We start from the raw sequence: 72089 nt of genomic DNA on the forward strand, positions 1-72089 counted from the left end.
ATTGAACATTTTCCAGAGGGATTATTTGTTCATCAATATACTTATACAGAAAAAGTCTTGAAACGCTTTTATATGGATAATGCACATCCATTGTCATCACCTATGGTTGTTCGATCACTTGATGTGAAAAAAGATCTATTTCGTCCACTTAAAGATGGAGAAAAGATTCTTGGTCCTGAAGTACCATACCTTAGTGTAATTGGAGCATTAACTTATCTTGCAAATTACACTCGGCCTGACATAGCTTTTTCTGTAAATCTCCTTGCAAGATATAGCTCTACACTAATTCAAAGGCATTGGAATGGTGTTAAACATATTTTTCGTTACCTAAAAGGTACTATTGATATGGGACTGTTTTATTCTCAAAAGTCAGGATCTGCTTTAGTAGGATATGCAGATGCAGGTTATCTCTCCGATCCACATAAAGCTAAATCACAAACAGGATATCTGTTTACACGTGGAGGAACAGCTATATCATGGAGATCTGTGAAGCAATCCTTGACAGCAACATCCTCAAATCATTTTGAGATTATTGCAATCTATGAAGCATGGCGAGAATGTGTATTGTTAAGGAATATGAACCATCATATCCAATTATCATGTGGATTGATTTCAACAAAAGATAGTCCAACAATTTTGTTTAAAGATAATGCAGCTTGTATCGCACAACTCAAGGAAGGCTATATCAAAGGCGACAGGAAGAAGCATATTTCTTCAAAATTCTTTCATACACATGAACTTCAGAAGAATGGTGACATTGATATTCAACAAATTCGCTCAAGTGACAATGTTGCTGATCTATTCACATAAGCGCTGCCAACATCTACATTCAAGAAATTAGTTCATGAGACAGGAATGCGTCGAATCAAAGATTTTCAGTGATCAACATCAGGGGAAGTAGTTGTACTCTTTTTCCTTTGCTTAGGTTTTGTCCCATTGGGTTTTCCTAGGAAGGTTTTAATGAGGCAGCATTTAATATTAATACTCCAAAATAACTGTACTCTTTTTTCTTCGTTTGATTTTTTTTCTCATTGGGTTTTTATCAAACAAGGTTTTAACGAGGCATATATTTTGTAATATGTCATTCAAGGGGAGTGTTGTAAATGGAAAGTTCATTAAAGTTTATTGGTGAATAACATTTGTACCCCTGTAGCTCTAGAAATTATTACCATTGTATCACTGATTCTTATCTATAAATATAGGGTTTTGATTTTCAATAATACACACAAAAAGTTTACTGAGTTTTCTCTATTTTCTTTTTCTCTCATTTTATAACAAATTGGATTGGGACATTAAACATCAATGATTCATTTTTATAACTCAATTATAGATGTTTAACCTAGTTTCTCTAATCCAAAGATATGTCATTAAAACCAGTTTCATTCAATTGTAATTTTAAAGGTTAACCCTCCTGTCACAACATTCTCACTTTTATTTACTAGAATAAGATTTAAAAACGGCCATATACTTTAGGCATAAAACAGTAATGAACACACCAGTAAAAATAAATAAATGAGATTAAAACTTAAATAAGTATTTTAATCATTCAATAGAAAAAGCATGACTGAATCTATAAAGATTTCATAAAAGTTTAACCAATCTCAAAACACTTTTATAAAAAGAAGCGCTAGACCATAAAATTGTTTAAAATAAAAAGGGGAGCGTTCCTCCTAAATATGAATTTTACAAGTATTTTTGACAAATAATCGTGCCCTTTAATTTAAGAAAATTTAACTGTCAATATGTATTTCACTAGGATCATGAGAGAGTTAGTTATAACCACTTGAGATCCATGAGATATTAACCGTTGGATTTGCTTAAATTAAACATCACGATTATTTATCAACAATACTTGTCAAATCCATGTGTAGGAGGAACGCTTCCCAAATAAAAATTCTAAATCTATAAATCAAATAATGTTGAAATTACTGAATTCAATTAAATTCTTTCCTAACTTCATCAAGATGTTTAGTTCTCTATGGAATTGTTGGTCGTCTTCCCTTTTTTTTTCCTCATTAATTATTCCCAAAAAGTCCCCTTTAAGATTGTGTTTCTCATCCCTTTAAAGTTCCCAAAAGATTTGAATTTGAAATGGGCCAGAAAACTCCAGCACCCATTATCGACGTCTGTCCGCATTTTTCCGTTCGGCCAGTGTTCCGACACCGAACAAATTTTTTTTTAAAATGATCCATTCTTCATTTAGATTAAAAAAACCTGAAATTAAATAGATGAATTGGATTAGCAATTATCTTAATGTAAATAGAACAACTTTTCAAGAACAAGAATTAATTCCTATGATTTCTATTCACTTGTTGGCATTTTAACATAGTGATTTTGATGTTTAAAATACACTTCCGTGCACTTATCAATACTACATTGTATGTCTTTGCTAATGTGGCCTGACTATCCTACATAATAGATATCAAAGATGTATTCTTCGGTCCTAAATTTATCAAATATAATAGATCCTTAAGCAACTCAACTTTTCTTGATATCTAATAATGTTATGAATTCAAATTCCATGGTTTAATGTGTTATGCATGTTTGTTTTTTAGATTTTCAAGAAACTGCACCTCCTTCAATAGTATACACCCAATTCAAAGTTGATTTACTCTTACTAGTGCTAGATATCAAAATAGCATCAATAAATTTTTCTAATATAGCTGGGAACTTATAATATTTTGGTTTTCTTTAAATAACCAAGAACCCTCCTATATGGCCTTCTAATCTTCCTAGCTCGAGTTACTAGTAAACCTACTAAGTTTACTAATCGTAAATGCTATATCGTGTCTTCTACATTGAACTACATATGTAAGGCTCCCTATAGCGCTTGCATACTTTAATTGAGCGATTGCTCTTCCATCACTCTTTATAAGATTAGAATTTGGATCAAAAGGGGTACTATGCTCTTTTATATTCAAATACTTGAACTTATTTGTCACATTCTCGATATAATGCAATAACTTAAATAGGAACCCCATTATTCTTAGTAACTTTGATACTCAATATGGTATTCACTTGTTCAAGATGCTCTATCTTGAAAGTGAAAGATAGAAACCTATTTGTTTCTTTTATCACATCCATGTGATTACTCAAAATCAAATGTTATCAACATACAAGCAAATAAATATAACATTTGTATCACATACTTTCGAATATAATTACTTATCTACACTATTATGTATAAGCCCAAATGAAATAATTGTTAAGTCAAAATTTTCATGCCATTTCTCATTTTAAACGGTATGATGATTTTACTAACTAGCATACCTTGTGTTTATTTTCGAGTAGAAAAAAACCTCTTAGTTGTTCCATGTAAACCTCCTCATCGGGATCCCTATTTAAAAATGTAGTCTTAACATCCATTTGATAAACATGTAAGTCGTGTATGGATGCTAATACGAATAATATCCTAATTAATGTTATTCTAGCTACCAATGCATATATATCAAAATAGTTAATCATTCCCTTTGTCAATAATCTTTAACTACTAATATAGCTTTGAAGGTATTAAGAAAACCATCTACATTATATTTTCTCCTAAACGCCCATTTACAACCAATATGTTTAGAGCTGGATGGTAAATCAACAAGATCTCATTTATTTTTTGACATAATTGAATCTATTTCATCTTTAATTCATCTTTCTAAAAGTTACATCATGAGAAACAATAGCTTCTCTATAGGTTTTACAATCAATTTTCACTCGTAGAATAATAGATATTGTTTTTACAACATTCTTCTCATTTTCTCTACCAAGTAAAGTAAAATAAGTTGAGAATCAATTTCATCTGATCCTAAAGTCTATTTTATCCGAGTTTTTTTTTTCCTTTTTCGAGGCTCACTAGATTCATTAACATCTTTAGAAGATGTTTCATTTTGTGTTCCACTAGAGCTAGGAATCTCTTTATTAATTTCCCTTAATTCATTATCCGAAAATAGTGAATTCTCAAAGAACTCCACATCACTGATTCAATGATTACATTGGTCTCCAAGTTCAATAATCTATAAGATAAGTTCAATAATCTATAAGATTTGTTATTACTAACATAACTAACAAGGCACATTTGATGCCTCTTAGACCCAACTTGATCTTTTTAGGTTCGTATTCTTATAATATGCAAGACACCTTCACACTTTAAAGTATTCATTGTTTTATTTTCTTCCTTTTCACAATTCATAAAGAGAAATCTTTGTAAATTTTAATGGAATCTTATTTAATATTCTACATGTACTCAACAAGGCTTCACTCCACAAGTTAAAATAACATGGCATTTATGATTTTAACTAATGTTCTATTTTTTCAGCCAAACCATTTTATTCGGTGTTCTAGGTGTAGAACATTGATGTACTATACATTGTATTCAAAATGAATTAAAAACACTAGAAAAGTATTCTCTCTCTATCACTTCTAATTATTTTTATCTTCTTATTTAAATGATTTTCAACTTCATTTTTATTTGTTTTAAACATATCAAATGCGTCATGTTTATGTTCCATTGAATAAACATAAGTATACCTAAAGTAATCATCTATATAAAAGCAATAAAATATTTATTTTCACCTCTAGTTAACATGCATTATATTCACATATGTCTGAATGAATAAGTTCTAAAATTTGAGAAATCATATTCACAAATTTGATAAATTTTCGTAACAATTATAGATTCTACACATGTTTTATATTTATCAGCATCATTTACATTGTATGAACTTATATCACATTTAAGCATTTGTTTCATTGTACTAGCACCTATGTGACCTAATCTAGCATGCCATAAAGTAAATGATTTAATTAAGCAAGCAAAATTTACTTTATTATTATTAATATTGTCAATAACATAGTTCACCATTCATTCCGAAGAATAGTCTTTTTTCAACAAACTCCTCATTTCGGGATAGTACAAGTTTTTCGGATATATAAACACTTTTGACATCTAATTTTTCTAAGAGATTTCCACTCACTAAGTTCCTATTCATTCCAAGAACATATAGTACAATTGTTAAAGTAATGGTTTTCCAGAAAATGAAGATGATATCAACATTTCCTTTCCCTACCACTTTGGAGCAGCCTTGGTTACCCATTTGTATCTCTTGATTTCCATTTGATTTATGATAAGTGTTAAAGAATGACATATCATATGATACATGAATAGTCGCACATGTATCATACCACCAATCGGAAAATTGTCTTTGATAGCATTGCTTTCACTCACAGTAGCCACAATTAAACCTGGCTGCAGTTAGTTTGGGTTGGTTTTGACCCCAACCCGAAACCAAAACCATTCTAACTCGGTTTGAAAAAATTTCAACCCAAATCAACCCATTCTAACTCTTAAATCGAACCGACCCAAACCAAATTGTTTCGGTTCGATTAATCGGTTTAGACTTTTAAATAATATCACATCATAAAAAATGGAAAGTCATGCAAAAAATAATATATGCCATTCGATTTAACCACTCACACTGACATAGCCATGAACCAACCCATAACCATAAGCAAACCAGATCTTCATCAAGCTTTTTTCCATCCCAATACAGTTCATCTTTGTCAACTAGGATTGTATACATAAGAATGAAAGAGATGCTAAGTTATGTTTACTTTGCTTAATTAAATATAAACTGTTAAATATGTTACAATTATTTCTTTCTTCCATCTTAATAAGAGAAAGGTTATGATCAGAACTGAAAATATTCCAAAAGCAAGACTAAGAAAATAACCAAAACTAAGCATAATCTAAAGTCAAGAGTAAGAAAATAAATTTTATGTTACAAGATGGAGTTAACTTTTCCTTCTTTCTTATTTTATTTTCGATATCGACATTCTTTTACAAAATGTCCAAATTTTTCACGTACAAAACAATCTCCCTTAGGTTTCTTCTTAAACTTAAGCTTTATACGGTTTCCTCTTGTTTGATGTATTGGATGGCTCAGTCTTTTCATCGGCTTTGGTTTTTGATATGCCTTCATAAGAGTTTTCATGTTTATCCCTTACCCTCAATTCTTCCTCAATTTGGACACGTTTTTTTATCTCATTTCAAAGAATAATTTTCGAAACTATAAAGAATCTTCTTTTGATATCATTTTCAAGTCTTTGGGAGTTTGAATATAATTGCTCTCACTTGGAATGATTCTGAAAGTTCAATTTTGATGGCTTTTAGTTTGATGATGAGCACTTGCAATTCATGTACTTGGGGAAGAAGGAACATATTTTCAAGAAACTTAAAATCGAAATATCTTGATATCAAGAATTTCTTTGTAACTTCTTTGACTTTCTATTTGTTCTCTAAAGCATCCCAAATATCTTTTGCCGAAGATTTGTGTTTGTGTATAGATCATACACCCGGTTAGATATTGCGGTGAGTATATGATCGTGACAAATTAATTTATCTTCTTGATGCCTTTGCCTTTCTGCTCTCACGACATCGATATCTCCATTGATTAGTTCTAGTAGTGATGCCAATTTTAGATCAAAGATGTAAAAGACCTTCAACACCATGAAAAGGAACTTCAACTTGTCCTGCCATCAAATGAAATTTGTTCCATCAAATCGATCCAAATGAATGTTCACGAAAATATATTTTGAATTAGAATTACCGCAAGTGTACGATTCATTAATAAATAATAAGTCGATTTTGAGTCTGAATATCGTCCCACAAGAATTGATTTAGTTCAATTTTAATTATCGCGACCTTAACCAGAACAAAAATAACATGACGTGTTGTTGTATGAAAGTATAACTGAAATAAGCTGCTTATGCGATCATGAATGACTTAACTAAATTAAATGCAAGTGATGTTTAAATGCAAGTCTATGTCTTTAATGAATGACGAACATAATAGGATTGCGAATCCCCATGTAATAATTCTTTTTAAGCCTAGTTTTACACTTTGACAACATGGTTGATTATGATGAATCAATGTTCCTATTTTATTCAGCAATCTCTCTAGAGTAATATTGAATTTATTTTCATATACGACCCGACTATATTTCTATGACGGATGCAAATACACAAAAATGCATGAATTTTTATGAACACTTAAATATTCACATAGAGTATAGCGGTATATTCCTATCCCCTATTGGACCCTATGACGATTTATACCACGTCAAGCATATTCTCCTTCTTTCGAATTCATGAAACAAGCCACCAAATTTACACAATTACGTGCACAATAACTGTGGAGACAATAAATTCATATAAATCATTCAAATTCCAAAAACATGTTTTTATGTCAAGAATGTAAAACTAAAGATTAAAAAGTCATATCACATGGTTCATCGTTCTCCTATCACAAATAAATCTAGCCTAACATGGTGGAAAGAAGAAAACAAAAAGAATATTGAAGAAACGACATCATCAATTTAAATCTTGAATTGAATTTTTGTGTCTTGAGGTCGATCTTCGTGTTTCTTGCCTCTTTCTATGCTCTAAAACCCTTATTGTAATGCCTCGAAAATTTATAGAAAAAATATTATTTGCACTATATGCTATATTTTTATATTTTGAAAGTTGAAGGGCTAAAGCGCAATATATTAAACTCAATTTTATTCTGGTCAAATAATTAGATTTTGCTAGAGCTATATTTAGTATATCAATATAAGGCTCGTTGGATAACTAGTATTTAATTATCTATTTTAGCCTAAAAAAAAGTTGATTTGGATAAGTTTGCCCCAAGTTATTGAAGTTTAAAAAAGGGAGAGAGAGTGAATGAATTTTGGTTTCCTAATTCTACATAATTTTTATAAACATAGCAATAGGCTGAATAAAGTTAGAACATGATTTTGATTTTGTTTTTCCAAAAAATCGATTGATCTAACAGGGTGGGGGAACGAGGTGCTATTGCTTTATCCCGTTTAAATTATTTATTTCATGTTTGTTTAATTATTATACTTATGAAAGTTTAAAGCTATGATATGATATGTATGTTATGACCATCCGGTACTAAAGATATTATGTTTATTGAGCTCTTACCGATTCTAAAGATATGACGACGGTATGATATTTTTGACACATGTATTTAAAAAAATTTATTTGGAATTGCACAATGATTTTTTGTGTCCTACAGAGTAGTCCCATGTATTCACCATTTTCCTTACTCATCACATATTAAAATCGGTTGTTGGTTGGCGGGCAATGCGATGCGATGCAATCATGATTGTAGAAATTATGGAATTCAATAAAAATAAATTCGGATTAACATGACTATGGACTTTTATTTTTAGTATCATTTTAATTTTTATTTCCATATGAAATTTTTTATTTAGGATTTAGGACATGTTTCAATTGATTATGTTTCATATATATTTTAATTATTTTATTGATGGAACTAGAAATTTTCATGTGGGGTATTTGAATAATTTATTTAATTATGGAATAAAAAGTTTTAGTAACGATCTAAATTGTTAAATTTTGGATCGTTACACTTATGAATAGTTATAATGCATGCTCCCCTCCTTATGGACGTCCCCTAAGGCTTTGAACGACGTCCCAAATTTTGTTTCCATAAGAACTTCAGTCAGACAAGGAAACCAAAATTTTTTTGCGCCAAATTTTTTGCCTCGTTAATTGTTCCTTGTAGTTGGGTAGTCACCCACTCTTAATTGCCCAGTTATAAAAAATTTCTAACATTGTAATTTAATCCCTGAATTCATTTCTTGAGTCTTTTAAATCCTTTCTCTTGCAATTTCAATCCTTCGACTTCTAATTGCAAGTCGTCAATTAGACACTATTTCATTTTTTTTATATAGTTATACAGACCAGGCCTAATTAGCAATTGAAAAATAAATATGTATTCCAAGCATCCTAATACTTACCACTCCCAAACAATAATATTACAGTGTCCATAATGTAAAAACAAAAAACATCAAAATAAATGGGGGAAGGATCATAACTTGCTGGGATAGATGTGGATGGGTAGAAAATCAAGTTGGCCTGATTGGGAGATGTCATGACAACCGTTACTTTTCCTTATTGCTATGCTTTAATTTGCTATTCAAATAATATAAAATAAATATTAGTGATAGCATATAAGGTTTAAATATTTGTAATGAATTTACACCGAAAAATTCTAATATTCTAACTTTTAGAAAAACTATCTAATAGAGCGTACGTCCCTGCAAAAACCCTATAGCTAAGAAAAGATAAGTTTTTTCAAATTTGTTTGGAGACAGAAATTAAATTGCAACCTTGAGAATGCATATCACATCAATATAAGCTCAACATAATGCTAGAATATTAATGATCAGCCTAAGTAAATTGAACTCAATAGACAAAATGCCTAAGTTACTAATGCAAGTCTAAAAATACTAGTTAAAATGAGTTAAAAACCATTTACATGCATGAGTTCCTAAAATTGAACAAACATGAAATAAAATAAGAGGTATGTGAATAGAAAATGAGTTGCCTCCCATTAAGCGCTTAATTTAAAGTCTAGAACTCGACTTTTCATTAGTGTTTCATGGCACTTTGAATATGACTTTGAAGGTCCTGCTTAGCTTGCGTAATTTGACTTTGTTCCATGTTGCAACTTTCCTCGAAATTTTAATCTTGTCATTTTCCAGATAGTATGACTTCCCCTCATCATCCGTTTCAAACTCAACAATGTACACCTCAATATCCCCATAAGGTTTAATCACAAACTCAATTTTTGAGAAAACGATAAAGTCAAGGAATTACATGCTAATTTCCTCTTCTTCGAATGCTACAAGTTTTTTTTTGCCTATTATGATTAATTTCTTGATCTTTTCATGCTCCTCTTCTTTTTCTCGAGTTCAATGTCCGTATCCAAAACTTTTGTCAAAGAAATAATGACATCTTCATGGAAAGTCTCTTCCTCTTGTATTTGTTGGAAGTTCGGCGGACATGATGTCTCTTAATTGATGTTCATTAATAATTGGTGGAAGAAATAATTTCAAAGGCAAATCACCCACTTCAAATTTTGATGAGAGAAATAATGCAACAGGCAAGTCACCCAAAACAATTTCATCTAGTTCACATTGTGCTTTTATATCTCGTAGTTGCTGTCCTATAATGAAATATCTCCCAAGCATATCCCCATCATCGATTTCTTGAACTACCAATTGTTATTGCCTTATGATGAAGTCACATATGAGCATCTTGTTAAAACAACCAAAGTCATCTTTTATCCTACTATTTTTTACATAGCCTGAAAAAGAGAGAAAAAAAGGGAAACAAAACTAAAATGAAATGAAAATAATAATACAAGAATACATGTAGAAGTCCGAATTAGTGCCACGATAAATAAAATCAAACTAAAACTCAATCCTCAGCAACGACGCCAAAAATTTGTTCATAAAAATATATTTCAAATTAAAATCACCATAAGTGTACGGTTCGTTAAAAAGTAATAAGTGGATTTTAATTCTGAATATAGTCCCACAGGGATTGATTTAGTTCAACTTTAATTACCACGACCTTAACCGAAACAAGAATAACACGATGTGTTGTTGTGATGAAAGTATAATTGAAATAAATTACGTATACAATTATGAATGACTTAACTAAATTAGATGTAAGTGGTGTTTAAATGCAAGTCGATGTCTTTAATGAATTATGAACATACTTGGATTGCGAATCCCCATGTACTAATTCCTTTTAAGCTTAGTTTTACACATTGACAACACGGTTGATTTTGACGAATCAATGTTCCTATTTTATTCAACAATCTTTTTCGAGGAATGTTGAACGTATTATCATATATGATCCAACTATATTTTTATAACAGATGCAAATATACAACAATCATTGAATTTTTATGAACATTTAAAAATTCACATAGAGCATACGGTATATTTCTATTCCCTATCGGACTCTATAATGATTTATATCATGTCGAGCCTATTCCCTCTTTTGAATGCATGAAACAAGCCACCAAATTCACACAATCACATGCACAATAATTGTTGAGAAAATAAATTTATGTAAATCATTTAAATTCCAAAAACGCTTTTTATTGTCAAAAATGTAAAATTAAAGATTAAAAAGTCATATCACATGGTTCATCATTCCTAGCACAAACAAATCTAGCCTAACATGGTGGAAAGAAAACAAAAAGAATATTGAAAAAATGACATCACCAATTTAAATCTTGAAATTGATTTTTCGCATCTTGGGGTCGATCTTCTTGTTTCTTGCCTCCTTCTACACTCTAAAACCCTTATGAATATGTTATAATGCGTGTCCCCCTTCTTATGGACGTTTTTAAGGCTTTAAAAGACATCCAAAATTTGTCTCCATAAGAATTTTAGTCAGATTAGAAAACCAGAATTTTTTCGCGATTGGCCTGGGCATTCGCCCAAACTAAATTTTTCGCTTCACTAATTGTTCCTTGTAGTTGGGCAGTCACCCGTTCTAAATAACTAAGCAATCACCCAGTTATAAAAACTTTTGAATGTTACAATTTAGTCCTCGAATTCAATTTTTAAGTCTTTTAAATCATTTCTCTAGCAATTTCAACCATTCGACTTCTAATTGCATCCAATTGAATCTGCAGCATCTTTAATCTTCATTTTGTGGTCCAAATCAACTATTAAAATGTTGCAATTTAGCCCTCATACTTTGGATTTCCCCATTTTTCTTTTCTATTTGCTTAGAAACAGGTCCATCACTGAAATAAATGAAAATTTACCCAAGTAAAAGACAACACTTTCATGATATTAAAACTTAGTAATATGATCCAAATAAGTGCAAAAATGCACTTATCAATGAACAAGGTCTTGATTCATAAGTTTGATGGTAGCTAGGGTTGTCTCGTTCTCCATAACTTTTAAATTTAGTTGGAAGACAATGATTACACGTTCAAACCAATTTTCTGTGTTTGCTACTTCTATTGGTTCTTTTCCCCATTCTCCTGGAAGGATTTATATTTCAGGAAGTACCTGCGCATAAGCTATCCAGTGGAAAATCCCGCAGGATGGTTAACGCCAATCGAGATAACGTGTTTGTCCCAGTATTGTTTTTCAGAGCGACTTTAAGGATTTCAAAATTTTCAAACTTATGTTCCAACTCTTAATCAGATAAGTTGCAATTCTTTCATCTTTTGTTTCAAACTCCAACGTTACCTGACCCACTACCAATTGCACTTTAGTTGACTGTGCATCCATGATCAAACCCAGGTTGAGTCCGATGATTAAAACCTCATACTTGACTTTGCTATTTGTCTTTGGGAATTCCCGGTTAGTACTCTAATTCTTCCCCCTGGAAAGTCGTAAATATGAATCTAATTCCCTATCCCTCGCCGTCGGAAGATCTGAGAATATACAGTTATTTTTGGTCCGTGTAAGATTTCTTTGAGAGGAAAATCAATTTGAATCACGAAAAGATGGTTTGAGTTTCCTCGCAGAGATGACTAATGCAAGGATAAACTATTCAGCTAAATTGTACCATGTTTCTACGTCTTTCATCAGATGATTTGTGTAGTACAAGTCTTTCAGTCTTACCCTCTTCTCGGACGAGCATCATGCTGACCGTATGCTTAGATATTGCTTTGATCTTGTCTGACCGTACGCGTGCGTGCATGCGCTCGAGAGAGAAGAATTGACAAATAAATTCGACAATTGAACTATTATCAAGGCCTTCTTATACAAAGTTTCCTTAAAAAAAATTCGTCGACTCATCGTCAGTGCTTGAGGTCTCATTGAGCGTCTATCTCCCAACATAGTAGAAACTGAGCACTATGTTCCAGCATCAGTGAACTATATCTATATCTGAACACCACCACCTAGATTTTGGATAGAAATTGAATATTATTGCAAACAGAAAACTGGAAACTGTAAATGCAGAAACATGTTGAAAATCGGGTGTTGACTATAGCAAAAATCTGAGCTTTATTACAGGCTAATGGCCCATGAATGATTGACATCAATGACTAAGAGTTATAGTTGTTACGAAATTAACATAACATAACACCGATATGACAATAATATAAGATTGCAGGACAAGTCTCACTTCGTAAGAGCGCACTTCAATTACTTAAAAGAGAGAAGTTGTATTGCCCTTACTCTATTCCTTTATCGGATTCAGGAATGGCAATCGAGAGCCCCAACTCTCTTTAAATAAAAAATGATTCCATACTTCACAGTCAAAGTCAACAGGGCTGCCAATCTTGTTGGCATGGGCACGATGTTTAAGGACAGGAAATTTAAAACAGCAACAAATTACAAAGAAATCAAACCCCCAGTATCTGAAAGCATAAATGACGACTGCCCGTCTTCACCTTTCCTGTGGAAATGTCTCAAGGCAAGGTGACATGACCCTGCGATTTTCATGTACAAATTACTGTTTGAGCTTCCAGATACTAAAAAGATACTGCTCCATTCACTTGAGTAAATTAATGGAACCTTGACACGGTGTATGTAAATAAGTACGTTGAAGATAAGATTTAAATAACGTACATAGTTCTTTCTAATAGCTTAAGCTTTTAAATTGCTTGGTTCAAAATGGCATTAAAGGCAACAAAAGTCCTTGGTTGAGTTTCAGTTTCACCCATTTAATGAAACTGTGCACATGTGAGGATGGGGAAAAACGAATCTCGCCTAGCATGAGGAGGCATGATTCTAATAGTATACATGTGACTTTTAATAGCTTAAATTTTTAGATCAAATGGTCCAACACAATAGAATTAATAACAATAGTAATGTAATATACAAAAATAACAACTTAACATTAGACACCGGCCATATAATGTTCCTAAGAGGAGAAAAGCCTATTCTTTGTCATTTGTCTGCATATTATTCTTCAGAAAGAATCCAATAGAACGTAGATTTCGGGTTTGGGACAACTGATGTTCTTGTATCGACCCTAAACAGGATTTGGATGTGAAAACCATATGCTCTGCTTTGTTAATAATTTGACTTAAGGTGGCTAATGTAGATATCATAAATTTGAATCGTAAGTGAAGAGTCTTAAGTAGATTTTAAGGATTTTTTCAAACTTCTAAGATGGTTCATGACTAAGATATTCAACTTTATTTACTACAGGAGAAAATGTTGAGGCAAAGTTGTATTTTTATTGAAATCAAGACACTTCAATTTACTGTAAACTAAGAAAAGAAGAATTGATAGCTGATGTGAAGACAGAGGAAATGAATGCAAGGAAAAAATGGGTACCTTGAATTATATTTCTCAACACTCTTGGTAAGTTGGGATGGGCACACCAGATTCTGCTGTAAATTTCATGTAAGCCTTCTGCATTCTTTGAGTCACAGGTCCGATTCTACCATCACCTACCATGCGTCCATCAACCCTAATAACCTTAAAAAAAGAAAAAAGACACATCATTGGAAACAACAGCAACAATACCGAATTCATGGGAAATGGCCTCCACAACTTACTCTCTCATAACAGAATTTAAAGCAATGGATAGCTTAAGCAGGGAAGGCATGTTATCACTAGCGCAAAATGAGTATCATTTTAAGAAGCTAACAGAGTAGAAGGATGATGAATTTGCTCTTTTCTAAAGATTGTATCTGTTAAGTTCTCCTGTTTCATTCGAGAAAAAGATGCACCCATTTTTCATACAGCCAGTGAGGCAATGACCGAGATAAAAGGTCAGAAGCAGAATACTGATAGCACTTACATCGCACATCAGAGCATAAGAGATCGTTCAGAGGTAAGCATACATCTTATTACAAAAGTAGAAACAAAGAGACCAAATTCGACAAGAACTAAACTGAATCAATTTGACAATGGCAACCTTGCCTCACATTATGTGGACTTCTCTTTGGCTTCAAAAAGCCACACCCAAATGCAGAACCAGATACTCAAATCTATAGTATCAGAGATTTTGGCTTTAACCTTTGTTTTTTTGGATTACCTATGGTTGATTTAGTGAGAAAAATTACTTTATCACTTCTAAAATTTAGTGAGACTTTTAGTTAATATATCATGTTTATTAAGTAAATACCCAATAGTTAATTGTTCATCACCTCTAATCCGTTTTAAAGTAGATTACTGAAATAATCATAACAGGTTAAAATAATATAAACTGAAAGAAACCTTGACACTGGACTTACTATGAACAATATAGCAAACAAAGAGAAGGATATTGAGTAAAATAAGAATGAAAACAGAAGGCATTTGATGCCCCCACATAACCAATTAAGTAACATCATCATGAAATAATAATGCTCGGATATAGATAACATACCGGGCTGAGTTCTCCCAGAGTTCCTGTTGTCCACACCTGCAGGGAAAAGGTATTGCTTAAATCCAACTTAAATATGCTATAAATCACCAACCAGAAGAATTATAACTAAATAGATGAAGTTTATTGTTATCGCTGCCCACTAACTTGAAAGAAAGAACGAATCAGGTAGAGGATGATAACTAGAAATAAAGAAAAGATTATGTGATACAAAAGAATGATAACTTCCCTAAAAGTTCCAAATCTAGTAAAATGATTATAGCGGCCACTAATATCTAACGAGTATATACCTCTTAACATAACAATTGAATGAGTAGACTAAATTCAAAAGCTAGCCAACATAAGTTGATTTTCCTAACATTGGCAAGTGCGTCAAGTCTAAAAGAAAAAAGTTCCAGAGAATTACGTTTTGTTTGAATGGACAACCTTCCATTATGAAGACAATGGCAATAGGTGACAGGAGTGCACAAATAGTATATTTCTTATTTTGTACACACAATCAGAAAATGCCAAGAATTGTAAGTCAGTTGGAGCATAAAATGTTTACAACTAATATGTTTAGCATTTTACTTTTTCTCAATCTAATATTCCCCCTGCTAGATTTTTAACAGACTAAAATGGTAGATACTTTCCAGTCCTCGATGACATTTGACTAATATGAACGTCGAGTTTTGGCTAGTAGTTCTATGGTGGTGTCGAGAACCATTGGTGTGTCTAACACAGAACAAACAAGTAATTCTCCTGAGGGTTGAAGTTATAATATATTATGTACGAAATAAAGATCTTGTATGTTGAAAGTGTAAACCTCATCTGCAGTATGAAACTCTGATAAACTGACACGGCGTTCGTCTACAACCAAATTTTCTTTAATAGCAAGCTCCATAATCTGCATGAAAGAAATGGGTTGCTAACGAAGCATATAGCGGCCAAGGTGATCATAGCAATCAACTGAAAAATACAAATATATTATATTGCATTTCAAGGCATCCATAAAAAATCAAAGAACAAATAAAATTTTATCTCGTTGAAATGATTGTGGTTGCAGTGAAACTGAAAGTCATGAACAAACTCATTAAACCAGTGACCAGTCTTAATTGCATAGTCCTGTTCATATATTCCTGGAAACAAGTCCGGTGTTGCACTAGGATTAAAAGCCCCATTCTCAAATCTATTATAGTCACCAAGATAATTGTAAACAATATATATATGTGCATCTAAACAAAGTAACAAACAGCTTATAGATTGAGAAACAGGAATCCATCCAGCCTTTAATATCAAATTCTCTAGCAAAACTAATTATGTCCTCTCAATTGAAACATGAGCGCCTGTGCCGCTTTCAATAAATGTATATTCTTCCTCCAATCAATCCCATCTTGTAGAGGTTAATCAACAAGATAGTTGAACAATTCTACTTTTTCCAATTAGGTTGTAAAAATGCTAGAGAAGTATTGAAGATTTGACTTTCCTAGGCAAGCTAGGCCTCTTATTTATGTATCCTTTGTCTAAGAGATTCAGAAAACTATATGTGATAATTTCCTCAGTCATGAAATTTTATAATTAGTATAAATTCTTTCTTTTCTTATAGGGTAGGTTACCGTTAGTCTTTATATAACAAATTATGGTCTTCATCAGACATGTTATGGTAGGTCATAACATTTCTTTTATTGCTATTTATAACCTATAAATAGGGTCTATATCTTTGTAGATCAAAGAAAATAAGAGTAATTCAGATTTCCCATACCTACTCTTATTTATGTCCCAATTATTTTCTCTATAATTTCTAGTTTGAACTCATTGCGAGGCTTGTTCAAATAGAAACTAAGCCAATTCAAACAATCTCAAATTTTTGGCTCCCAAACCTTAAAAATAAGACGAGAACAAACTCGATGAACCTGTCTTGTGGTCCACGACTCCTGAATCTATTATTCAAGTGCCTGATTTGCATTTTTTTTAGATGGAGGGAAGCAAGGACTTGCCTTTTCTGGGTCAGATTTGTAATATGCGAAGCGTTGGAAGTGATTTCCATAAAATAATGGAAGTGCTCTCTAGTTGCTTCTCAGTGAAATTTGGTGGTTCAAAAGGCCCTGTTTTTGCTCTCTAATATGAGTTTTTAGATGCTTATTGTTAACTCGTAGGTCATGGTTGATAGTTTTCCATGTAATTTCAATGATGTTCCCTTGAATGACAAAGCTTAGTGATATGATCACACCACAAAGCTTATCATTATTATCATTAATTCTAACCTGGTTTGAGGTTTGGCTGCAACATAAGTAAACACTTAGGGAGTAGGATCATCCATCTCTATGAACAGACTTTTTTCCTATCTCCTACGGACAGCTTCACATAGTTTTCTAAATTGATTTCTAGGGATGATAAAGTAGGATGAAAAATGTCAGCAATGAAAACTAAGAATTGGGAAGAAACAATAGCGAAAATAGGATGAAGAAAGACCAGCAATGAAGGCTGGAATACTAGCAATGAAAGCTAAAAGTTGAGAAGGAATGGCAATCCTTTGATAGAACTCTTCTAACATGATGAGAAATAGAATGATTTTCCTTGTGTTGATTCAAACTGGTTCAGTATAGGAAAGAATAATAAATATAGGTCAATGATCCTATTAGATTCCCTTCCAATTTATGCAAGTCGTACCATTCTGAGTCATATTCATATCTTCAACAATTAATAAATTCAAAAAGATTAAATGAGAGAATCTTCCAGTACAGACCCATGAAGAGTGAAAGATTTAAAAAGGCATATAGTCAAACTTACTGTGGCTCGAGTTATGCCAGGTAAACAGTTATCAGTATGAGGTGTCACTATACAGCCTTTTTTCACTAAAAACTGCAATATAAGGGAATAAAAGTGCATTAGGTTTCAGAAGAACATCAAATACAGCTGATTCCAACATAACTGAAAACCTGAGGAACACTCTGCTCTGAAATGGTGAAATAGAACACATTATAATCTTAGGACATCTGGATTTACAGCCCACTGGGAACAAATGATATTATCAGCGGCCAGTAATGAACTTACAATATTTGTAGCATTCGTTTCTGACACATAACCGTCTTTATCAAGCATAAGGGCATCATCAGCTTTGGCGTTATTCCCTTCTATCTGCACAAACTCCAATAATTCTGAGCAAAATCATAAATAAAATACCTACATATCACACTTCATTGAGCATTAACAGCATAAATCAACAAGTTCCCCCCTCAAATTGCAATATAGATCTAAGTAATTCTCCTGCAAAGTAATTTACTATGATACTAGGGCAGTAATCAAATTTAAGTTGCATGAGCCCCTGCAGATCATACCTTGGCCAGTATGTTGTTGAGGAGGTTGTTGTGATGAATTTTAGAATCCAAATTCTAGCAAAGCAAACAAAGTTCAAAGTAAAAGTTAATGTGATTTGACGTTATTAATGCAGAAAACAAAATTTTATATACAAATCCATCTCTGAGAGTTTAAACTTTTAGATGAAGTGGTTTGACGGTATTGGAGCACATAATGATCACATTTAAGTTTCACCGCCACTCATTTAAATTGGTGCATGGGCTGCATTTTGATGTAAAAGCAAAACTCAGTTGGGAACACTTCAAGAAAAAATTAGTTAAGTCAACTTATCACCATTCTAACTGTGTGATCTTGGAGACAAGGTTCAGCAACTATTATTGAAAAAACTTAAGTATTAAATATGTCATTGTTAAGTCAAAAAAGAGTTTCGACTCATGGGATGTATGTAGAAGGTTTAACTGTCATACTATGGAAGAAATACCAGCTCTGATATCTATGAGACTACAAAAATATCCGTATATCAATATTGCGCACTCTACTATTTTTTTTTTTTTAAGTAGAACATCAGGTGCCTCCAAAGTATGCTGATGGGGTTTGGATTCCCAACCATGTATATAAAAACAAAGTCCATGAGTACAAAGGGAAGGGAGCGTAAACCTAACCTTCCAAAAGCAAATAGATGCAATACATGAAGAGAAGTAAGAAGTCGGAAGTACTACTTCCCATACAAAGCGAGCAAACGAAAATCAAACTAATGCTCTCTAATGTTAGGAAAAGCATATCTATCAATCAGAGCAAGAGCTCGAAGTCCGTGTTGGAAGATCAAGGGGACCAAATTATTGATAATGTTGCAGATCCCATCCTACAAATGCAAGTGAATCAGCAACTTAGTTCATGATCAATAGAGAGAATATATGATCAGTCTAAGAATGATCTATGTCGCCCATGATCCTCCGCCTCTAATGATGCAGTAAACGGCCACAGATGAATCTGCCACCACCCAAATGTCGGATAATCCTAGTCGGCGAGGACAATAAATACCAGCCAAGATAAGTCATATCTCAGCTTGGAGCCATCCCGATAAGATGAGAAAGCTCTAATGCAATGACCAGAATGATACCCGATAATGTCCCCACCACTAGCAAACATCCTTGATTCGTCCGTCAGTGTTGATCTTATAAAATTCGATCAGTGGAATATGCCAAAGAACCAAAATAGGGGGTGCTGAGGGAGGAATAGTCAACAAAATGCCAAAGAGAAAGGTCGTATCCATGTACCCATGCTAATGAATAGGCCAGAATAGGCGACCTATGTGAAGAAGCACAATCGTGCAGTAGACTCCCCCAATTATTTTTCGAGAGTCCGTGTGTATACTATTATGCTATGCATTATTCCTTGCAAGCCATAAAACCAAAAGATCAACTGAGGGATGATAGTGCGAATGTGTCCCTTACGAACATATTGACACAAATACCTCCATCTCTAGAACCGAGATCGAACTCCCTCATTTGATATAATCGGTAACTGAAATCATAAAAATGATCTAGGACAACGATCATGAGAGAGCCTAAGGAGAGACATCTTTTTCTTATTTCACCTAAGCCTATTTCATTTTTGTGTGTCTGTAATTCTACTACTTTTGATATTTCTAATGTGCTACAACACTTGTTAAACTCTTATTTACTTGGTAATAAAAATTCTGCATCGATTTCATCTATCTCTTTGGATTGTGTTTCAAGTAAACTTGCTAAGAGTAAGGTTTTACTGATCCCTTCTTATGGTTCTCATGCTTTGCATATTTTCGAATTTGTTCATAGTGATGTTTGGAGTCTTGCACCTATGGTATCTCATAATCATTGCAAATACTTTGTTACTTCTACTAACAACTATAGTCACATGGGTTTATTTTCTCTGTGCAAAGAGAGGTTCTCTATCTTTCAAGTTTTCATTGCTCTCATTGACAACCAATTTTCCTCAATCGGGATCTTACGATCTTATTCAGGAGGCGAATATTAATCTAATGCATTTCAATATTTCTTATAGTGCAAAGGCATTATTTTTCAGCAATCTTGTCCATCTACCATTCAACAAAATGGTAGAACGCAAGAATTGTCACCTTTTGGACATGGTTAGAGCTTTTCTGATTGAGTCGTCTGTTCATCCTCATTTTTTTGTGAAGCATTGTCCACCGTTGTTCATATCATAAATCGATTGCCTTCTCCTGCTCTTGATAATGTATCTCCATTTTATTAGCTCTTTGATCATCATCCTAAGTATTCTTATCTCCGTCCCTTTGGCTATGTTTGTTGTTCATTTACCACCACATGAAAGAACAAAACTAACACCTCAATCTATCCGGTGGGTGTTTTTGGGATATGGTGGGACTCAAAAAGATTATGTCTAATACGATCCTAAAACACATCACATTAAGATTTCTCATAATGTAGTTTTATTTGATAAACTATCTTTTTTCACTTCAGAAATTGTTGTTTTCCCCGTGTTCCCTGTCTTGATTTCTTTACAAAATTCTCTCGGTACAAACCAGTTCTAGTTTACATTCACAGGCATGCTACACTGATCACTTCTCCCGAGCTTCTTTCTTAGTCGACTGTCTCCTCAAGCCCCCTAATCCTCCACCAACGACATCAGATCCTTCACCAAATGGTCTTCCGCCTTCCATCACCCTTCGTCGCACTCCAGATAATTATGATTTTTTTTTCCATAGCTCTATATCTGCTACCCTTAACTCAATTTCTAGTCCTCCCTCCTATAGACAAGCTATGGAACATAAGTGTTGATAACTGGCAATGAATGCAGAACTTGAGGCTTTTGAACCCAACCAAACTTAGGATATTGTGCCATATCCTCCAACTGTGTAAATGGGCATATTCACTCAAACTTCGTTCTGATAGTTCTCTTGAGCGCTATAAGGCTCGATTAGTTGCCTTCAAAAATCATCAAGAGTATGAAATCGACTATGATGTGACAATTGCTCCCGTAGCTAAAATGACCATCGTTCGCCTCTTGTTATAGCTTGTCGCTTCCCAATCTTGGTCTTTACATCAAATGGAAGTAAATGATGCTTTTTAATATGGTGACCTTAAAGAAGATATTTATAGTAAACTTCCATCTGGTATGCCTCTTTCCTCGAGCACAGTTTGGCAAGTTCCGCCACACTCTTTTCAATTTCTCCTTTAGTTAAAGTTAGTATGACACATCAGTGTTCTTTCACAAGTGTACTACTAGCATCATTTTTCAATTAGTATATGTGAATGATATTATTATCTCTGGATCTGATCACTCCATTATTCAAAAGCTACAACACCACCTTTACTTGGTTTTTGATATGAAAGACCTTGGTGATTTCACTTATTTCCTTAACTTAGAAGTTCATATTGTACGGCATGATATCTTCTTAAATCAACACAAGTATATCCAAGACATGATTAGTTTGGCTGATTTATCTGAAGCCTCATCAATTGATACTCCATTGGAGCTTAATGTTAAATATCGACGAAGGTAATATTCTTCCAGACCCTATTCTATATCCAAAGTTGGTTGGTAGTCTCATCTATCTCCGTGTAAGCGTCCGAATATTTCCTTTGCAGTTCACATTGTCAGCAAAGTTATGGACGTCCCTCGTCATCTTCACTTGGTAGCTGTCCATCGCATTATTCGCTACATTACTGGGACTCATCGTAATATATCCTTTTTCTCAAGAGATGTCTCCTGAGCTAACTGCTTATAGTGATGCTGACTTTGGATTGAGTGTCTTGATTCTCGTCAATTCACTATTAGGTGGTGTATCTTTCTTGGTGATGCTTTTTGTGTTTTTAAATCCTCCACCGAAGCTGAATACCGAGTTCTGTCCGCTAGCATGTTTTGAGGTTGTGTGGCTACATGGTCTTCTTGGATAACTTGGTTTTTCTCAATCACACCTTACACTTCTCTCCATGGTGACAACACTAATGCTTTCAAATTGTGGGTAATCATGTGCAACATGAACACACCAAACACATCAAGGTGGACTGTCATTATATCTAGGACGCTTATAATTCCAAGGTCATCACTCTTCCCATGTTTCCATTAGTCAACAAGCTAGAGATATCTTCACCAAATCTCTAACTCACCTCCGTCATAATTTTCTCATCCACAAATTAATGCTCATAGACACGCAAACGTCAACTTGAGGGGGGTATAGAAGTATGATTTAGAGTTACTTATAGCTAACAGGTTTACTTGTATAAACAAATATCATAAAATTAAGGATTAATTTTCCTTTCGTACAGTTAGGGTTTCCTTACATATATCTATAAATTTCTCAGCCTTAGAGCCTACAAGCTTCAACCTTCTCCGGCTAGGTTAAACATTAAATGGGGTTGAAGCAAGCATGAGATAAGTGCTCATGCAGTATTTGCCTAGTAAGAAATGAGCCTACAGAGATCTCTGGGAACGGAAGAGCCAGCAGAGCTTCACGTAAAAAGTGTCCACAATACTATACAATCTCCTGAAATTGAGACCGCCGTCATCAGTAGGGATGAAAAGATCCCTTCCATCTCCTCCAATGAAGACGATGCACCTGATCTTTAGAGTCTCACAAGAATCGTAAAAAAATTCTTTCTGGAATCTTCAGTACTGCCTTAGGAGGCTATATGATCTAAAGAAGATTAAGAGGTACAAAGTAAATAATAGATTTCAAAAGAGTAATCCAATCGCCCAAAAATATTAAACGAAGGACCTATCCAAATATCCCGTTCCTGACCTTCTAAATGAATTCATCATATAAGAAAATTTATTTAGCCCCCTATAAAGCGGGACCACAAGATACGTAAAAGGCTACTGCTTGTGTTTAAAGACAATCAGGCGTTCCAATCTCTTGATCCGTTTAATGGAAGCCTTCCGAGGCAAAATAAGACTAGTCTTTTCTCAGTTCACCAACTGACCAAATTCGCCCTCGTAATGGACCAAGCAATCAAGAAGACTCCAGATTGTCTATTGGCGAATATAATCATGTCATCAACAAAAGAGAGCTGAGAGATTAGAGTATGACCACCGTGCCCATAGTCAATAACAGGGTAAGTCTAAATTGCTACATGAGAAGATGAGAAAAGTAGTCAGCCGCAATGATGAAGATAGAAGAAGATTGGATCCCCCTATTGAAGGCCTGGAGAAAAGGAAAATGAACCATAGGGACGACCATTTAGGAGTATTGAGAATCAAAAATCAGATATGCATCTCCTGATCTTATAAATCCAAAGCTGATCAAATCCAAATCCATTAGGAATGGAATAAAGGAAACTCCAATCCATGTGATCATATACTTTAGCCATATCAAACTTCAACACAGTATTACCTCCTCTAACTTTGATGCCCAAGGTGTGGAGAAGCTCCTTGGCCAATAAAACATTGTCTACAATCAGGAGGCCAAAAATGAGCCACTCTATTGAGAGATAATACGAGGCAGTATAGTACTCAGCCAATTGTATAAAACTTGGAGATAAACTTGTTAAACACCGTGCATAAACTAATTGATCTGCAATCAGCCCATTTGTAGACCCCTTTCCTTTTCATGAGGAAAACAAAAGTAGTAGTAGTAAAATCCCTTTGCAGGTGGCCCTAGCAAAGAAGTCCAAAATGGCCCAAAATACATTGTCTAGGATAATTGTAGAAAACCAATTATGGAGAGACACTGTGAATATTATGATTGATAGGATTGTTATAGAATTATTAGTTAGGTGATTTATTTCCTTATTTAACAAATTGGAGTCTTCCTTTTTTATTCCATACTTTGTAATATAAATAGGTCATATTGGTTTTGTAATATTCATTGAGAATAAAAAAGAAGTTTTATTCTTCATGGTATCAGAGCCTAGGTCGTCCTAACCTAGCACACCAATGGCTGAATTTCCCATCAACAGCCAAGAATCAATGACCTCTGAAACTTCTCGTCTTGAAACAGAGGCCAACCCTTCCATTGGATCCAATAATCTCGAAAATTCCTCATTCCAACTCACAGTAGAAAAACTAAACGGGAGAAATTTTCGAGAATGGGCTCAATCTATAAAATTGGTCATCGACGGGAAAGGGAGATTAGGCTATCTTACCAGTGATACAAAAAGACCAACCGATACTGTGAGTCTGCAGAAGTGGAAATCCGAGAATTCAATGGTGATAGCATAGCTCGTAAATTCCATGAAGCCTTCTATAGGGAAGACTTACCTGTTCCTTCCAACGGCCAAAGACGTGTGGGATGCCGTGAAGGAAACATACTCCGATGCCGAAGACGCATCACAGATCTTCGAACTTAAAACCCGTTTGTGGCAAACTAAGCAAGGGTCGAGGGATGTTACTGAATACTACATGGAGATGGTATCCCTATGGCAGGAACTCGACCTTAGCTTGGAGGAAGAATGGGAGTGTTCAAATGACAGTGCAAGGTACAAGAAAAAGGTCGAGAACGAAAGAGTGTTTGAGTTCCTAGCAGGGCTGAATCGAGAACTTGACGACGTCAGAGGAAGGGTTCTAGGTCGGCGATCACTACCCTCCACTCGCGAGGTGTTCGCAGAAGTCCGGCGAGAAGAATCACGTCGGCAGGTCATGATGAAGGAAAATTCTGAAATTTCTGGACACAATAATGAAAGATCGGCCTTAAAATCACATTTTGGGCTACCATATTTGAAAGATAATGGGCCGGCTAATCTGGGCCCGACAACAGGAGGATTAAATAGAACTGGGCAGCATTCTTTGGGCTTGGAAATGAAATAAAAGGTGGGCCAGAAAATGAAACAAATTTTGGACCAGCAATTAAGAATGGACAAGGAGCATTAGGCTTGTCATCTAAAGGGATAGCCGGGCGACCCAACCAAAAACAGCAACGAGGATGGCCATGGTGTGAACATTGTCGCAAACCGGGGCACAAAAAAGACACTTGTTGGGATATTCACGGGAAACCAGTGGACTAGAAACCAAACCAAAACACAAGGGGCCGAGGATACCAAGCCGAGACAAACATTAATCCCACTCCAAGCGGGACATTTAATTCAGAACAATCGGAACAACTCTACCAAATTTTTTCGAGTCTCCAGACATCCAATCAGTCTTCCTCAAAAGGTTCATCTAGTTCTTTAGCTCACAAAGGTAACTTTTTGAAAGCCTTAAATACTTCACGACACAAAAACCCTTGGATTATCGATTTGGGTGCGTCCGATCATATGACGGACTCATATCACTTATTTTCTTCATACTCCACCTGTGCTGGAAACATTGAAGTAAAAATTGCAAATGACTCACTCTCATCGGTTGCAGGAAAAGGGAGTATTAAAATCTCTTAATCTTTAACACTAGAATCAGTCCTTCATGTCCCAAATTTGTCCTGTAACTTATTATCTGTTAGTCAACTTACAAAAAATTCCAATTGCTCAGCTAAATTTTTCCCATCATATTGTGTCTTTCAGGACCTTTCATCGAGGAACACGATTGGCAATGCTAAAGAGTGTGAAGGACTTTACTACTTCTAAGAAGCTGATATGAGTAAGCTAGGTCAATTTTCAAGTTGTAATTCAACGTCTGTTTCTAGGGATAGTGAAATTCTGTTATGGCACTATAGAATGGGTCATCCTAGTCTACAATACTTGAAGCATGTACTTCCTTCTCTTTTCTTGAATAAAACATCATTTGAACTTCAATGTGAAAGTTGTGAATTTGCAAAGCATCAACGAACAAATTTTCCAAATTCCACATACAAATCATCTAAGCCATTTACCATAATTCACAGTGACTTATGAGGACCTTCTCGTGATCCCAATCGTACACACACAAAGTGGTTTGTCACATTCATCGATGACCACACTCGATTATGTAGGGTCTATCTACTAAAAGAAAAATCTGATGTTCGCACAGTATTCATAAATTTCCACTCTATGATTCAAACTCAATTTCAAACACAACTTCAAATTTTACGCACTGACAATGGTACAGAATATTTCAATACCACTTTGCAAGACTACCTAAAAAAACACGAAATAGTCTATCAAAGCTCATGTGTCAACACTCCCCAACAAAATGTGATTGCTAAACGAAAAAACAGACACCTACTTGAAGTTGCTCGTACTTTAATGTTCACTACAAACATGCCAAAAACATTCTGGGGAGATGCCATTCTAACATCCGCATATCTCATCAATCGAATGCCTAGTCGTACTCTCTTTCAACTCACCTATACAAAAATTTCAAAAGTACTATCCTACTTCTCACCTCAGTTCAAACCTAACCCTAAGAGTGTTTGGGAGTACTGCCTTCGTACATATTCACTCCCATCATCGAAACAAATTTGAACCACGTGCAATCAAATGTGTGTTCATTGGCTACTCACCCACTCAAAAGGGCTATAAATGCTATGACCCATCCACAAAAAGGGTGTTTGTCAGTCTAGATATCACCTTCTTCCAAAGAACACCCTACTTCCAAAATCCTTCTCTTCAGGGGGAGAATCAAAATGAAGATCGGGAATTCTTAAACTTTGACATTTTCCCTTCTGAACCAACACATACCACATCTTCTAATGTGCCATATACAGAAGGCAACTTGAACTGAGGGGGAGATGTTGGAAAACAAAATGACAAGGAGATACTAGTTTACTCAAGGAAGCCTAAATTGAAGTACAAGGAAAATCTCACACCTGAGGCACCAAGAGAGTCGGAACCGATGATAGGACCTAATGAGAACCCCTCCAATGAATCTCCAGACGATTTACCTATTGCTCTCAGGAAACAAACTCGGTCATGTACTCTCCATCCTATTTCAAAATTCATGTCTTATAAAACTCTATCTACAGGATTTCGTGTTTTTACAGCTAACCTAGATGAAACAGAAATCCCAAAAAATATTCATGAGGCCCTGGAATCACCCAAATGGAGAGAAGCGGTAATGGAGGAAATGAGAGCTTTAAAGAAGAATGGAACATGGGAAATGGTAAACTTACCGAAAGGAAAGAAAACTGTGGGATGCAAATGGGTGTTTAATGTGAAATACAAAGCGGATGGGACTATAGAGCGCTACAAAGCTCGTCTGGTCGCTAAAGGATATACTCAAACTTATGGCATCGACTACACAGAAACATTTGCACCAGTAGCAAAACTAAATACAGTCAGAGTTCTGTTGTCATTAGCTGTTAATTTAGATTGGCCACTTCAACAGCTGGACATCAAGAATGCATTCCTGAATGGAGAGCTAGAAGAAGAAGTGTTCATGACAATACCACCAGGGTTCAACAGAGGAAATGAAGAAAAACAAGTGTGTAGACTCAAGAAATCCCTATATGGTCTCAAACAATCACCAAGAGCTTGGTTCGATTGATTTGTGAAAGTATTAAAAAATCAAGGTTATCAGCAAGAGCAATTAGATCATACCATGTTCTTCAAACAGTCTAAAGATGGGGCAAAAACAATTCTAATTGTATATGTTGATGATATCATCTTAACTGGGGACAACACAGCTAAAATGGAGAAACTAAAGAAATGCTTAGCCACCGAATTTGAAGTAAAGGACCTAGGACAGATGCGATACTTCTTAGGAATGGAGATTGCACAATCAAAAAAGGGTATTAGTGTTTCTCAAAGAAAATATATTCTCGATCTATTAACTGAAATTGGGATGCTAGGATGCAAACCAAGTGACACACCTATTGAGGCTGGAAAAATAACAAAGGACCTTGGTAACTCAATGGAAATAGACAGATACCAAAGACTTGTTGGGAAGTTGATCTACCTATCACACACTAGACCTGACATCACCTTCGCAGTCAGCATGGTAAGTCAACATATGCACTCTCCTAAAGAAGCCGACTTGGAGGCTGTGTACAAAATATTGAGATGTCTGAAAGGTAATCCCGGGAAAGGACTGTTCTTTGAAAAAAATAACAGAAGGGGAGTAGAGATATTCAAAGACGCAGATTGGGCTGGATCAACGGAAGACAGATCTACTACTAGCTACTGTACTTTTGTCTGGGGAAATTTGGTGACTTGGAGTAAGAAACAGAAAGTAGTGGCGAGAAGTAGTACTGAAGCTGAATTTAGAACTGTCGCACAAGGAATATATGAAGGACTATGGATAAAGAAACTCTTAGAAGAACTAAACGTCAAGGTGGAGCTTCCAATCAAACTCTATTGTGATAACAAAGCAGCCATCAACATTTCTCTCAATCCAGTACAACATGATAGAGCTAAACATGTCGAAGTGGACAGACATTTTATCAAAGAGAAAGTGGAAGATGAAATTATCTGTATGACATATGTCCCTACAAAGGAGCAAACTGCGGATATCTTCACTAAAGGACTACCAAAACAAGTTTTTGATACCTTCAGCTGCAAGTTGAACTTGATTAACATCTATGGTTCAACTTGGGGGAGAGTGTAGAAAACCAATTATGAAAAGACACTGTGAATATTATGATTGATAGGATTGTTATAGGATTATGAGTTAGGTGATTTATTTTCTTATTTAACAAATTGGAGTCTCCTTTTTTTATTCCATACTTTGTAATATAAATAGGTCGTATTGGTTTTGTAATATTCATTGAGAATAAAAAAGAAGTTTTACTCTTCAATAATCTTCCAATAATGCTGGTAGAATAAAGATGAAAAGCCATCAGGGCTGGCAGTTCTATCAGCGTCAATACGAAAAAGCACAGTTTTAGTTCCACTGGAGTCTATTCATATCTAGAAGTCTGAGTATACCAGCCAAGTTCATTTCATTATTATTTCTACTCCCTATATAAGAATATTATGAGAACTTTTATCAACTTCCTGCTTTGGTTTGAGCAATTTCTCTTTACGCCTCCGAGAACATTAATCAGATGTCAACAAAAATGAACATAACCTCTTAGAGTCAATTTCAATTATTTAAGAGAATGTGGGAATCCCGATATAAAAACCCAAAGTAAGTAAAGGAAAACAAAAGAAATTTACAATTCAAACAAAAGCAAGAGATGAAACATAAATTATATGCATGATCCTTGCTAAGTTCTAGATCTTCTAAAGTTTCTGTTATTTTAATACTTATATACTGAAAATAAGAAGGTACTCCAATGCCCTGTATTCACTATTTCATCAAGTTCAAATCACTGACAAGTTTATTTTTTAATTTTATGATACAAACAAGTCCATTGCCTAGTTTAACTATCACAATGATGCCAGGAGACTTCAAGCACTTTGTTTCTTGTCAGAGACATGGACCACATTAATTGGATTACTAGCCTTAGGTCAGAATAGAGAGATATATTTCAGATAACATAGAACATAAGGATCTTACATTTGGTGAATTACGACGTGTAGTTGCTGTCACCAAAGTTATACCTCTTGCATTGTCATAGACTGGTGGCTTCCATTCTGCAAGAACTACAATGTACAAAAGGAAAACATTTTAAGCTATCCAAGTTATTTAAGGTAGTTGTATCAAACTAATGCTACAGATGGCATGTAGTTTACAGTAAACAAGCTTAATTTTTGCCAAAAAGTTAAAGGAATGGAGCAGAAGAGCATCATAGTTCTACTCTTGCACAAGAATCAAGCATGAAATTGTATTGGAGAATTTTCAAAATATTATTTTTTGGCAGGAGAAAAAAAACTATTCTCAAAACTCCACTGCTATTATTGAAATCAGTGGAAGAAGCCAGCACCTTGACAGTGAATCTTTTGCTTGAGAAACATCCTGTGATAGTATTCTAACTTGTGATAAGTCGAAAAATAGAAGGAAAAGATTGTCAAATGTTGGATGTTGTGTTGAAATCATGATCAAACCACCAATCAGATGCTTCTTTGTCAAACCACCACTTCTATGTGATCAGTAATGGGTCATTGTCAGGTTTAATCGGTAAATATGCCAACTCGAGAGAAGATACTTATTTTTGGAATTAGAGCTCATACAAATTGATGATGAGGAAAGTTAAATTTAGGATCTTCTATGCATATTTTAGGCGTTTCGAGAAAGCACTGAAAAGTCATCTCAGAATTGAAAGTGTCAAGTTGTCAAATCTATTTTGTTCTTATACTGTCAAATATATATAAGCTCTCACTTAGTACCAGTAAATGAAACGTGATTCGCAGAAATAGTAGAAATAAGCTGAAGTCTGCTGTGTATTTTTCTGAGTCTAGTGGTACAAATGCATAACTATAATGTTTTGTCATTTAATGAGGTGAGAACCACCTGACAACGCTGATGGATCTTGAAATATATGCAATAAGGAAAATTAGGAAAGTGATTACGTAATTTCAATGTAAACAAAAAATTGAGTTTCAATATTGTACATACACTTCCAAGTAGCCTTCTTCACATTTGCAAGTGTTTCTTAAATAAAACCAGGCGTCACTTAATAATAGAATTTAATTCCAAATACTTGTCACCCATCACCAGATATTGGAAGTTAATCACTTGGAAAATGAATATTTCACAATTTTTTTAACAAAAAGATACCATGTCCAATGTAGTTCTTCTTTCCCACTGAAGAAAGATTGTTAGCATTCTAAATTACATCGTTCAATTTAGCAATGTCTCTTATTAGCTTGAGACCAACTTAGATTTTTGTCATGAAAAGGAAATTTTTAAGAGGGACAATAAAGAAAAATGACAGACAAAGGCAGAAAACGAGCAATCATACATGTATTTCAACATTACATTGGGCAAAATGTTCACTTAACTGGAATATTTTCCAACATTAGATAAAAGAATCCCATCCATGACCATTAAGGAAGAAGGGGACGGACAGCATAAATTTTCCTCAAGGTAAGTTTGCTTCTAAAGTTATGTGTAAATGATTATATGGTGAGACGCAGATATCAAATCAAGATCATGCCGTTATAGTACTAAAATAAAGACTATCTTACCAATTAAGGTACATCCATAGAGGTTGAGTGATGGATTCATTCCAGAAGTTACCTGGTAAACCAGATAATTGCACAAGTCATTAGATTCATGTGTAAGTTCCAGCTTTTAGGAAAAAAGAAAAGAATTATTGAAGAGCCATTCAAATTTGGACCACCCAAAGCTAAAGCTATTTGAGTAATAAAATTTTCTTATCCATGACATTATTCAATTTTTTTATTTTTTTATTTTTTAAATGGCATTACCTATGTTAAGGAAAATAAATCAATCAAGAATAACATAGATTAGGCAATAGTGCAATTGGGCTTATTGTGTTTCCATACTTGTCCTAAGTTTCTATATGTGTAATCTTGATTTTTTCTATACAATGGAAGTAGATGAGAGGAATACGATTATCTTCTTCTCTCCGACGTTTATACCAAACCTATTTCAGAACATGGTGGCTTGCATTACATGGATATTTTACCATCCTGTCCTCCTTAAGCTCTCCTATCTTCTATTTCAACCATGCAATGGCATTGTCATCTTGATCGCCATTTGCTTTCCACTTTAAAACGTCAAGTTGAGAATCTTTGTGATGTGTCCTCCCTTGAATGTGAAGCTCGTTAGCTTAGCAAACATGACCCTGTGTTTTTTTCTTTTAAAAACCGTTAGTCGTGTTTCTAGTTTATTTGAGATACTTAATTCTGACGTATAGGGGCCAATCAATATTTCCTCTAATAAATTTAAATATTTTGTCACTTTTATGGGTGATTATTCCCATATGATTCGATCGTTCTTAATGAAAATTGTTCATAATGAAGATATGTCTGCTTCTTTTGCACTCTCTCTCTCTCTTTCAAAGGCATTATTCATCAAACATCTTGAGCATATACTCCACAACAAAAAAGAGTTGACGAACGTAAAAATCATTATTTATTAGAAATTGTCTGTGCTCCTCTTTATCATATGCGTGTCCCTAAACATTTTTGGAGTGATGTTCTTATTGTATGCTATATCGTTAATTGCATGTCATCATCTATTTTGGAAGGTGCATCTCCGTTCTTCCTCTTGTTTTCCTCCTCTCCATAATACTCATTACCCATCAAGGTTTTTGGATATGTTTGTCATGCTCATCACTTTAGTCTTGGTCATGACAAACTTGACTCACTCTATGAAATGTATTTTCTTTGGTTACTACCAAATATAGAAGGGGGTATCTTTCTACAATCCTTCTTTGCAATGCTACTTTGTATGTGCAAATGTCACCTTCGATGAGTCCACACCTTATTTCTCTGATGATGATACATCTCCTGAAACTACTTGGGAACTCCGTTAGCTTACCCATTCCAAATCAAAGAATTATTAGCAAAATTGACTACACCATTAGTTAGAACTTTACAGTAAGCGAGGAGAGGCTTTCTTCAACTTTCTGCTCGCAAAACTGTTCAACCTTATTTCAGGTAGGATATGCAACCCACCCTTCACAACAGCGGATGCTTTCCTAAACGAGGTTTTTTGAACATGTTTCCTTCGATTGTCTAGGCAGTATTGATTACAAGAGCTTTTGAGGCTACTTTCTTAAGGCACTGAGGTAACACTCACGCGTCTCTATCTGATTATCTTTGATAATGGCTATCTGTTTAAGAGTTTCGAATTTCTGGCACAAGTGATAGATTGAGGTTATTGCCTTTAAATTTTTTAGGGCGGGCCTTTCAAGGATGTCATTGTATGCTGACTTGTTGTCCATAATCAAGAAGTCCATATACCCATAGACTACAGTTGGCTCCTCACCTATTTCTATTGGTATCCATAGGTAATACACCTACATTTGATTAAAGGCACTTCAAAATAATATTTTTTTACAGAGCTACCGCTGTCCACAACATGTAGCTTAGGCCATTACGAGTTAATATAGGCCTTACTACCAATGCATTACAGTATGATATATGATTTTCCGTCGTAGTCAGTGAGGCACGGGTACTAATGCTTCAACAGTTTTAATGCGTGTGTTAAAGCCTTTCCTTTGAGGCCTTGCCGCTGCTTTACCTTTCTTCGATTCTCTATGGTATCATGCGTCTGAATCTTGTTTTGTATCAAGCTCACTAGTTGGTGGTAAGAGTTGGGGTTTTTGTTATGAACATCCCGCTAGAAGGGAATCTCCATTAGCAAACCGCTCCATAAGGCATCCTTAGCATTCTCATCAGATATAATTTCACAAGCGAGCAAATCAGTAATAAATCGTGCAAAGCTTAAGGGATTCACCCTCCTCCTACCTCATACCATTTAATCTAGTGGCTAGAGCTTGTCAAACAGATATAGTGATTATTGGCCAAAATCTGTGTATTTCTAATTAATTTACACGCTATTAGTTGTTACCATATTTATGTAGACAAATTGATTCTTAATTACCTGTAAATTAGCCACGTACTGGGTTATTCTCCTCCTTTATATCGGAAATGAAATCCTTCCATGAAGGGCAATTGAAACCATTTTGACATGGTATCAGAGCCCTCTTAGATTCCTTCTTCAAGTACTCTCTTGGTTTGCCTCCATTGAGAAAATATCCTAATTTTGGGCTGTCAGAATACTCATTAGGGATTTTGTCAGCAAATTCTGGAAAACAAAATGCAGCCAGTCGTCAACGGAGGCTTCTGGGTTGTCGGAGCCCTCTGTGGCTCTCTTTTGGTCAATTTTTGGTGCAGTGAGTGTGAACTCGTTGCTTTCTTCGTGCGGTCTTCTCTGTCGGAGGCCACTGCTCTTGGGCGTTTTATAGAGTCACAATTTTTAGTTGGAAATCTACTTTTGGCGTTGGTTGAGAAACCCAGTTCGTCTCTGTTGATCGGAGTACCCTGGCAGACGGATTTACTTCAGCAAGTATCATGGGTTTGGATTTTGGATCTTACATTTTTCCTTTTTTTTCAATTTTTAAACTCTGTTGGGCCATTATTTGTGTTGGGCCAATTTCATATTGGGTTTTGGGATTAGGATTTAATTAGTATTGGACTGGAATCACATAAGTTTGGATTGGGCTTGCTAATTTATCAGATTTGACTTGGTAAATTTTTTTGTTTTGCTCAATCATGTCGAGAGAAAACTCTATTATTCGTTTCAATGGAAAAATTATTTGAGTAAGGAATTTCTATTTCGATTGTTTGTGTAAAGAAAAGAATTATGGGATCATTTAGATGAGTCTTCTACAGCTCCAAGGGACTCAAAAGAACTTAGTTCATGGGAAAGTAAGGATGCCAAGATCGCTTCCTGGTTATTGAGTTCTATTGAACCCAATACGATCAACAATCTCCGATCCTTTACTACTGCTAAAGAAATGTGAGATCATCTCAAGCGTCTCCACTATCAGGACAACAGTGTGAGGAAGTTTCAATTTAACTTAGAAACTGTGAACTATAAATAGGCTAATCTTTCGATTGACCAATTCTATGCTGGGTTCCTTAATTTAAGCAGTAACTATTATAAGATAGTTCATTCTAAAGTTCCTAAGGAAGCTTTAGCAGCGCTACGGGCCGTCTAGGCCAAAAGTAAAAGAGATCAATTTCTGATGAAGCTGAGACCAAAATTTGAAACTGTGCGGGCTGGTTTACTAAACCGTACCCCTGTTCTTTCTATAGATGTATACTTTGGAGAATTATTACGCGAGGAACAGCGTCTTGCAACACAACTTGGCATAACTCAAGAAACAGTAACTACCGAGATGGTTAATGTGGCATATGTTGCTCAAGGGAAAGGAAAATCCAAGTCACGGATACAGTGCTACAGCTGCAAGGAGCTTGGGCATTTTGCAAAAAATTGCAGCAAGAAATTTTGTAGTTACTGCAAAAAGGAAGGCATTTCATCAAAGACAGCCGACTGTGGCCTCAGAATAGACAAGGAAGAGCTTTTTACACTACTGTCCAGCCTAATTCAACTGCTACATCTCCAACTAGTTCCTCCTCTACTTTTACACCTGAGATGATCCAACAAATGATTGTTTCTGCTTTCACTGCTCTCGGTCTTTAAGGTGAGAAAAATCTACTTACCTCTCCTTAGTTGGTTGATTCCGTAGCCTCAAATCATATGACTGGCAATATAGAAGGTCTTTCTGATGTTCATAAGTATAAGGGTGACCAACATATTCAAATAGCCAATGGGAATACTCTTTCTATCACTGCAGTTGGAAATTTGGGACGTTCTTTCACCAATATATTTGTTACTAGAATTATCTACGAATTTAATTTCTGTTGGACAGTTGGTAGACAATAACTATGAAATTCGTTTTAATCGTTCTAATTGTTGTGTGCAGAATCAAGTAGGGGAAAGTGATCGCGAATGGGCCTAAGTGGGACATTTATTTCCTCTTCAATTTTTCGTTTCTGATTTCTTTGCTTGTACTGCAATTGCTACTGACAATAATGTTTGGCATAAGAATTGGGGCATCCCAATTCTAATGTTTTATCTTATAAAACATGGTTATTTGGGCAATAAAGATTCATTTACTCATGTGTCTTCCTATTGTAGTACTTTTAAACTTGGTAAAAGCAAAACTTTACCTTTTCCTTCACATGGTATTCGGGCTTCCACTTATTTTGAGATTATTCACACTAACGTATGGGGTGTGAGTCCTATACTCTCTCGTGCTCAATATACGTATTTCGTAACATTCATTGATGATTATAGTCGATTTACTTAGGTATATTTCCTTCGCTCTAAATCGTAGGTGTTCTCCAACTTTAAGAACTTTTGTGCCTATGTTGAGAACCAATTTTCTGTAAGTATTAAGGTACTGGGCTCTGACTCTGGGGGGAATACATGTCCAATGAATTTCAGGCATATCTCAAAACGAAAGGGATCATTTCTCAACATTCTTGTCCATACACTCCCCAACAGAATGGGGTTACTGAGCGTAAAAATCGTCATTTGTTGGATGTTGTTCGTACTTTGTCGATTGACTCTTTTGTGTTCTCTAGATTTTGGGCGGAAGCTTTATCTACAGCTATTTATTTGATTAATCGTCTTCCCTCTCAAAGTTTACAATCTGATTCCCCGTATTCTCGTTTGTTTGGTGTTGCACCTGAGTATAGTTCCCTTCGTATATTTGGCTGTGTTTGTTTTGTTCATTTACCTTCTACTAAGCATCAAAAGCTCACTGTTCAAGCTGCTCGATGTGCAATTCTTGGGTATAGTAATACATTGGATTTGTATGTTATGATCCGAATGCTAACAAACTTCGCATTTCTCGTAATGTGGTCTTTTTTGAAAATCGATATTTCTTTCAATCTCATGTTATTTCCGATTCTGCATTTATTCAACTTCCTGAGTTTGATGATATGTCTTCTACTGTAGAACGCTTTAAGCCTGGATTTGTGTACTAGATATGTCCGCCGCCGTCTCCACTGTCCCCTTCTGACACTGCACCGATGTCTCATCCCGTCATCATTGAACCTAGATGATCTTCTCGGGTTTCATGCCCTCCAGATAGGTATGGGTTCTCACATATTGCTCATCAAGCTACACTTGATACCACTTCTCCGCCTAAATCTTATTCTCAGGAATCTACGCATGCATGTTGGCGACAAGCTATGCAGGAAGAACTTCAGGCTCTTCAGAATAATCATACATGGGACATTGTTCCTCATCCTGATGGAATCAAGCTCCTTGGATGCAAATGGGTGTATACCATCAAACTTCGACCTGATGGTACTATTGAGAGGTATAAGGCCCGTTTGGTATCTCTTGGGAATTTTCAAGAATATAGTCTTGATTATGAGGAATATAGTCTTGATTATGAGGAGACATTTGCGCTTGCAACAAAGATGACTATTGTGAGAACTATTATGGCAATAGCAGCTTCTAAAGGATGGTCTCTTAAACAAATGGATGTGAAGAATGTGTTCTTACATGGGGATTTGACGGAGGAAATATATATGAGTCCTCCTCCTGGTATGTTCTCTCATTCTTCCACTGAAGTGTGCCGGTTGAAGCGGTCTTTATATGGATTGAAGCAAGCTCCGCATGCATGGCTTGAGAAGTTTCGCAACACTCTGATTGATTTTCATTTTACTTAAAGTCAATTTGATTCTTCTCTATTTCTTAAGAGGACTGACGCTGGCCTTGTATTTCTGTTAGTATATGTGAATGATATGGTTATCGCAGGGTCAGACACTCAATTGATTGAGCAACTGCAACAACATCTCAACACTACCTTTCATATGAAAGATCTTGGTTTTCTTCGGTATTTTCTTGGTCTTGAAGTACATTCTTGCCCAAATGGTCTCCTTCTGCATCAACGCAACACCCAAGAGATTCTCACCTTAGCTGGTCTTCAGTCTGGGAATTCGGTACATACACCTTTGGAGGTCAATGTAAAGCTCGGTCCAGATGGAGAACTTTTACCTGACCCATTACTATATCAACAGTTTGTAGGAAGTTTAAACTATCTGACGATTACTCGCCCTAATCTCTCTTTCGTTGTACAGCACGTCAATCAATTTATGCAAGTTCCTCGTCAATCTCACTTAGCGGCTGTGCGACGAATTCTTCGTTACCTCAAAGATCCATTAGATAGAGGGCTATTTTTTCCGACTAGGAGCTCCTTACAGTTAATAGGTTATAGTGACGCTGATTGGGTTGGATGTGTAACTACTCGCCGCTCAATTTCTGGTTGGTGCATGTTCCTTTGTCATGCCCTCATTTCTTGGAAAAGTAACAAACAGGATCAAGTCTCAAAATCCTCTACCGAATCTGAATGTCATGCTATGTCTTCAGCGTGTTACGAGATCACACGGCTTTGGGGATTGTTAGGTGAACTTGGTATCCCGCAAACTACTCCTACTCAACTTCATGCTGATAATACTAGTGCTATTCAGATTGCTACAAATCCAGTTTTTCATGAGCGCACAAAGCATATTGAAGTAGATTGTCATTCTATTTGTAAAGCTCTTGATCAACATGTGATGATTACACTTCTTCACATTTCCACCGAGCATCAGACTGCTGATATTTTTACCAAAGCCTTATCTCGCCACCGTCATCAATTCATGGTTAGCAAATTGATGCTTCTTGATCCACCAGCATCAATTTGAGGGGGGGTATCAAACAGATATGGTGATTATTGGCCAAAATCTGTGTATTTCTAATTAATTTACACGCTACTAGTTGTTACCATATTTAGGTAGACAAATTGATTCTTAATTACCTATAAATTAGCTATGTACTGGGTTATTCTTCTCCTTTATACTAGAAATGAAATCCCTCCATGAAGGGCAATTGAAACCATTTTGACAGAGCTTGCCCCAATCTACAACCTACAAATACTCCTAGGAATACTTGTTTCAACTATTGCCAACTTTGAATTGATCCTAGCCGAAGTTTACCTTACCACCGTTTGGCAGGTCCATCTAAAGTTAGATGAAAACCTTGGCACTTGAGCACAGAGCTTGTGCTTTCCTCAATCGCATTTGAGCCAAGTACTCGTATAAGGATCTCCTTATCATTGTATTTGTCCATAATTGGTCGGACAAACTTGTCTGGAACTTGTATCACCTTGATTTTCCTTGAGAAAGGGAGGTGCTCATAATAATCGTTTGACTTATATGACCTTGCTGGTCGATCCTTGGATTCTTCATATAGTGGAGTATTGTAAGAAGTGTTGATCACACTCTGTAAAGCCCCAAAAATTTTCACATACTAGATTTATTTATTTTATATACTATATTTTAAATTTGAAAAGTTGGGGACTAAAATGATAAAATATATTAAATCCAATTTTATTTAGGTCAAATATTTAAATATTGATAGAGTAATGATAAACACATCAATATTGTACTCATTGGGTAGCTCGTAATTAATCATATATTTTGAACTCGAGAAAAAGTTAATTTGGATAGGTAAGATTCAAGCTATGGCCGTTTGTTTAAGTTATCGTTAACTAAAAATTTATTTAGGTTTGTTTATTAATTTATTAGTGGATTGGCACACGTGTAGTGTATTATATATAAATACAAACTTTTCTTCCATTTTGAATAGAAATCTTATTTTAATCAAAGTACAAGAATCTTACCTTTGATTTGACATCTTATGCACTACTCTCAATAGGAGACTTTATTTACCCAAATTCTTATCCAATATCTTGTTGGTACGGCTCCAACTTCCAAATCCTAACTAACTCTAGTAGATTAGGTCATAAGGGTGTAGATATATATAGATATCAATTTGCAGACTAATGATACAAAAAAAAATATTTTATACATATGTGAGACAGAGAGAGAGGGGTTGTGGGAAATCAAGAAGCCAGTTACATACATTTAATATTACTATCCAGCATACTCGCACATCCACTTATTCAACGCATTGGTTTGAGAAAAGGTTTTGAACCTGGAATTAAGATTTTCAAAGGTTTAAGATAGGATATTGAGGTGCAGTGTATTCTATCCCGTTTAATCATATTTTCATGTTGATGAATTATTGTACTCATAAAAGCTAAAATATGACATGAATGATATGGTCATTCTAGTACAAATGATATTATATGAGTCTCATCGGTTCCTAAATATATGAAATGGTATGATCTTCAGATACATGTTTTAAAATTTTTATTCAGGGATTGCACCATGATTTTTTCGTGTCCTACTGAGTATTCTCATGTACTCATCCGTTTTCGCTACTCCTCACGGATTAGAATGGGTCGATAGTTGGCGGGCGATGAGGTGCAATCGTAATGCTAGAAATTATCGAATTCAATAAAAATAGTCCAGAGTAACATGACTATAGATATCTATTTTCAGCGTTATTTTAGTTTTAATCTGATGTAAAAGTTGTTACTTCGGATTTGGGGCACTTTTTAAATTGATCATGTTTCCTATGTGTTATATTTTATTGATGGAAGTAAAAATCTCTCCTTAGTGGGCTTGCTCATGTGCTGCCACTTGCGCTCTCTCCGACATACTGTTACAGGTTTTTGATACCGACAAACTAGTACTGTTGCGGAAAGAGCTGTTAACAGGACCCATTTCATTTTTTCTAGATCCATCCTGCATGATAACTTTTGTATTCTCAATTTTCGCCTGCAAGGAAGCATTCTCTGCTGTTAGAACCTTAAGCCTCTCTACCATCTACTATACTGTTTTCGCAAGTAGCGATGTTATGTGGGAGACATGTTTAGCCATATGGGACTGGTCTTCAAAAAGCTATTTTTCAAGAACAAGAGAACGTCAAGTGACGGTTATTTCCCTCCATCAGAAGGAATGTCGATCTTTGTCTCATCAAGTAACATGTTTCCCCCTCCCTTGTTTGCACACAAACCGAAAGGAAAACTAAAAGCAACGTAGATAGTTACCTTTTTCCCACGCGTCAGAGTCAGCCTGATATGTGCATTATCAAACATTCCATTCCTTATGAGAGTTTTGAAAATGGCTTCCTTGACCTACAAAAATAATGAATATGGAGTTGGTCACTGTACACGCTGAAATTTGAAACTATGTCAAAAAACCAAAGGCACCAAGAAGTTTGAAATTCGAAACGTTGAGCACTAATAAATCTAGAATTTATCAGATACTTAAGGGTTGTCGTGAAATCACCTCTTCACGAGATGGCATGTTTCTGAAAGCTAGAGCTTTTGCTGAATCAAACAACCTGAAAAGTAGAACATATTGTTACCAACTTTATTCTATTATTTGAGATCAAGGCCTAGCTCAAGTAGTAAGAACAAAGCCTTGCTAGGTCAGTGACCGGGGTTTGACTCTCATAAGGGAGAACGTTAAATTTAAAAATAAATAAATAACTTTATTTTATCATTCGAGTGAAAATGAAGCTGAAAGTGTTACTTATACCTTGGTTCTGGGCCCATTGAAGCTAAACTGAGAGTGATAAAATGAGCCCGAATGGGTCAAAGTTCATCATGCATCCTACCATCATCATTTACTTATCCAACACTCATTTATCCTGGTACTCATCATTACCTATGAGATTGCAAACCACATCCACAATATAAAGGGGTAATTTTTTTAGTTCCATCCATAAACTTGGTTCCTATTACTAGGCTACATGAAGCTTACGCATAACATTTTGGTTATTAGCTAGTGCATAATTCATGTTACAATGTTAATGGTCCAGCCCTCACTTATAAGACTAGAATCAACCTTGTTCCATCCAAGAGGAATTGTTGAATTTTTCCTCCAGACTAGGCTTTATTAGTTTGTTGGTAATAGTTTAGTAACCCTAGTAAAAAAGGACTAAAAAACATAAAACATATTTGAATTCTGATCAATATGCCATGTACAATGAAGAATTCTGTCCAGTTCTAGCATCTTCCTTTTTCCTAGAACCTTATTTAAAGAGTAGGAAACACTTGTATTACCCTCCGTGAGTGATGATAGAACAATCACTTTGTCATTACTATGCCATCAGGAGATATCAAGTAAACTAAAGCAGCTTCACCCTGGCCTGACGGTTGACACATTTAGAAAGATATCAAATCATATTTACCTTCCATTCCATAAACTGAGCTAACCCAAATGGTAGGTTTTCTAACCACCCAGCATCTTCTGCACCATGCATAGCTAGCTACTTGTCTACAGTTTCCACCAGAAATTATCATATACATCCTCCAATATATTTTCTCCACTCAGATCATGACAATTTTGTTATTGCAATTAACTCTACTACGAGAATTTGCTTAACTTGTTCAGTGGGTGAAGATTTCATTACCAAGGCTCCAAAAGAGGATGGGCAGTCTGCTTAAGAGAATGTTAAACAAACACTACAAATTACCATGTCCAATGAAAAAAGGCTCCAATCTTTTGAGTTACTGATCTTGCTTCAATCACAGACTTTGGGGAGAATATTTTCTTTTGAGAATTTATTACTCGTTGCTCAGCTGAACTCATATCCAGAAACATGGATTAGCCTACAGTGGACTAATTAATACTCCAAGACCTATCTAGAACTATTAGCTCCTTCCATTGTAAAATTGAACCGCGGTGAACGCATAAATAAGTTACTCCCAAACTATCTAGATCTATCAGCTCCTAATTTAAATTTGACCCCATTCTTGCCATGCAGCCTAAAACAATCCATTCTTTGTTTAGCTCAATAGGTATTCCCTCAGAGCACATACATATTTCTGTCTATTGATCACATAGCTCCATATTTTTATCTCCAGCAAAACTAGCACAAGCACTCAAATCCCTCTTGCTCTGAGAATGAGGACCTCTTCTATGTGCCGCTAGATTTTCTAATTTAACATCTAAATCAGTTAGATCTCCAAAACTTCTTCTTGTCTCATTTCTTGATCTGGTTTTGAACATTTTCATAGATGAATCACCAATCTGGAGAAACAATCCACAGATCATACCTCAGCAGACTAGACCCTTTTGCACTAAATCAGCAGATCCCCTCAGAACTTGATGCAGGAGGAACTTAGATCAAAATTCAAATATCATTTCCAGTTACATAATAGAAGATTTTCTTTTTGTTTTTGTAGCTCTTGTAGGAGTTTATTTTACAGGTTTAGTTCATTTTTCCAGCTGAAATTTATTTTTAACTTATTTCTGCATTTGAAAATATCACAGTTCCCAAAGACACCATTGAAGTCATTATTCTGCAAAGAACAGTGGCAACACTCAGAACCAACTTGTTCAACCTCATAGTATTGGTAATTCAGGGATTTCAGTGACCATACTTATCAATCAACTTATGGTATAATGTGATATCACAACAGATAAAATAAGCTCCCACCATGATTCTTATTACTTATTTGTATCCCCGTGTTCTTTGGATACAATTCAATCCTTCTACAGCCCCTGATTATCAATTATTTGAGTACAATATAAAAGTGAACGAAGGGAAAAGTGCATACCATCACAATTACAGTCACAATTTTGAACGGCAAACATCTACTGGTTGCATGGAAGCTAATAATATACAATCGGTTTTGTTTTAGTTCATTTCACTAACCTATCTAGATGCTCTTCAAGCTTAAATATCTTCCCACTGTAAACTCGAATTCCCTCCCAAACAGCATCACCTCCTTGGACAACAGAATCAAACACTGATACCTGAGGAATCCAACGGAGAAATGGAGTTAAGGAATTTTCAGAAACTTCAAATTAAGAGCTGATTATTAATTGATTTCTCTTAATCCAAACTTCCTAGTTCTTTATGATAAAAGTACCTTCGCGCTTTCACGGGGCACAATATCATTGCCAACCCAAACAAGCAGCTTCTCATTGGCTGAATTTGGAAGTTTGGGATGGGGAGATTTAATAAAGTAACTTCTTTTTAATTCATGATGCCTAAGCATGTTGTAAAAGGGTAAACTTTGCTCCAGCAAATCATACAAAGATGACGGGAATGGCTGAAAATTAATGAAAAGAAAACAATTAGCAAGATGGTCACAGGAGTTTTATGCTTGGCAAAGTAAGCCACGTCAGATATCACATTGCATCCCATGTTACGTTTGGAACTTCTTTGTAATAATGATCACTACTTATCATGTAAGTAGATATGTTAGAAGGTAAAAACTATGAAGAAAACCAAACAACTAGTTTATAGTACAACTAACATGTAAAACATGCAAAGTATTTTAAAATCCTTCAGCATAAGCTCCAAATAAATATTATATTAAAAAAAATAAAGAATTGTAGTCAATTGCTAACAGCATTGGGAAGGCTCAAAGGATATTAAAAAGATAGATTGATTTATACTATAAGCTTTTCAAGAGACCCAGTTAGAAGTTCACAGTATTACACAATGAAGTACCCCATGTCTGCATGCATAGACACACAGTTGCAGCCACTTTTGGACACAATGGAACACAGGCAATTCATATGTTGAATTGATAAATTTCATATATTTAAATTCATAAATTTTAGAGGTTACAACAAAAAATATATAGGAAAAACTAGACAACTTCCTAAATTTCTCCTCTAATTATGTCCTAACATGTCTCTCTAATTATGCCCTAACATATCTCCTCTATTCATTCTACAGAGATCAACTATACAGTAAATTAATACAACAAATTACACCTATTTGTTGTGCATTGTGACTTAAATTTGTACATTGTGGTACAAGTGAGTTATAAAAAATCATGGAATCCTCATCGACTGTGGGGAGGTTGATGAGGATTGAAACCTCACCAGTTGTAGGGTTCAGTGATGTACAATCCTCACAGACCACAAGGGTTGATGAGGATCATGTATTGTGATAAAATATGCTTATTTTAGTTACTGAAATTACTTGTTATTACAAGATGGAGTTCATAATCGATAATTTAATTTAGTGTAAACCCCTTTGCTACAAGCCTTGCCTTGTATCTTTTAGCCATTCCATCATCCTTACGCTTATTGTAAACACCTAATTACATCCAATTGGTTCCTTCCACAGCGAAAAACAAGGTGACGTGTATCATTCTTTTTTAAATGTCAATACATCATCATAAATAGCCTCTTTCCAGCTTTAAATAACTAGGGCATCTTGAAAAAAATTCAGAATAGAATCACAAGAAGATATATTAGAAGTAAAGGCTAAAGGAATGAGACAATTTTTTATAGGAAAAAATATGGAATTGGGTAATATTGTGCAAGATCCAACACCAAAATTATGAGCAATTGGGATGTCAAGATCAAAATTAATCTTTGTACAAGAGACTAAAGAATTACTTGTGTTTTATGGAATTTTTGTGCATAGTTACTATTGATGGTTGATGTGCCCTGTTCCTTCTCGAATAAACATTTAGTTCTAAATCTTTATCTTGCATACTCAAGAGTATATGGCATTGTTCTACATCATTCTCTCTCACTTGAAAAAAACTCGTCCTAGAGTTTTATTGAAAAAAAGAATCCTTGATAACTTGTATATTTTCGAACTTGGCTGGGACTCGAGGAAATTCTCTAGCCACATGTTGTTGTGTTCTATGTTTGTTGAAACGAGTAACATTCATAGCAGTTAAAGTCTACAAATTATTGTCAACTTGCTTCTCCATGAGCTCACGATCCCTTTCATGATGTTGTGAAGGGTTTCATCGATCCCCGTTGTTTGAGTTTGTCGAGCCTCCGTTCGTCCTCGACGACTCGACTACCACCAGGACCATCGTTAGCCATCAAATTAAGGCAATTTCATTGCTCTGATACCAATTTTGGTGCGGAAGCATTATGAAATTCTTATAGTAAGAATTGAAATAAGTAGGAATAACTTGCTTTATAATGATTGATGATATGAAAAGTGTACAATACACGTATATTTATAGGCAAATTATTCCCCGCTCTAATAGTATTAGGAAATTGAAATTAATGGAAACTATAATCCGAATCAAATAAAAATATAAAAGTCCTATCACAACTATACAAAAAAACTAAATAGAAAATAAACTCCTAAAAATGATAAAATATAATTGTAGTAGAAAACTATTATTATAGTTGTGATATACTACATCAAATCATTTGGTACGATATGCAAATCATTAGATACAAAAATCTCACAGTATAGAAACAATAGGTTAAATTTGGGGTATATGACAAAACTCAAGATTACTTAACCCTTGTTTGGTCCCATTATTTTCAAAATACAATTTTCTCTATCTTATTTCCAATCACACATTCTTAAATAAAATAATATTATACACAAACTCAAAATTTTTCCTTATTTTGTAACCACACATTTTCCCTCGGCATACTATTCCAAAATGTATTCTAGACAAAATATAGGTATCAAATAGGCTCTTAATAGGGAAGACTCAACATAGGAGAAGAAGAAAGAGAAGTCCAAAAGCAATCTTCAACTTGTGGATTCTCTTCCTAAAGAGAAGTTTTAGTGAAGAAAGAAGCAACATCGGAAAAGTTAATTCTCGTGGATTCAATATTTCATTGTGTTTGAATATGATAACATTTGTAACCTTTAGTAGTAGAAAAATATCCCAAGAAAATACACCAAAGGTCATTATGATCTCATTCTCCTCAATTATGGTTATGTACATGAACAAAAGTTATGCACCCAAAAATTTTGGGTGAAAAAAAAAAAAGAAAAAAAAAAATATATATATATATACATACACGCACGCATATATCCAATGATGGATTTTATCTTTGAGTGTCAAGTATATTTTAAGTTTCAAGACCCTTGACGGCATCACGTTGTTAAAATAGGTAGTAGTAAGAGCAATTTTACGAAACTACATGATAAACATTAAATCTCTATTTACTTCAAGATGTCTATTTTCCGTCTCAACTACCAACACGTAGATCTATGAATTGAATAGTCTGAATGATCAACTCTGCAAGTTAGAATCAATAAGTCTCCAAAATATTCATTTGAAAAAATTGAAGGATGATCATGATACTTCTCAAAAATTGAAATTCTAGATCGATGGGAACAACAATACCCTTTTTGTTCAATGAAATCCCAAATTGGATAGATCTATGAATTGAATAGTCTGAATGATCAACTCTGCAAGTTAGAATCAATAAGTCTTCAAAATATTCATTTGAAAAAATTGAAGGATGATCATGATACTTCTCAAAAATTGAAATTCTAGATCGATGGGAACAACAATACCCTTTTTGTTCAATGAAATCCCAAATTGGATAATTGACTCATTCCATATTAGAAATAATCGCAGGAAATCCTATGATAACATATTTTCCTATTTCTCAATAATATTTCATAATCAATACAACTGGCTGAATCCCGCGAAAACATTTCGTAGAAGTTCATTGATATCTTCTTTTTATAACGCAAATCAACTTCAATTCTTGAATAATCCACATCATTTCCACATTGCAAATTATGGACATCCTTATTTTCAGAAAAAGCAGAGAACAACGTTTTCAAATATGAGAAGCTTGGATGACTTAATGTTTTATGCCAAAGCTCAATTTCTTGTTTTGAAATAGATGTAAAAGAATTACTCAAGCATGTATTTAGATATCACTTTCTAAGTAGTAAAGCCCATCAATCTCCTTTCCAATGACAATCACCTTCCCTGTGTGCAAGTTCTAAAACTCACAGAAAAAAAAAACATGGTGATAAGATTAAAATTTCAGTGATTTTCCTAATTGAAAGAAGATTACATGACAATTTCAAAACAAGTAGTGCAGAGTCTAGTGAAATAAACTTTGAAAAAGGAATAGACCCATATACAGCAATAGATGGCAGCAACCCTTCCGCAACTATTGATTTTTTCTTTCTCAGAAAACAAAGAATAGGAAACAAACAAATTTGAATGGCTAGTCTTGCGATTTGGGGCTGAAGAATTACTCGAAAAGCTAGTTGCATTTAAGCAAGTTGAGTCAGCCAAAAGCAACAGGATGAGATATTAACATGTTGAAACTAATAAAAGAGGAAGCAGATTGGATTAGAATATGATTGAATAAGACAACTAGTGAGAATTTAACAGCATTGAAATTATATAAAACAGGCTTGAAAGAGGCAAGAGATGGTCTAAATCGGGTGTAAAATGATCAGAAAAGAAACCAGCATTCAACTACAATGTTTAAAAAAGCAGAATTAGGTATTGAGGCATTATTTCTTTGTGCTTTAAGGCATACACCTCAAGGTGCTTTGAGGCACAAAAATTAGTGAAAAAATTATAAATAATATAAAAATAAATATATAAATATAACACCACCATAAACAATCAATCTTAAAGAATTCTCCATCGAATTACATCAAAGTAAGTTAATAAAGTAGCGAATATTAAATTTCCCTGATTCCTGAGCAAGAACTTATTAAAAAATTAAATGACACTTTTAGAGGAGACGAAAAGCAAAAAATAAAGAAGAGAAACACACACACACACACACATATGTATATATATACCTGCAAGAAGCTGCCAGACTTGGAGAAGGAGTTTCTTCCTTCTTCAAGAAGCTGTCAATTGGGGTTTGCTAGTGGTATAAAGATTATGTTTTTTAATGTTCAGATAAATATTAATAGCCCAATTTTTTGTGTTTTATTTGAAAAGGTGGGCCCAACTTTTTTTAGGATAAAATACACAACTACAAGACTATAAGAATCACATTTCGCAACTAATAATCTTGTAAATACTTTTTCACAAATCAGGTGGTTATTTTCAATATATTAATACATAATAATATGTATTATTATAAGATAATATCCTCATTCTTGCATTATTTACTCTCCTAACCCCCTACCCCACCCTCAACATCACCTTCCAATTGCAAAGATATTTTCTGCCACAACACACACTCTCTCCTCAAATACAAACTCTCTACAAATGCAAATTCTTATTTAGAAACACAAAATGAAAGTGACCAACCATATTGACATTCCTGGTGAACACGTGGTTAGGGCTGGGCAAATCTCCCGAATTGAACCGACCGAACCGAACTTGAATCGAACCAAATCGAACCCGACGGTTCTTGTCAAATTAAATACCCGAACGGGTATCTAAATTGAGAATCGACTGGTACGGTTTGATTCTCGATTTTAGACCAAGAACCGAATAAGAACCGAATTTTTCTAATTTTTTTTTTATATTGAGTAAATCAGATTATTCTAATTTTAATTTTTTCTAAACAAATTAACGATTTCTAAATCCAAATTTTTGGCCCAATAATTTGATCCATTTCTAATTTTTTAATTTTTGGCCTAATTACCCATTTTATTGTTTCATTTCTTAGCCAAACAAAATCAAATCCATTAAATAACCCTAAACACCTACACTAAAGTGCATAACGTTGTCTCTACTCTCGCACTCACTCTCGCAACCTCACTAATATTCCAAAACTTATACAATCGTCGGCCGACACTGTGACCTCCGCCGACCGAAACTTTGATCGTAGCAATCATTTGAACAAAGCAGTTTACTAGTCTCTAACATTCCAAAACCATTGAATGTATCATTAGTTGTATTTATATAATGTTGTTATAAATGTTAAAAAATTTAATTATAATACAGGACCGAACTGAACCGAACCCGAACGGTTCCATAATTATATTTAGACCCAACGATTCCATTTACTAGATACCCGAAAATTTTGGTTCGATTCGGTTCTCTTAAGAACCGACCCGCGTCCACCCCTAAACGTGGTGGTGCATTGGTGATGGAGGTGCATTGCAGGTGATGTTGGAGCGTTGGACTTGACCTGCGTGGTGGTGCCGGACTACTGCGAATGATGGTGTTGGTGGTGGTGGTGAGGTGGCAACTATGTTTACCAAACACATATGCGTGGTGGTGGTGCATTGCAGATGATAATAGTGCATTGGAATTGATCTACATAGTGGTGGTGGTGGCAACATCTTAGGCACTGCGTGGTGGTGGTTGTGACCAAGTTTGTCTTCATTATGACTATCTATGACCAAGTTAATCTTAGCTGTTGTTTGATCACATACAGTCACAATAAATTATAATTAACACAGACTCGATCACAATCAGCACACACTTGATCAAAGATGGTCACCACAAATAAATTCACACACACAGTAGACCAACACCACAACACATACAGTCATAACCAATCACAATTAACAAGGACATGGTCACAATCGATTACAACTAACACGGACTTGGTCACAGAGCGCCTTGTAGCACAGGTGCTACGCATCAGCTTGAGGCACACCTTAAGACCTCCTTTTTAAACCATTTTCAACTGGTATAAATCTGCTAAAAACAATTGAACCTGATTAGAAACCTTGAACCATCCTAAAAAATATTTCAACCGGGCTGAGAATAGTCAGAATCAGATTGAAAAGTGCTGAACTAGCCAGAAAAAAAGGCTTAGCTGCTCTGTGATGTGCCGAATTGGCTTGAAAATAGGCTAAAATACTCTTAAAAACAAGAATGTATAATCCCGAAACTTCTTTTCAGCAATTAAGAACAAATTTCAAGCACAAACCAGCTTGTAAGAAGACCAAAATTTCAGTAATTTAAGCCGCAAAACAAATTAGCATGAGACTTCCTTTGATGGCATAGAATTTCATACATTCCACAGAAAAATTCTAAAGGTTATAACAAAACTATATAGGAAAGAAAATCCGACAACTTCCGAAATATCTCCTCTAATTATGTCCTAACATGTCTCCTCTAATTATGCCCTAACATCATTCCTCTAATTATTCCCTAACACTTCTTCTCTAATTATGCTATTGAGGTCAACTATACAATAATGAATCAATAAACTACAGCTATTTTTCACATGAATAAAGACCCATATACTGGATTTTTTCTTCAATAGACATTACTCAGATAACTGTAATAACAATTCACGTGATATACTCGCTAGTAAAATTTGTCTCAGTGACTCAGTTCAAAATCTAAATTAGAATGAGTGGAATCAGCATGTTCATCAGTCTGTAAAAAAAATGGTGATTAAATTTGACTATAAATTACAATACCAAAACCAAAATAGGAAAAATGCAGGATATGCTAATTTTGCTTTTACATACCGAAGGATACTTTCTTGGTGGTGCAAAACCTGTTGAGTTATGTACCCTTTTATACCACCAGGGAGCCCAAATCCCATCAACTGATTTTGGCCCAGCTTCCCATCTGAAAATAGAAAGATCAAATTCATGCACAGACTGGGGCTGCAAATTTGAGGGAAAATAAAAAATTACTGGCCTGACTCTAATTCCTTATCATTCCCCATTATCCTCCATGACTCATTGAAACATTCTTCTAAAAAGCAATGATAAAAGTGATACAAGAAGATGGTCACCTCAAGGCATGTAAAAAAAGACAGGAACTCTAGAATTGCAACCAACGTAAGGAAACGGTGAAAATATCATTATTGATGAGTCAACACACACAGATCGTTCAGCATTCATGGATAAATTTGGCGAAAGCAATCATAACACTTCCACTTGTATAGTTTGAGACAAATAGCAGTCACATTTGGAGAGCCGGCAGCTAATAAGTCTTCCACGTTACAAAACAATTTAATATCCAAATCTAACTGAGCAGGTAAATATTCTGTTTATGTATAAGAATGGCATAATATGATTGAGCAGTTCAGAAACTCTGGCATTTAGGAGAAATAGGAGAAGTAATACCAAGACCACAACTTGCAAGGGTATAATCAAGATACTCATCGTCAGACTCTACAGCGAAATATGCTAAAGAAAACAATGGTGACACAATATGACAATGTCAACAAGTTCATCTTTTTCTTTTTATGTGCGACTATGTACTCGATTCTTCATAATAACCAGTTAATAAAATGAGATTTGCTTAGAAAGGTATCATGATAACATCAATACTCAATATTTGACTAGACATGAATATCTTGAGTTTTGAACGTGAGACAAATTGTCTCTCACCTCACACTCTTCCACTAACTCAACCACCACTTGTTCAAACACGTTATCATGAGAAAATCAGATTCTTATAGATTGTCCAATAGAAAGATTCTTACACGACAAGTGACTAATTGAAAAATTAGGATATCAGTGCAATTCACTTAAGATGACAATCAAAAAATCAGGAAGATCTTACGCACGCCCAGAGGTTTTTACATTCTGGAATAGTTTGTTCTTACTTCAGCATAGAAGCTTGAAATGGAATATTGAGATCTTCACATAGACCACGTAAGGCAGCCTGCAGATAGATGCGAGTAAAATTTCAATCTAAAATCTTTTGGGAACTAGAAACTGGTGATTATGTATATGCTTCACATACATAAGGAAGTACGACCAAATCAAAGTATTCCACCAAACAATCTTGAGTAAACATATAAAGTATGCTTCTGCATAAAATAGATATGTGCAGCCTCAAATCCTAAATATGTGATCTAAAAGAAATTTTTTTCGAGAACCAACCATTGAGGTGAACAAAATGATCGAATATCACCTGTTAAGCAAGGAAACTCCCCCTGGCTGGACAAATATTGAACAAGCAACCTCCTAAAACACTCTAGGACACGTCCATTTTCTTTATATATTTTTTAACCTTTCAATGGCGTCCTGTATTTTTCTGTTAATAATTTCTGACATGCAAGATGCATGTCCGCTACACATGAAGGACTCGAGAAATCCCATTTTGTAATTACTATTGCCACATTTGTGTAATGAAATCGACATAATGTAAAAACTTCTATGAACTTCATCTCGAATTTGTCTTAATCCTCTATTTCTTAATCCTCTATTTCAAAAGATCTCTCTTGCAAAATTCATAATCAAATACAAATAATATTGAATTTACTAAAAAATTAAGCCCTTGTTTGGGCCCCATTTTTTTAAGAATGCATTTTTTCAAAACTCATTTTCAACCACACATTCTTCTATAAAAAAATTATACACGTATTTTTCAAAAACTTTCTCTCTCTTTTTAACCATTCATTCTCCAAAAAACTAATATTCCATAATGTATTTTATCTCATAAATGGGAATCAAATAATTTAAGAATTTTTGTGAAATGTCACTAACATGTCTGTAACCTACTTTTTTGAACTGAAGGCATGTTTTAATTTATTATGTAATTTACTGTTGGCACCAGTAAAAAATAGTCCAACAGTTTCAAAGAAATTTAATACAATATGCCCCCCAACCACCCCCAAAAAAAATCAAAAGAATCAAAGAAAAATAATATTATATTTACTGAAAAATTAGAGTAAAAAATAATATAATATATTAATCTATAAATTTAAAAATTTTTGTGATATGTCCCTAACATGTCTGTAACCTACTTTTTCAATAGTTAAATGAAGACGTGTTTGAGTCCATGTCTACTTCCGGGGTTCATATACGTGTTTCATAAGAAATCAAATTGTTCTTCAATGCACAGGCAATATAAGTGTTGACTTTCTACCCAAAAGTATAAATATTCAACACACACAATCAAAATAACAGTGGAAAATAAGACTATCATGAAGAGCTAAATATTATGTATGGTGGAAAAACAAATTACCTATTTCATTCAAGACAATGCTATCTCTATAAATATAAAAGAAAAACAAATAATTATGGATGGTGCATATGTATATCAGGATGAGGAGAAGTAAAAAGCTGTTCAAATAGACATAGGTATCCCAGTAATTATTATATTAGACATATGCATTGTACTAATAGAAAGGAGAGGACTGCCTTAGGGATCAGTAAGAAACCCACAGGCTAGGCTACCAATCATAAGATGTGCCACCGCACAATCAAATTAAATAGAGTTCAGAAAGGAAGCACTAGGATCACACTCTGCAATATAAAATGGTTATGAAATTCATGACTCCCATATTGTTTTCAAATTTTTTTCTTACTTCTGGTATGTGTGTTCTTTCATTAGCTGTTTGAAGTCAGTTCCTATAGTTCGTTATCAAAGGTTATGTACATCTAAGATCGACAAACACGTGCTGCACACATTTTTTTCCCCCTTATTCAATAAGAATCATGAATTTATTGAAAAATAACAGTAAGGCAAAGGACATGGCCTCTGTCACTAAAATGTAAAAAAGAAAACTAACAGTATAATGCATCTAAAAACCAAGAACTCACAAAAATGGAAAAATCTTTAAATTCCTCAGAGGTAGAAGCATGTAAAGAAGCTATTACCTTCTGAAGGTGAAACCAGAAAAATATTTCACTATATTTTCACGCTTTTGATGTGCAATTTATAGATCCTATTTATAGTAGAGGAAAGACATAAAAGAAAGGAAATAAATCTCCTATAAACTCTAATCAAATTACAATATTCTATCTACGGTAAATAAAATCTTCACCAATCTCCTTAATCATCTTCCCAATCAATTCGAGATTTCCAACACTTCCCTCGAGTTGGATCATAAATGTTTATCATATCCAACTTGGAGATGAAATCATCAAATTCTATTTTGTTAGTCCTTTGGTCAAGATATCTGCAGTTTGTGCTTGCATGTGGATATAGGTCATACAAACAGTTCCTTCATCACCTTTTCTTCAATTAAGTGTTTGTTCACCTCTACATGCTTAGTTCGATCGTGTTGATTGGGATTAAGGGAAATGTTGATAGCTACTTTGTTATCACAATAGAATTTGATTAGCAACTTTCTTGTGATATGTAGTTCTTCCAGGAGCTTTCTTAATCACAATCCTTCACATATTCCTTATGCCACAACTCTGAACTTAGCGTCAACACTGCTTTTGGCTACCATATTTTGTTTCTTGCTTATCCAATTTACTAGATTTCTCCGCACAAAAGGCCATGGTATACTTAAGGTATAAGCAAGGCCAATGTGATTATACACTCTTCATAAAGCACAAATCTCTAGGTAAACTATGTGCTTTAATTATTTAGTAGATAACATCATTATGAGTAAATTGACAAGCTATGTTACCACTTGACAACAAAATTTGAGATCAAAGACCTAGGAAGATTGAAATTCTTTCCAAGAATAGAAGACCTATTCAAAAAGTACTTTTCTATCTCAACAAAAGTATACCCTTGATACTAAAGGAAACAGGAACATTAGTATGCAAACTAGTGGAAATTAACGTTCTTTGTTAAATTTAAACTGAACTCTGTGTGTACAACATTTGACATTCTATGTTAGATTTAAACTGATAATTTGAAATTTGTAATTTCAAGACTTTTATTTAATATGAAAATTTTCGCTTAAATTGTTAGTTTATTATTATCGAATTACCAATCAAATCTCAAATAAAAAAAGGAAAAGTGAATTTCCGTTTAAATTAGATAAAAGAAGATTTTCGTAACACTTCAAGTCTATTTTTATAAAATAAAAATGAAATAGATTTTGAGGGCGTTACACAACCACTTTAAACTAATCTATCAATTGGCAAGTGCACTTGAATGAACGTTTGCTTCCAAAATAACAGAATCATATGCTTATCAAGGCAATTTGAGCAGTTAGCGTTGCAATCATTTGTTTTCGTAATGTAGTCTACCATGCTAGTATATTATACTTCTCATTAGTGGATTCACTTACAGCTTTTGTAGATGAGTTGCATATTTGTTACTAGCAGGAGCTTAGCATCAATATTTGATTCAAATGAAATCTCCAAGTAATGGACTATGGGTGAGAGCTAAATGTCCTCCTTGAATATATTGTTGTGATCTATCTCGTCGGAATCAAATTCTCTCATCCGATGAGATAATAGGGATCATAATAGATATTTATTATATGAAAACTTTACAAGTTTAGATTCTTATTTTAGGAAAATTAATTAAAGCTTAGTTTTACAGATTTTCTAGAATCTTATGTTACGTCTTTAGTTGTTTTCCTGCTTAAATTAGACTACTTGAAACCCTATTGTAACGACCCGGGTCTCTGTATCCAAACCGTTAGCTTACGTACTGTCCACTTTGAGTGGGTCTTGTGCCTAATTGCCTTATTGGTACCATGATTTAACTTAAGTCTTACTTAAGGGAAAGGTTATGAGTTCGAATCCTAGGGAACGCGACAGAAAGCCATGAAGGGTAAGTGGGCACAAGGCCCACCTAAAGCGAATAGTACGTAAGCTAACGGATTGGGTACAAAGACCCGAGTTAGTACAAGGATTCAACTTAAATCTTACTTAAGGAAAAGGTTATGAGTTCAAATCCTAGGGAATGCGACAGAAAGTCGTGAGGGGTAAGTAGGCGCAAGGCTCACTCAAAGCGAACAGTACGTAAGCTAACGACTTGGGTGCAGAGACCCGGGTCGTTACACCTATAAAGAGTTCAATGCATCGGAGTACTTATACTTTGATAATCAAATAAACTATAATTTCCTCTCTCTAAATTGTTTCTCTTTTCTCTCTCTCTATCTCTATTCTCACTCTTCTTCTCTCTTTCTCCATCTTCTCTTCTCCTCTTCTTTTATTCTCTTCTCTTCTCTCTTTCTGCTACAACTCTATTTCTTGTTTGATTGCGTTCTTCGTGACCATGAGTATCGAGACCATGAACAAATGAAAAACTAACGCCAATTTTAAAATGAAAAGATATTATAGAAACTGATTATCAAGATTCTTGTGACATTGTCAATTTAGCTAGCCCCTACCTCCCCAAAGTAGCACATATTTTATGGCTCAGGAAAGATTTTTAAGTCACTTGCATTTTCCAGAATCACATCAATATATAATGGTACATCACAATTTTTAAAAAATAAATAAATACATAAAGAGAGGGGGAGGGAAAAGCTTCCTGCAGAATTAAGTTAATAAAGAGAACACTCCAAACCTCGGGATTTTCTTGAAGCGCTGTTGCATCAATAATGTGAGGGGGCTTTCCTAGTTCACACAGCTCACTGTAAACGGAGACCAAGCTAGCCAACCCAAGCTCAAGAAAGGATGGGGCCACAACCTTCTCAAATGATGGCTGACAATACATGGAAACATAGATTGATAAATTGAGGGACAGTTAAAGTACAAGCGGTTTTACATGCATGAAACAAAGATTATAGCAAATCCATAAGCATCTCATGACATTTACTAAATGAACTCATTTCTTTTGACAAGTTTGTTAACTGGTCAAGGATTAAACTAGGCCTAGACTTTTAGCTTGAAAAAGAAGCCAATTAAAAATTTGGTATTATAGCATGAAAAGAAAAGGTTGCATTTAATATGAATGCACATAAACTGAATATATCGGAGCCTAAATCTTACATATTACAAAAATATCTAAGAAGATACAGTCTATAATATGACATTTACCAGAATATTAAGGGGATTTCGTATTAGTATGAAGTGCTTTCCTTTTTTCAGTAACTCATCTGTCAATCCAGGTAAACGTTGTTTAGCAATGTGCTGCAGATATAAATGAGGAAAAAAAAATGAATAAGCACAGCAGAAGTAATAGTATCGTAGTATCAAATGGAGAAACGTCTTTAATTTGAACAATCGTCTACATATTGATGCTTATTGAACACCAAATCTCAAACAGAACAAATAGAATAAAAACAGTTTACCTTGCAGTACCGATATTTTTTCTGGCCAGGGCCAAAAATAATCTCTTTCACAACCTTATTTCCATCAGAGTCCTGTGAATTTTAGACAATTAACAAGAAGCATTTTTCCCGGTATGTATCCAATATATTAACGAATGGAACTTATCCAGAAATACAAATATTAAAAGAACAAGCATTTATATCTAAATGTTCAAATGCAAATGCAAGATCTGCACTAATTTGCCTCCACTTTGCTTTAACAAAGAATGTCATAAAATGTAAAAGGTGGTTCGACCCCACTCCAGAAAAAATAAAATAAAGAAAAACACCTTCAATACATAACTTAGATCTTCCTCATTTCACAAACAATTTAGGATGAGGCATAGTTGTATCTGGTCAATATTAAGTTATTCCAATAGAAGAAAGTAACACCATAGGAAACAATGAAATATACCTAGTAGTTCAAAATAAACAAGACAGGGCACCAATACTTCATAGATTATCTGACACAGCATAAGACACTAGTAGAGAGGATTAAACTTTAATGGGTAGTATTAACAAGGAAAAAGAAGCTAAATTTATTTTCATTATAGTGTCAAGGTCCTGGCAAATCAAACATGCACTCAGGATATATGACTACTGATTACAAAACCGTACTTGAGTGGGAATGGTCAAAATGCAAATGGCTCCAATGAGTAGAGAGATTTAACTAATTTGCAGCAATGTAATCTTACATACCATCTTTGACAAAAGCTCTTCTCGATAGGGCCTCTCCACCCCTGTTACCCTAAGAAAATTTGCATAAAGGGGTTCGTCAAGCACTTCCATGTCATCTCTCTGGGAAAATCATGAAGGGAAGTTTTGCATTATCAAGAAACATGGAGCATCATCAAGCAACAGCAACATAAAATGTGTTCCTAATGCTGTCAATTAGGCAGACCTGCTACTGATGCTGATTTTGGCATTAGTAGACTAATCACCTCTATAGTGATTAGACTCAATCGAGAATGGGAACTAATATGATTTGCTTTAAAAAGATATATAAGATAAGAATATCGACTTCTCAGACAGAATAGCTAAGAACGGTAGACTAATTGGCAGCATAGTGCAAGCTAAAACTACACCCACCTCTTATTAGTTATATCAACAAAAGTAAGGTTTTGATGATAAAGGCCAGGTCTTTGTTCATTGCAAACACAGATGAAGATCAACTGATGCCACTGAGAACTTCTGAGCATTCATCACATCTTACTTTCTGGATTACTTGATAAATAATGCCCTCATATTTTGATTTACAGTTTCACATACTTCAGATGCACAAGAAGTCATTGAATTGGGAAAAAAATGTAATCTAACTCTTCTTTTATTTTGTTTTAGAACGGAACAAAATGGTAGAAAACCACAATATGCATCTGATATGATCAGCCTCAAAATATCACAATTCTAACAACAGTTCTCACTGTAAACCCACTGAAAAACAAAGCTGCCCCATAATTCCATTACGAAGGTCAATAATATATAACACGAATGCAATCCAACGCTTCTGGAAATAATTCAATTCACATCAAATTTGCTAAAATTGACAATAACTCCACTTAATTTTGAAAGTCATCTTCAAACTTAATTTGCATAGGAAACATAAATGTAACAAAGAAAAAGTTAGACAAGACAAAATTTTCGAAACTTAAGCAATAGTATTTTAAATTTCACAATTGATGCATTAGAAATCTCTGCTCCAACAGTAAAAATGAAATAAAAAGTGAACTATGACAGACAGCAGAAGAAGAAAATTTGACAGAATTAGAACAAATTCGAGCAGCAATACTTCGAATTCAACTTGCATAAAAATTAATTCAGAATAAAATGAGAAATTGGTTGCAAAGATTCAGAGTGAACGGGGGATTACCTGAGCAAAAGAGTACATGAGGCTGGTGCTGAGGGACCTGGGCGCCGACCATGAGTGTATAACCTCTATATCTGCTTCATTTCTCTTCTCCATTTCCATTTTCCACCAACAACAAAGGAAAAAATATTATCGGGATGTCGACGAGAACAAGGGAGGATATTGATAGGATACAGTAATTACAGGCCCTTTGATTCTTATTTGTAAAAAAATTTATCTCTCTCTATCCTTTTTAAAAACGCAATCTTCATCATAAATAATATTACAAGTATACTAAAAACTTTTCCATATTTTTCATCCAAACATTATCCATCAATTCACTTTTCCATAAAACAAAACCCTCATAATATTAAAACAAGGAAAATTATATTTTAGGTCCTGAATCTATCGGAAATATAGTAGTTAAGTCCTCAACCAACAATAATATATTGAATGAAAAACTCAAATTAAAAAAAAAAATGACAAACATATCGCTACTTTTAATTGAAGAGGAAAAGAAAATGAGAAGGAATAAAGAAAAACATAATTCATTGAAAGGTAGAAATCACGACACGGGTAAAAAAATTGCAACAGATAGGGCTCAAACAAAACCGATAAACTATGTACTTATTTAAACCGTCAAAAGTGAATATTTGAAAGTATTTTTAGGAAATTGTTGTTTAGTCTTCTGTAAATATTATTTGTTTAAGTAAAACTCAAAGTTGGATGGACTTTTGAAAAAAAAAATGAAAACCATGCAAAAAGGACATGTAGGGACCAAGATAATACAAGAAGAGAGACTTTAATTGCAATTAGGAAGTCTTGAGCTAAATGGAAAATTGAAAACGAGTATCAAAATTTAAATAATAGATAGATGTTATACCTTGCGATCGTAAGGTATAATCCTCTTTGCAGTCGGAAAGCCTATTTAAATAGAAGCATATCCTATCTTTGTTGTGCTTTATGATAGCAGCTCCTTATACCATGTTATTGCGTGGTATAAATTCGACAAAATATGTTTTTTCCTTTTTCAATTTTTGACCATCTTTTGGAAAGCCATTTTCCAAGATTTGAACCAACTTTGGGGAATAAAATTCAGTGTTCTATATATCATAGTGTTGAGAAAAATGCTATGAAAAGTTTCGAGGAATAAAACATTAAAGTTCAAAATTTTCAAGCTCAAAATTGAAGATCCAAAGCAAAAGAGAATTTGAAATTAATTGAAAACTCGATTGAAGATTTTCAATTGCAAATATTTTTTTTGGGTGACAAATAATCAAAAATTTTATTTTATTTACATCTTTAGCCATATTAGGCTAAACTCATAAAGTTGATTTATGTTTTTAATTCAGAAATTATTTCTTTGAAGTATGATTTTTGTTGATTGATTGTTATCATATTTATATTGATTATGTGAATGTCTGATCACCATTTAAATAATAAGTAGTTTATTTTATTTTCAAAATGTTTATAATTATGATTATAGGTTTCAGAGCAAGAGTTATCACATTCAATGTCTGAACTATCATTGAAATGTGTTGACTTCAAATTTATTAGGTGTAAAAGGAAGTATTGTTAATTTAACATAAGAGATTTAAAAGAGAGTGAAACACTAGAAACGCTAGCCTCGTTATTTAATTGCTCCTTGGAGGCGAGGGGTAATTTAGGTTTGATGAATTTGGACTAACGAATTCAAGCACTCTCCCACATCACATCGAGGCTCTTAACCTTGCTCAACCATCGTGGATGGCAGACTTTTACCCCAATGAGCAAGAGTTATCACATTCAATGTCTAAACTATCATTGAAATGTGTTGACTTGAAATTTATTTGGTGTAAAAGGAAGTATTTTTTATTTAAGATAAGAGTTATAAAAGAAAAAGTGAAACCCTAGACACGCTAACCTCGTTATGTAATTGCACCTTGAAGGTAAGGACTAATTTAGGTTTGATGAATTTGGACTAACGAATTCAGGCACTTTCCCACATCACGTTGAGGCTCTTAACCTTGCTCAACCATCGTGGATGGCAGACTTTTAGCCCAACTACAATTTATTTAAAAAAAATTAATAATAATAATAATAATAATAATAATAATAATAAATCTATGGAAGCTATAGTTAATAAAAATCCATTGAAACGGTTGGGGTGACTATGGAGGCTGGTGGCTTTTGTTTTACTGTTATTTCATTTTTAGAAAAATAATAATAATAATAATAATAATGCTAGTTAAACGTAACAAAAAAGTTGGATTTTAAATTAAAGAAAATAGGGCAGTTGTCGAATTGGAGACTCCAAATGTTACAAAAATGAAAGGTTGGAGATAGGGCCGTCAAAATACCAGGCTTTAGGTCATTTGCTACATTTTCAAGAAGTTAGGGACCCATCTGCAATCGTTCCATGAAACTAATATTTAACGTATTTATATTGTTTTGTTGTCCGTCCACCTTGCTTTGCTGTCAGAAGACATTAATAATTTATAAGACATATACATAAAATTAATAATTAAAATATAATTTTGCTAAAATTTTATCAATTTTTTTAATTGGTCAAATTTTATTTATGTGTTTAAACTGTCATGCTTATTTTTATAAACAAGTCAAACTCATAAGTCAAACATCAATCCATTTCATTCATTTACTAAACTATTTAGAATAATGTTCCTTGTACTGCCTCATTGAAAACATAGAGAAATCTAAAATTTCCATGACGTGGCACAAAAAGCACATTTAATATTGTTTAAAACAATTGAAATCTGGTCAATGTCTAAAAGTAGAAACAAAAGGTGAAGGAAGCCAGACCACTCCACCCGCTAGATTTCTTCCGCCCATTCCGATGAGTTTTTCTCATCTCTTCCCAGATATGAGATTTTCTTGTCTCTTTCTAGATTTTCTCGTCTCACCCATGTGTATGCACTGACGGCAACTACTCCCCCATAGAACTAGACTGCGAAGATGGTGATGTCCGATTCCGGTGACAATGAAAACTTGTCTTTACCAACTTCGGAAAACCCCCTAAGTGAGCGGCAGACCATTTTTGGTGGTTCAAATCTTGTTTCGTAAACTCATAATATGCTTGAATTGGATTTTCGAACATAGCTTTACACTGCAATTTAGACATTCGAAATAGAAAAAGAAGAAAATATTGGGGCCTTGAAGCATTTTTTCCCCTTTTCTATTGCAATTTTTTTCCTTTTCGACAGACCTAAGCATTTTTTTCCAATCCAGTTCAATTTTGTATTATATTGTCAAAATGGGGGGTTGCATTTGGTATGGTTTCTGATTAAGGAGCAAATTCATTGTGGACATTACGGTCTGATGAATGTATTAGTTTTTATGCAACTGAAATAAGATGCTTTTAGGTCCAGCCAAAGAGAAGACCTTTATATTACATTTCGAAATTCATTTATATTTTGTTCAACCTCTGCCACTTATTGTGTTGCAGTAGGAGGTTCAATGGAAGAAGTACGCAATGAATTTTTGGTAGAGAGAAGTGTTGACGAGAACGTTGCGGGCAATGTGATATTAGTGGAGAAGGAAACGGTAGGAGAAGATGGTTCGATAGTGCCTGAGGTGCCGGAGGTGGGTATAATGTTCAACAATGAAAAAGAATTATAGGATTTCTACAAAGGATATGCATATCGTATAGGTTTTCCAGTCAGAAGAAGGAATTCGAAACACTACGCAGTCGGTTCTAGTGTAAAGCCATTGAAAACAGCCGGAGAAGACGACGACACCGCCTATAAATTGAAAGCTTTGTGGCGGTTTGGGCACTCGATTATGTGACAAAGGTGAAGATGTTGGGTTATTTGTTGTTTGACAGATTCACGGTAGCTGGAGTTCGAGACGACAACACCGGCGACATCTATAATAATTAAAGGTTTCAGATGGACGGGGTTAGATGGGAGGAGGAATGGATTGGAAAAAGTGGGAATAGTCTAGGGTGTGTCTTCTTTTTAGTCAACATTTACATGGTTTTCAGAGAATCATTCAGTACTTTAGTAATTTATTCTTAATTTATTGGTTTGAAACAAGCTTGACACATCATCTTGAAAAGTTCTGTGAAGCAACTTCTATACGCGTAGCACCATTGAAGTATTTAACTATTCTGAAAATGCAACCACCTTTTTAAAATGGCCACGTCAAATCGTCCAATCACTATATAAGCCTAACTTGCTAATTATTCAACACGATGGTCTTTTCAACATTAAAAAAATATATAATAATAATAATAATAATAATCACCTCATTACAAAATTTAAAAGCGACAATTTATTCATAGGGGTCCGTTAACAAACCTCAGACCCCAGATCCCCCGAACCCCAGTTTCCCAAACGTTTGGGGATTGTGTTAACGGACCTCTTGGACCCTATTAACAAATAATTGATCATTTGTGATTTCTTTATAGATTTGGATTTCTTTAACACTACAAACAAAGAATTTTTTGTTTAACTCTTTGAATATTATATGAAAAAAACATTATATATAATATTACAAGCAAAAAAATTAAAATCTAACCAAATAAAATGAAGAAACCTTAAAGATGGAGAAGGAGATAGATGAACAAACTTTGAAGAATGGCATAGAGAAAAAGTGAACAAATACCCCCAAACACTAAGAGAGAAATCTATAAACACTCCCCTTCATTTGAGAAAGAGCATGCAATTCAGATATTTCCCACTCAAGTAACTATTTCTCATCTTGTTCTAGTTTAAGCATCTAAACTAACAAACTTAGGAGGTGAAAATTAAAGTTAGGTGAGATGATTTATTGATTGTATTTTACATTGATATTTGATTGCAATCGTTTGTCAATAAATCACTTGATCCAATTTTTACGGCCACAATTTTGGTGCTATTTGTGGGAAACTATGCAAAGTAGACCACAAAATTTGATCACAAAAGGACCAAATTCCCTGGAAATTTAAAATCATGAATCCAATTGTACAAAGACCAGAAGAAATAAAGCCATCGAAAGTGGAGGTTGAAGAATGTAGCGACTATCCACTAGATAGTGATACCAATCCTAAGCGACAAAGAGATTAAACACTACTTGAAGCACAAGCTGATATTTCTCATGTACAGTGTCGTTGTTTATGGAAGAAAATCTCTATCATAAAAACTATTTAGGAAATAGATGAAAGCTTGAAAGTCTTAACAGTAGAAAATACTTTTGTTAGAGTGAAACTGGAGAATACTACGAAAATAGGTATTTCAAAAAAGTTGGAAGAATAAAAAAACTGTCTTATCAACAACATCTTTTGAGGCAACAGCAGTGCACAAGTATCAAATACCTGTAGTATCGCACTAAGGAAGTCACTTAGGTGGCATCGTAGAAGTAAACCTGCCAAAGAGGTTTTTAGATGAGATTACCTTTCAAGATCGAAGAAACGGTTACTATGATGCTATGGGTTAAAAGCCTTTTCAACACTTCTTGCGACACTCTTCAAGGTGAGAAATGTGAAGAGCGACCAATTAGGTCATCGAATTGAACGACGATGATGAACATCTCTCGTAGGAAGATCAAGGAACAACCAATTTGACACAAAATTTGTCCATCCAGCCATGAACAAGTACGATTATGAAGGAATCATTTTGTGTGACTACATGACACAAATGCTCTTGAAAAAGGTCAGATTGACCAAGAGATGGTATAGCAAATTGTTATAACTATCAATCCGAAGCGGACCACAACTAAAGCAAGCCTTTTCACAGGCATTTTCAGGAAGCTGAATGGGGTAGGCTCCAGCTACTAGACTAAAAGACATGCAACAAGAGGAAGGAAAATCACCAAAAAGTTATTTCGAATGCTTCAACATGGAATTAATAGCTTGCAAAACCATTTTAGATAAGAAGGCAAGAGACACCTAATGCAACGGACTACTAATGGAAATCCCATTCTAGAGGGACATCTACATTAAAAATTCGGCCTCCTACCATCAACTGGTAAGTTCAATCCTAAATAACATCCAAATGGAAGATACGATTGAAAATTGTAAAAGAATGAATAAGGGCAAGTCCTCAAAAGAAAAGCTTCAACATATATACCAAGTTTTCTAAACATTAGTTTTCACATCTTAGTAATCACAAGAGCAAAGTGCATATAATTTTCCCATCTAATTCTCATGTCACAGGTAAAACACTTTCATTCCCTAATAACTAGTATAAAATTCAATTTAGTAGGGATAACAATATAGATAAATACTATAAAGTAATGAGGATGGCGAAGCTACGAGACCAGAAAGGCGAAATACATGAAGGGCCTAGTAGCCTTAAACCTACATAGTCCAATACCAGATGACAATGTCGCGAAGCCAAAACAAAACAAATGGACTCTTTGTGATGATGAACAAGTAACCAACACTCCCGACCCCCTGTAAGATAGATTCATACGATCATTAGCAGTCTTTATGTTAAGTGAAAGACGGTGAACGTATAGAATAACAATGTTTAAGCTACCAAACGGCCACGTAGGAAATTTCTGGATCTAATATTTATACGATCATTGCCTTAGCTGTGTGCTGGTGGATAACGACAATTCTATCAAATAATCGAAAGTGCCTTTAAGCAAATGAAAATTGAGCATACATGGGTGCCAATATCTAACCACTTTATAGTTTTATTGGAAACACTCTCATCCCTACATGACAGATCACACTAGCCATTAAATAGGTGAAGAACATACTATATTCTACAGATACATAGATTTCTTAATCATAGATAGCAAGTTAGTATATAATGGGATTCTTGGAAGGTCCTCTTTGAAACAGCTCAAACCTATTTATAATCTATGCCTGAAATTCGTAACTCCAAAAAGAGTAGTTGTAGTAAAGAAAGATCAACCTATTGTGAGAGAACACTATCTTAGCATTCCGATGAAAGCAACCCCAAGAGCTTTATTAATCAACAGCACCATAGTTGTTGAAAGAAACATGCCTGAAAATTCTTTTGTAGAAAAGCAAGTATCCAAAACTATGAAAGATGGGTAGAAAAACCTATCCACCAGTGGAGACCGCCTCGCAAGTAATGATGAAAGCATTGTAATAACAGAGCCTAACCTGAAACATGGTCATAGTAATTCCACCAACAGAAGGATCTGAAGGCAAGATCAATTCCTCCAAAGGAAATTAAGGCGAGGTCAATGTTTACAAAATAATGATTTCGATTTAAATCCACAAGTGTACGATTTTAAAAAGTAATAAAGTGGAAAATTAGGTCCGAATGTCATTCCACAGAGATTGAGTTGTTTAATTTTACCTAGCTCGGCTTTAACCAAAATTGAATTGTCAAACGTGATTTGTTGTAACTTAAATTAAACCTAACTTAAAATAAATATGCAAATATGTATGAATCAAATGGACCAAAGTGCAAAATGGATGTTTGAACGCAAGTTTGATGTAATCAATGAATGTTAAGCACACTAGGATCACGAATTATCAAGCAACACTCACTTTTAACCCTGTTCCACAATTTGACAACATGTTGAATTTTTGAAGAATCACTGCTCCTAAATCTATCCAACAATCTCTCTCGAGTAATGTTGAACCTACTCTCATATACCACCAACTAATATCTCTATGATGGGTACAAAGATATAACAATGCATGTGGTTTTGTGGGCACTTAAAGATTCATGCAAGGTATAGATGTATATCTCTATCTCCTATCAGATCCTACAATGATTTATATCATGTCGAACTTATTCACATTCTCTCGAATAAATTAAATAAGTCACCACACTCACACGATTACATGCACATAATCATGGGAGAAAGTAATTGTATATAAACCATTCAAAAATTCAATAACGTGTTTTGATGTTAATATTGTAAAACAAGAAATCAAAAATTCACATTACAAGGTTTATCGATATCCTAATACATGAAAATCTAGCCTAGCATGGATAAACTAACAAAATACACAATAACTTTAAGAAACAACATCACCAGTATAAGAATTGGTGCGTAATCCCATCAATATGCACGTTTCTCTTCGTTATTGTGGTGTAAAATCACTTCCAATATGTGTTATTTTTTCTCCCAATGCGTTCTCCCTTTCAATTGATTGCTCTAAGGTTTTTATATATCTCTCGCGACTTGCTTCCATAAGAACATTAAGCAGAAAAGGAAACTAGAAATTTCACGTCAAATTTGTACCATGCCACCACATGATTATGCGTGATCGTCTCTGAACTTTTTCTGATTACCAACATGCGACTGTATGGTAGTTTATACCATGCGACATGCGACCGCATGGTATAAGATTTCTACCAAATGTGGCGTTTTGGTTCTCGAACTTCCAATTCTTGCTTTTTAACCTATTTTCTCATTTTCTATCTTCTAATATACCATATTATCACTAAATTGGTACTTAGATCATTTACATTCTTGATTCATCATTCGGGTCATCTTTCAATTATTTGCACTTTGGTCCCTGAACTTTTGTTTGTTTCGTTTTAGCCCTTTTCTCATTTTCCTCATGAATTCCGTTATATCTATCAATATAGTCCTACAAAACGAAATTATACAAAATTAAGCCTTAGTTCAAATGATTTGATTAACAATTAGTCATGTTTTGTGGTCAAATAAGTGTGTAAAAAAACACTTATCAAACCCTCCAATTTGAACTATTGTTTGTCCTCAAACAAGATAGTGACTTAATTCTACACAAAACATGGCTTGTGTTACCTGTCGTGTCTTGATATTGGAATTCAGTACTCAACACAAGAAACAGTTTCAATAGTGCACAATTGAAATCAATGTTTACCTGTCAGATGCATAACTCAACAAGTGTGTGAACTCATGTCAATATATCAAGCTAATGATTGGTTTATTTCTGACCCATAGTGGTCAAATATATCATTTCCTCACTCGAGCGATACACATCCCCCACTTATTTTTTTCACTCAATTATCTCGAGGTGTGTTTTAAAGTTAGGAGTTTAGGTAACTGCAATCCTTACCCTCTCTTAGTTTGGATAGATCTCACTATTATAAGTTCAATGTCAACAAGTAGAGGAAATCCTATTTTGATTGTTTCAACCTTAAAGATTAAACTAAACTACTTGCCTTACATCAAAGGTGTAGTTTTATAAACTGAATGTCCAATAACTTTCTTCATGTTATTGTGTGTTTGATAACTTTTTTTATTGTCATCTTCTCATTTTTTTTCTATATAACCCATGTAGTGAGCTTTAGGTCGATGATTTCCAAACCAATTAGCATTAGGGCTCTAGGTTTTAAACACTTGTAAGCTTATTCACTTGAGTTATAAAGACTCGATAAAATGACTCTTTATTAACTTCTCTCCTACTTGTCTATATGACTCCTATAGCGAGCTTTAAACCGATAACCCTAAACCAGTTGTCTTTAGGGCACCAAGTTTATAAATACCCTTACAGACTTACTTGTTTGAGTCATAAAGACTTTGAAAGAAATGTTATTTTCACATAGATTAGTTTTATGCCCCTCTTTGTTTTTTTAGACATTAAGTTTTCAAAACCAACCTCAACTTAAGACTTTCACATAATCTTCATCTCACCGATCTAGGCAATCCACACAGTAAAATTCATTCACGGAACTCCCACTTATATCAAAGCTCCCCTGTAATTGTTTAACAATCTCCAAACTACTCTAAAATGGTTTATGGGTTAATACAATAGAGCATTTTCGATTTTCTCCTACTTTGTTCACATTCACAATCACTAACCTAAAGTAGAGCATGAGTGCGTGAGAAAAGAATGTCAAGTATCACATCAACAAGTATAAGTTAATCAAATTCTGCACCATATCCGCAGTTCCAACACATACCTCTTCTAATATTCACATCATAGCCGGTAAGGCTATCAAGTCCATACAAGCATACAAAAACATAGCAAAAATGAATAAAATATGCAAATTTTTTTACACTCGACAAGCATGCAATGCAGTAATTAAACACAATTATTGATGAATTTGACTAATGCAACAAAAAATAGATACCACAATTCCAAAATTTTGCCACCCCCAAACTTATACAAGACATTGTCGTCAATATACAAGCAAAAATAATTAAAATAAATTAGTAAAGATCACACCCTGGGTTAGCTGCCGATAGGTAGAAAGATCAAATTAGCCCCTGGTAGACGTCATGACAACCATCATCTCCTTGTTGCTAAGCTTTTGTTTGTTATTCCGAGAATTTAAAATAAATATTAGTAATAGCAAATAAGGTTTAAAATATGTACAATGAATTCACACCATGAAGAATTCTAGTCTTCTAACTTTTAGAAAAACTATCTAGCAAAGCGTACGTCCCTGCAAAAATCCTATAGCTAGGAAAAGATAAGTTTTTCTAACTCGTTTGGGATTGAAATGTAAGTGCAATCTTAAGAATGCATATCACATCAATGTAAGCTCAACATAATGCTAGGATATTAACAATGAGCCTAAATAATTTCACTCAATAGATAAAAATGCCTAAGTTACTAATGCAAGTCTCGAAATCCTACCTTAGTATTAATGTGTTAAAAATCATCTTCATACATGAGTTCCTAATCATGGCCATTAATACTAATGCAATCCTTAAAAATACGTTTAATGCAATAGCTAATCAAAATAAGTGAAAAGGGATAGAAAATGGGTTGCTTCCCATTAAGCACTTGATTTATAGTCTAGAGCTTGACTTTTGGTACAAGTGTGTCATAGCACTTTGAATATGACTTTGGAGGTCCTACTTGGTTTGCTCAATATGACCTTGTTCTGCATTGCAGCTATCTTCCAATTTTTAACCTTGTCCTACTCCAAATAGTGTGACTTCTCATCATCATTCGTTAGGAACTCAACAGTGTATACCTCAATCTCTTTCGAATCAATGAGTGTGGATTGAGAATGCATAATACATGCCCCATAAAGGTCTGACCGGTTCTGCAACTCAAAAGTGTCATGAATTATGCTATTAACCACCTCAAGCTGAAAACAGTTGTTTGACTCAACAGGATATTTTGTCGCTTTGAAAACATTGAAAGAAACATGCTCCTCCCCTCAAAATTAATAGACCTCGCTACACATTTATAAGAGCTTTTGCCGTAGCCAAAAATGGTCGACCCAATATGAGTGGTAGGTCCTTGTCTTCTTCCATGTCCAGAATTAGGAAATTCGCAGGAAGTATGAGTTTATCCACCTTTACCAAAGCATCTTCAATGATTCCTTGGGGATAAATGAGTGATCGGTCAACTCGTTGTAGAGTCACAATAGTTGCCTTAGGTTATCATAATCCTAGTTTCCTAAAAATAGAGAGTGACATCAAGTTAATACTAGCGCTCAAATCACATAAAGCTTTATCAAAGTAACAATTCCCTATAGTGCAAAATACAATAAAACTCCCATGATCTTTTAGCTTTAAAGGTAACATTTTTTGAATTCTAGCGCTACATTCCTCCGTCAACATCACCATTTCGTGCTCTTCCAACTTGCGTTTGTTGGATAGGATGTCTTTCAAAAATTTGGCATAATTAGGTATTTGGGTAATTGTCTCAGCCGATGGAATGTTTATATGAAGTTTCTTGAAGATCTCCAAAAATTTCATATGTTGTTGATCCATCTCATACTTCTTCAATCTCTGATTGAATGGAATTTGGGTCTCGTATGGATTGATAGGAGCATTTGCTTTGGCCCATGGTGTATTTGAACTTTCTTTGGTAGTTATTTCTCTGGTCTGGTCAGTCTGCTCCTCATCAGAAGGAGGAATTGTTTCTTTGTCTACATTTGAGCTCTTCACATTGATTTTGGTAATTGAACCCCACTTCTTTTAGTAATTGCTTGAACATGCTCTATGGGATTCACTTTAGTATTGCTTGGTAAAGTATCTAGTGCCCTTCTCGTTATAGAAAGTGCCATTTGTCCCATCCGCATCTCCAGGTTCTTAATTGCAGTGCCCTGGTTTTGGAAAGTAGTTTCAGTTTTCCTCATGAATTGGTTATTTACTTCCATGTATTTATTAGTTCTTTCCATGAACTTTGCAAACATTTCTTCCAACTGAAATGTCTTCTTTTGCTGAAGTTGCCCCTGAGGTCTATCCTGATTTTGAAATTGATTTTGGTTACCTACCCCATGAGAGATTTGGATGCTCTCTCCAACCAGGATTGTAAGTGTCTAAAGTCATATAGTTGTGTTGACGTTGACCCCAATGCAGGTACACTACTTGTTTCATTCCCTATGTCAGAATTGGGCATTCTGCTATATTGTGATTCGTTCCACATCGTTCACAACTTAGTTTTCGTGCATGTATTGCATTCGTTGACTATGATATGCTTTCCAGCTTATGGAATAGAAAATTTATTTTTACAGATAGGGCTGAATAAGCATCCATTTCATAGACACATGGCACTTTCTTTTAAATAGCTCGTTTCGACGCTCACATAACTAAAGTAGTAGCCACTGTCTTAAATAGTTTCAACGCTTCGTCAATGGTTTTTGTTGACAATGATCCGTTAGACGAAGAATCGACCATACTTTTGAAAGATGGTAGTAGTCCGGCATAGAAATAATGGACCTAGAGTCCCTTGCTGATCCCATGATACGGACACTTTCGAAGCATGTTTTTGAACATATTCCAGGCTTCGTCAAAGGATTCAAAGTCACCTTGACGAAAGATATAGATATCATACTTCAATTTTCTATTTTGGCGGGCGAAAAGAACTTCGTGCAGAATTTTTGCGCTAAGTCATTCCAGGTGATAATACTGGCGATTGGTTGAAAATCCAGCCATTCAATTGCTTTATCTCGCAATGTGTGTGGAAACAGCTTCAATATGATAGCATCGTTTGAGAAACCCTAATATCTGAAGTATTAGCATATCTCCAAGAATCAAGAGACATGTGTACATGGGTTTTCTTCAACTTCGCCATAAAACTGGTGTCCAATTTGTTTAATATATTATTTATTATTTTTTTTGAACTAAAAAAAAGGCAGCAAATAGGCACTGTAGCGTCCACAATCTGGGCGATGCGTGCGCCAAGCGAAATCATGCATTGTGGTGTCTGATGCTAGGTACTACAGCGCCTAGGCACTGTTAGTACCGTATCGCAGCACTGCAGCACAACGTTTGGGCTCCGT

The 72089-nt window shown here is 34.6% G+C and overlaps 2 protein-coding genes across 2 annotated transcripts; one reads left to right on the forward strand and one right to left on the reverse strand.

The window, feature by feature from the left end:
• Positions 1-12935: 12935 nt before the first annotated feature.
• Positions 12936-59261, reverse strand: LOC111408062 (branched-chain-amino-acid aminotransferase-like protein 1). The gene is made up of 20 exons (XM_023037827.1): positions 59026-59261; positions 57858-57956; positions 57141-57212; positions 56887-56979; positions 56414-56551; positions 51807-51865; positions 50716-50818; positions 43484-43666; positions 43267-43367; positions 40890-40944; positions 40649-40735; positions 31341-31392; positions 29770-29855; positions 18483-18536; positions 18199-18282; positions 17935-18006; positions 15971-16051; positions 15169-15204; positions 14130-14273; positions 12936-13276 (listed from the first exon to the last, which is right to left on the reverse strand). The coding sequence occupies exons 1-19, from the start codon at positions 59122-59124 to the stop codon at positions 14145-14147; spliced, it is 1683 nt and encodes a 560-aa protein (XP_022893595.1). The 5' UTR covers positions 59125-59261; the 3' UTR covers positions 12936-13276; positions 14130-14144.
• Positions 18555-29763, forward strand: LOC111408063 (uncharacterized mitochondrial protein AtMg00810-like). The gene has a single exon (XM_023037829.1). It carries the CDS (start codon positions 27871-27873, stop codon positions 28873-28875), a length of 1005 nt encoding a protein of 334 aa, XP_022893597.1. The 5' UTR covers positions 18555-27870; the 3' UTR covers positions 28876-29763.
• Positions 59262-72089: the final 12828 nt, after the last annotated feature.

Source organism: Olea europaea, chromosome 13, assembly GCF_002742605.1.
Source record: "Olea europaea var. sylvestris chromosome 13, O_europaea_v1, whole genome shotgun sequence".
Taxonomy (NCBI): Eukaryota; Viridiplantae; Streptophyta; class Magnoliopsida; order Lamiales; family Oleaceae; genus Olea; species Olea europaea.

Excerpts from the sequence above, each read along its gene's own strand:
- LOC111408063 (XM_023037829.1), top strand. The coding sequence starts at position 27,871 with ATGTTCTTCAAACAGTCTAAAGATGGGGCAAAAACAATTCTAATTGTA.
- LOC111408062 (XM_023037827.1), bottom strand. The coding sequence starts at position 59,124 with ATGGAAATGGAGAAGAGAAATGAAGCAGATATAGAGGTTATACACTCA. Across the intron at positions 40,945-43,266 it reads CTTGAAGAGCATCTAGATAG|GTTGTTTGATTCAGCAAAAG; the intron begins GTTAGTGAAATG and ends TCTACTTTTCAG. Across the intron at positions 18,537-29,769 it reads CACGTCGTAATTCACCAAAT|AATTTGGATTCTAAAATTCA; the intron begins GTAAGATCCTTA and ends TTGCTTTGCTAG.